The sequence below is a fragment of the Centroberyx gerrardi genome, chromosome 19, assembly GCF_048128805.1.
Source record: "Centroberyx gerrardi isolate f3 chromosome 19, fCenGer3.hap1.cur.20231027, whole genome shotgun sequence".
NCBI classification, from domain to species: domain Eukaryota; kingdom Metazoa; phylum Chordata; class Actinopteri; order Beryciformes; family Berycidae; genus Centroberyx; species Centroberyx gerrardi.
Window position 1 is genome coordinate 21020458 of NC_136015.1, and position 69971 is coordinate 21090428.

A 69971-nucleotide genomic window follows, 5' to 3' on the forward strand; every position below is an offset into this window, starting at 1 on the left:
TCCCCAGTCTGTCTGCCAGAGTGCTGTGTGTGTCAGTGTTTGAGGGAGACCAGGGGTCCCAACCAAGGCTATGACGCACGCCTCGCCCCCCCCCCCCCCTCCCAACCCCCAACCCTCAGCCCCTGCCTCCCTGAGCTCACATCACAACCACCCACCTCCAACATCCACCTACATTTCCAAATACAGGCACCCCGCGTCTCCCTCCCCTCCAAAAATATCCCAAAAATACCCCCTACTCCCCCCCTCCCTCCAGGCCTTGGGCTTGGGTTTAGATGGGGCAGGAGGGACGAACTACCACTTGGTTCCTGTCCTGTGTGTGCCATGACGCCATGTTTTACATTTGCTGTGTGTGGGATCAAGCCAAGCTATGGAAAAGCTAGCTTGGCTATGTCCAAAATACTTGGGAGTCGATGGAAAGACTACACAGTTTTTCCTCATTCCTAATAAAAAAATTGTATTTTTTTTTTTGGAAGTTTAAGTCCTTTGAAGACGGTGATAGAGAGAGAAAAGAGGAAGAAGGAAAGGGAGAGAAGTAAGAGAGAGAGAGAGAGAGAGAGGAAGAGAGAGAGAGATGAAGAAAAGTGCACAACTATAATAATCCTATGATCAATTTTATAACTATGCTATAAAAATATCACAGTCAAACGTCCTTATAGAAAATATTATAGTAATTTATTAGAGGAATATTAAATTGATACCACAGGAGATAAAGATGTAATTCAAGTATTTATTTAAAATGTAATTATTTTGATGACTTTGGTGTTTGTAGCCTACACGTGTATTATTTATGCTATATTGGGATATTTTACAGATTTTTTCATATAGGGCGATGTTCAACATTATCATTAGGTAACTCAGTAATAATGGGTAATTCAGCGCTTTCACTGACGTGAAACGGAACAGGTGTTGCACTCTTTATGCGCTGTCAGCTGTTCTGTGACGTAGTTCCGTCAATCCCTGCTCAATCCTTCTCTGTCGGTCTACTTTTTTCCCTCAACACTGGTGAACTTGAATATACTTCTTCATGCTGAATTATCTACACATGTGCTACGCTTTCTTTTTCTCAATTTTAATATTTTTAAATAAAATACGGACCCTGCAGCCTGCAGTGGCGGACAAGAACTAGCGGAACCTTGTTTTTTCTTTCTTCGCCGATGATGAAGTAGTTTCCGGGCTACAGGGTACCAGCAGTAAACATGGCGGAGGAGCTGCTGGATACAGTGGACAGACTTCAGTCCCGGCTCTTGGAGAATCCGGAGCCCCGAAAGGTAACGATTGAACCGGCCGAGGTGGACAGATGTGATATTTAGCACCGACTGGCTCCCGAAATGCGACGTTTTGTCTCCGGGCCCGAAACTGTTCCGTGGCCGTGGCAGTTCCGTGAAAGTCGCAACGGCGTTTTAATGCTGCATTCAAGTGCTGCTTATGGCCTCCTAATTCAGAGACTGGTAGCCGTAAATGCGTCTTGTCGTGCATTTAACTGCTTTTTGCACGGAAATAGTAATGAAATGAGCCCTGTCCTGTCACAGAAGTGTTATGTGGCAGTTGTTTTGTTTTATAAGTCGAGTGGTACAGAGGTACTTTGTGTTGCAGTGGCAGACTGAAGAGGAGAAATCCAAATTTGCCATGTCAGTTTCCCAAAGAATTACAAAATGTGGCAAATAAAAGTTAAACAAAGAGTGAAAATAGAAACGTGCAACAATACAATCTATTTACATAAAATGTCAAACAACAACAATAATAAAATGCATCAAACTACCATCAGTAGTTTCCACACACCGTTTCCACACTCTCTGCCACCTAAAACGGACAACTCGGATATCATAGAAAATTTAGACTTTCCCACTGTTACATCCCATTATTTTAACGCATCCCAGTGTTATTTTCAATTTTTCTGGGCCGTTCACATGTGCGTTCAATATTTCGGTCAGCACATGAAGGCAGCACCTGATCACGTCACGATAACTAAGGGGCTTTAACTTGTGTTATTATAATGTACTTGTAAACCCTGGGCTTTTACTCGGTGTTCACACCTGCCTGCTTTGTGTAACCACCGCTTCAACATAATAAAAACAACAACCACAACATTTGCCTCCTAGCTGAACTCGGTGCCAGTGTAGCTAGCCGTTAGCCATCCTGCTAACGTTAGTGCAGAAAGTGTCAGCCACAGCGATTATAATCTTCTGTCCGTTAGCACATCGCTGGCTAACGGCAGCTAGGCCTCTTTAATGTTACATTGATTGGTGGCACAGTTTCACATCTCTCCACGGGCTCTGCTGTTAAAATTTAAAGGACAGGCGAAAGATGCATAGCGTTATCCGACCGCCTCTTTGTTTACTTAATCTATCACTGCTGAAATTACACTGCGCCTCTGCACACAAAACAATCTCGGGCGTAACGTGAAATCGGCGTGGGGGCTTTTCTTGTTTCACCTGATCGATTTGATCAAGTCAAACCCACTCCGACTTTCCCCAGACTGCTGTTTCACCACTTCGGTCTGCCAGCTGCCCCGTTAGGCCACGACATCAGTCCACACGACGCAGGACCCACTGAGCACAATTTGAATTTTACTGTCCCAAGTTGCAATCAGACAAGACTACTATCTAAAAACTGCACGTCCAGAGAACAGAGTGCACACCGGCATCAAACAGGCCAGCACATCCTGAACTTCTTCATGTCAAGGACCTTCAGATAGATATGCATTACATCAGAGAGCCTCATTTGATAAGATTTAGTACAAAGGAGCCCCGTTAAGATTACAAGATTTATAAACAACAAATGTCCATATTGTAAGTGGGTAGAACAGTTGGCACAGTGAAACCTGTGATGAAAACAATCATCCTTATACATAGGGCAAGTTGAAATTGATATTATTATTGATTTTAGATATCGGTATATATGATGATATTGCTTACAAATGCAAAATCACATGTTAAATAATCACATTGAACAGCATGTTAATGTTAGGTGTTTATGTCAAACACAACTCTGACATTTTCAAAGAATAGACTAGTCCTTAAAATGATTCATACCTTATTTTGTCAGTTTTTAAATAAAATTTGCTTGTCATCAATTTAGACAACAGAATTGCGTATCACTATACCACAATATCATCACAATATATACGATTCCACTGATAGACGATAAATGATAATTTTGAATTACTGCCCAGCCCTAATTGTATATTATTTAATTGTGCTATAGGGAGCAAAATAATACTGAAATTAAACAATTACTCGTTTTCTGTTATTTCTTATTGACCTTTTTTTTTTTGAGCATCTTGGAATCAGATTTATTTCGCCCAGGGTTTGAAAATGTATATATTTCTTGTACCTGGATGCTTTGCTGTGTCACTCATGCTGCTGCTGCATTCCTGTTATAATCAGCAAAATGGAGATAAAGACAGAGAATAACTACTTTTTTACCATTCTAAATTTTTTAACACATAGAAGGATGTTAGATTGAATTCAATTCGATGCAGGAAACACAAAAATTACTAAGAACAACACATAATACGACCACAACAAAGTACACAAGTGCTAAAAGGGTTTATATCCCAATCATTTTCTGAAACGATTAGTCGGTTAATCGATTAGTCGATCGACAGAAAATTAATCGATTCGAATTTTGATAATTGATTAATCGTTTTAATCATTTATAAAGTAAAAATACCAAACATCTGCTGGCTACGGCTTCACAAATGCAAAGTTTTAACGCTTTTCTCTGTTTCATATCATTCTAAAATTTAGTTTTTGAACAAAGTATGTAATTTTAAGACTTCACTTTTGGCTCTGATAAGTTTTAATGGGCATTTGTCATTATTTTCAACATTTTATACACTAAATGATTAATGGAAAAAATAATCGATAATGAAAAGAATTAATCAGCTCTAATTTTCCTCCACTGATGCCGAACTAATGGTAGCCGTTACAACGTAGTCCTCTGGTACTGAAAGTGAAAAAGTGATTGGTTCATTTCCTCTAAACTCTTGACTCTTCTTCTAAACACTCACCGCTTCTTTTTTCTTTCTTTCCTTTTCTTGTGCAGCTACTGAAGACTCTCAGAAGACTGGGGGAGCTTCCCATGACTGTGGATATACTTGTGGTGAGGATTTGTTGATTCAGTGTGGCAGCCTCTTCACTCACATTCCCTCGCTTTCCAAACTAGAACTTCTGCCAGTACAGTAAAATAAAAATAAAAATTGATATCTACCTACAGTAAGGCGGACCTCACCACTATCTTGTAATTGTCTTCCTCAATACACAGGATCTGATGCAACTGTCCCTTATGCTATTCATCTGAACTAAGAGAAACTTGGCTTGGATGCTGAAAGAAAGAGCGGTCAGTGGCCACGCTCTAATCTTCCTTTATTCTTCCACAGGAAACTGGAGTGGGGAAGACTGTGAATTCTTTCAGGAAGCATGAATTAGCCGGAGAGGCGGCGAAAAGCCTCGTCGCCAAGTGGAAGAAACTGGTTCCTCAGTCTGCAGACAGGTAATGCATTTGGTAACACATGTACATGTTAGGCACTTTAGGGCCGACGTTCGTATCCAAAGTGACCTCCAGTGGACTGCCTGCACGACACTACACACACAGAACAGTCAGGAGTGTGCCGGTCCGTGTTTCAGCTGCTTTGTCCCTGTTCTTGTGTCTTGTATGATGGAGCAGTTCTGGGTTAACGAAGCGAGAGCCAGGGAGTAAAGGTAGAAATGTATATTAGAGGTATGCAAATGATTTGAAGTGTATGACTCAAACCTGGACCTCCCTGTCTGTTCACGGTCCAATGAAGACTCACATTTTTAAACCCTTCAGAAACCACAAAGCCACAAACCCTCTTGTGGTCGCTTCTACCCAGGCATTCAAACAGTTCTGTTATTGGTGTTGCTGTGACTGTGCAAATGTTTGCAATGTGCTCAAATGTTGATTCGCTGCCGTCCGTCTCCCCGCCGCAGACCCAGCAACAGCCATGCCAAAGAGGCGCCGCGGTCACACACACACTCTCGGGGCCCCGAGGAAAGCGGAGGGGCCCGCAAACGCACCCGCGAACTCTCCCCCGAGGAGGAGCCCTCCTACGTGGAGGAGGAAGAGGAGATGATGGAGCGAGGCTACCACACCAACTACTCCCCCTCACCTCCGCAGCACCAGCAGTACAGTCCGCCGCGGGGAGGCGGCTACCAATCAGAGGAATACGAGAGCCCCGAGCCGGAGCCCGAGCCCGAGCCGGAGCCCGAGCCGGAGCCCGAGCCCAGCCCTCCTCCCCGCAAAGAGGCCCGCCACGCCAAGCTGCACAAAGAGCCCAGCAAGAACCACCACCACGGTTCCCATGGCGACCGCAATAGGGACAGGGACGAGGAGCGGCGGCAACGCCATGCACAGACGAGTAGCGATCGGGGAGGAGGGGGAGGGGGAGGGGGAGGGGGGGATGGTGGAAACGGTGAAGGGAAGAAGCGCAGCGCGGACAGAGACCCGCAGCAGAGCGCTGCACACAAGGCTGCCAAGCACAGCCGGCAATCCACCACACACGAGAGCAAGAGGGAGAGGGAGGACAAGAAGAAGGGAGGAGATGGTGAGTCTCTCTGCTGTGTGTGTGTGTGTGTGTGTGTTGAAACAGGTTCACAGTGACACTTTTGTCACAAAGAGAATGAGATGGCGGTACCTTTTTAGTGATGTCAAGTTTAATTGTAGAATCCTTAATCACTGTTACAGTCTTAAAGAACTTCACAACACTCACATTATGAAAACAATAAATGAAAACGACGCCCCCAACCTTAGACCCTCAACTGAGGGTCGAGGAAAAGCTCCCATGAAAACCTCATTAGGAAAAAAACAGATGGAAGAAACCTTGGAAGGGCGACCCAGGGAGGAATCCCAGGACGGTCATGGGTGCAATGGGTGCTGAGAGCAGGCAAACAAACCAAACCACCATTCCTCTGTTAAACTGATGCTATGGTTACATTGGTTCCATTTTATGACAAGTTCATTACTTGTGTTAAAGCTGCACTAGGCAAGATTTTTATGTAAGAACACACCCATCTTATCAGCCTAAATCACAGAGTGGGGCTTCAACAGAGAAAAGTGTGTACAATTTAAACATTTGAATTGAACTAGGTTTGGATAGACAGGGATCCAGATGATCCACATGTTCTACTTGACGTGATGTAACGTTCCCCTGTGTGTATCCAGGGCGACCGCGGGTGGCGAAGGACTCACCGGCCGAGGAGGAGGAAGACTACTTCGAGGCTCCCACCATGTCCTTCGAGTCCTTCCTCACGTACGACGCCCCGGCGCCCATCAAGAAGAAGAAGAAGCCGTCGTCGTCGTCGTCATCGGCGACGTCGTCACACAGCCGGCCGTCTCACCCCTCCTCTTCCACGTCGTCTTCCCGTCACGCACGCACCCCTCCGCCCGCCGCCTCCTCTTCCTCCTCTTCCTCTTCCTCCAAGGCGAGCAAGGCGAACGGGACTAAAAGTACCAAGAGGCCAGAGTCCGGCTCCGGTCCGGCGGCCGCTGCCCAGACACCGGAGAAACGCAGGAGGGTAAGGAAGATAATTGGGCTTATTATCCCTTTAGAATTTCTCTAAATCTAATTTTTTTTATTATTATTTATTTATTAGTTTATTTGATGGGGACAATCGTCTTCAACTGGTTACAAACAAGTTGATGCAACTGATGAAAGAAGCAAGGAAAAAAGAAAAGAAAAATATCAAAGTTATATACAGTTGTAAATGGGGCTGGGCGATAATTCAATATTATCGTTTATCGTCTTTCAGTGGAATCATATGTGGATGATATGGTGATATGGTGATTTGGGGATATTGTGACACGATTTTACTGTCTAAACTGATGATAACAAGCTCATTTTATTTAAAAACTCTGACAAAATGAGATATGGTAGGAATGTTATTTGAAAATGTCAGTTTTGTTAGACATCACACCTAACATTACCATTCGGTTCAATGGGATGAACATGAATTTGTGATTTTGCATATGTGAGCCATATTGTGATATCGAAAAAAATCCTTATGATTATCGTGATATTGATTTCAACCATATCGCCCAGCCCTAGTTGTAAAGCAGAATTTAAAGAAGGCGAAATGGAAAGACCAACAAATAATAAAATAAGCAAGTCATCTATAATGATAAGAATGCATACCGAAGAATGCAGAATTTGAATAAGTTACCTGCCTTCCCTTTGCATTTTTCCTGATAAAACGCCTAGCATGTATAAAATGTCTGGAAGTATTTTAAGCATTTATTAAGCCTCCAGTCAGTCAGTTTTTCTTTCCTGGAACCAAAACTCTGCTTTTATGAGTGGAATTGTGTCTGTTCCCTAGCAACAGTAGCTCACTGACCATTCTAACAGGAAGTAAGGCGAGCAGTTGGGACCTTGCAGAATTCAAAGGCTACTTCAAGTTTAGAGGCTCTGAGTATATCGAAGTCTCTCTTTTATCCAAGTCTATCTTTGCATAGGAATCATGCAAACATCATCTTTTAATCCCTTATGACATGGAGCATAGCTTTAACACTTCTCAGACAGGCCTTTATATAATTATCTCATTTATCTTTTACTTGTTGTATTTGCCTGTTTTATCCCCCCATAACGCTGATTTCAATTCATGCCTGGTTATTTTCATCGGCTTATAATTTTATTGTTTTGTCTTTAAAGCTCTTTGTTTGAAAAGTTCTGTGCAAATCAAGCTTGTTGCTGTAAATATGTCGCTCTGTGCAGGTGGTTGAGGCCGTTCCAACTCTTCCTGATATCCCTCTGCCAGCGATTCAGCCCAACTACCGACCTCTGCCCTCCATCGACCTCACACCGCTGTCCCCGCAGAGACGGAAAGGTACTGCCTCACCTCTAAATGAGAATCAGTCATTATCTATTTACTTCCATGTCAGTCAAAACAGTCTAACATGGGACTTCCAGATGAATTGTAACAATCATGCAGTTGTTTGACAGCTGTGGAAAGGTTTTGGGCGATTAACAACACCATATACATTTCACATAAATTATTAGAGCCCAGACAAAGCAACCACACAAAATGTTGATTTATTGTTTTTCCCATAGAAATTGAACATGACACATCTCTTGTGCCGCACTTTGTGGCTGTGGCCCATTTGAAACGTCATGTTATTCTTATCTATTGAAGTTGGTTGGACCACCAAACACACAGCAAGTTAGCACTCTGTTGAAGTTAAAGGTGCATCTTTTTACAGCTCCAAAAAAAACCATATAGTATGTCCATCAAATTTCTTCAGTTTGTGAAGCAGAATTTAAGTTTTTTCGTAGCCAAACGATTGCACTGTGGGTCCAAAAGTCCCAATATTTACCTCATTATCCTCTATATTTTCCTCACTGACAGTGATCTGGTTCAGTGATTATCAACCTTTTTCATATTGAGGACCCCTAATTTAGTCCACATTGGGGCCACAGACCCCCATTTGATGAGATTTTGTCTCTCAGACCCAAATCTGAGAATATTTTTATTGTTAGAGATGATTTTGGCCAGAATTACATGACTATCTGTATTGCAGGTAGAGAGATAACAGTGGAGCTATGATCAAAATAGTCTTTTCGTCTACATTGTCTAATTGTGTACTTCTTGTAACTGAAATAATGCTGAAGTTTAACAATTCATGAGTTTACTGGGGACCCTCTGGAACCCCCTCAAGGACCCCTGGTGGTCCCCGGACCCCACATTGAGAACCACTGATCTGGTTTGTGTTTGTGCGCTGTCATGGGGGAAAGTAGATAATGACAGAATAGCTGACTAATGACTAGTGAACTATTCCTTCAAAGCTTGTCATTTCAGTGTGTGTGTGTGTGTGTGTGTGTGTGTGTGTGTGTGTGTGTGGGTGTGTGGGTGTGGGTGCGTCTCAGTCTCAACACACACTGTATACCTGTTAACCTCTGAGGCCTAGAGGCTTCTAGCTTGTTCATACTCAATAGACTTAAATGGTGTGCTTTAAATGCCAAGATGTCTGCTTGGCATGTACAGACAGGTGAATTTTGTCGTATATGCAAATCATGTACTAGTTCCTCTCAAAGATTTTCTTGTCTGTCAGCATAATTGTTACACACACACACCTCCAGGCTTACTCTCTACTACTTTTCTTTCAGTTCCTGTATCCAACGACGAGGAGGATGCCGGCTTCACGGGGAAACGGTTCAACTCCAAGATGGTGGTCTACTCAGGATCCAAGACCGCCTACTTGCCCAAGATGATGACTCTGTATGAGCAGTGCATCCGCGTGCTGCAGAACAACATCGATTGTGAGTGGAAGTTGTTATGTAATCTCACACACACTCTCACTCTCTCTCACACACTCTCACCCTCTCTCACACACTCTCACCCTCTCTCACACACTCTCAGTCTCTCTCACTCTCTCACACTCTCACCCTCTCTCACACACTCTCACTCTCTCTCACACACTCTCACTCTCTCACACACTCTCACCCTCTCTCACATACTCTCACTCTCTCTCACACACTCTCACCCTCTCTCACACTCTCACTCTCTCTTACACACTCTCACCCTCTCTCACACACTCTCACTCTCTCACTCTCTCTCACCCTCTCTCACACACTCTCACTCTCTCTCACCCTCTCTCACACACTCTCACTCTCTCTCACACACTCTCACCCTCTCTCACATACTCTCACTCTCTCACACACTCTCACCCTCTCTCACACACTCTCACCCTCTCTCTCACACTCTCACCCTCTCTCACACACTCTCACTCTCTCACACACTCTCACTCTCTCTCACACACTCTCACCCTCTCTCACATACTCTCACTCTCTCTCACACACTCTCACCCTCTCTCACACACTCTCACTCTCTCACACACTCTCACCCTCTCTCACACACACTCACTCTATCACACACTCTCACTCTCACACACACTCTCACCCTCTCTCACACACTCTCACTCTCTCACACACTCTCACCCTCTCTCACACACTCACCCTCTCTCACACACACTCACTCTCTCACACACTCTCACCCTCTCTCACACACTCTCACTCTCTCACACACTCTCACCCTCTCTCACACACACTCACTCTATCACACACTCTCACTCTCTCACACACACTCTCACCCTCTCTCACACACTCTCACTCTCTCACACACTCTCACCCTCTCTCACACACTCACCCTCTCTCACACACACTCACTCTCTCACACACTCTCACTCTCTCACACACACTCTCACCCTCTCTCTCACACTCTCACCCTCTCTCACACACTCTCACTCTCTCTCACACACTCTCACTCTCTCTCACATACTCTCACTCTCTCTCACACACTCTCACCCTCTCTCACACACTCTCACTCTCTCACACACTCTCACCCTCTCTCACACACACTCACTCTATCACACACTCTCACTCTCTCACACACACTCTCACCCTCTCTCACACACTCTCACTCTCTCACACACTCTCACCCTCTCTCACACACTCACCCTCTCTCACACACACTCACTCTCTCACACACTCTCACTCTCTCACACACACTCTCACCCTCTCTCACACACTCTCACCCTCTCTCACACACTCTCACTCTCTCTCACACACTCTCACCCTCTCTCACATACTCTCACTCTCTCTCACACACTCTCACCCTCTCTCACACACTCTCACCCTCTCTCACACACTCTCACCCTCTCTCACACACTCTCACTCTCACACACTCTCACTCTCTGTCACACACTCTCACCCTCTCTCACACACTCTCACCCTCTCTCACACACTCTCACCCTCTCTCACACACTCTCACTCTCTCACACACTCTCACCCTCTCTCACACACTCTCACCCTCTCTCACACACACTCACTCTATCACACACTCTCACTCTCTCACACACACTCTCACCCTCTGTCACACACTCTCACTCTCTCACACACTCTCACTCTCTCTCACACACACTCTCACCCTCTCTCACACACTCTCACTCTCTCACACACTCTCACTCTCTGTCACACACACTCACTCTCTCACACACACTCTCACTCTCTCACACACTCTCACTCTCTGTCACACACACTCTCACTCTCTCACACACTCTCACTCTCTCACACACTCTCACCCACTCTCACCCTCTCTCACACACTCTCACTCTCTCACACACACTCTCACCGTCTCTCACACACTCTCACTCTCTCACACACTCTCACCCTCTCTCACACACTCTCACCCTCTCTCACACACTCTCACCCTCTCTCACATACTCTCACCCTCTCTCACACACACTCACTCTCTCACACACTCTCACTCTCTCTCACACACACACCCTCTCACACTCTCTCTTGGCCTCTTCTCTCTCACTCACAATATGACAGCATCGTCCCGTTTTCTTTTTCTACTCTGAAATTTATTGTCTGAGATTTTGACATTGACAGTCTCTCACACACTCTCACCCTCTCTCACACACTCACCCTCTCTCACACACACTCACTCTATCACACACTCTCACTCTCTCACACACACTCTCACCCTCTCTCACACACTCTCACCCTCTCTCACACACTCTCACTCTCTCTCACACACTCTCACCCTCTCTCACATACTCTCACTCTCTCTCACACACTCTCACCCTCTCTCACACACTCTCACCCTCTCTCACACACTCTCACCCTCTCTCACACACACTCACTCTATCACACACTCTCACTCTCTCACACACACTCTCACCCTCTCTCACACACTCTCACTCTCTCACACACTCTCACTCTCTCTCACACACACTCTCACCCTCTCTCACACACTCTCACTCTCTCACACACTCTCACTCTCTCTCACACACACTCACTCTCTCACACACACTCTCACTCTCTCACACACTCTCACTCTCTCACACACACTCACTCTCTCACACACACTCTCACTCTCTCACACACTCTCACTCTCTCACACACACTCTCACTCTCTCACACACACTCTCCCTCTCTCACACACTCTCACTCTCTCACACACTCTCACCCACTCTCACCCTCTCTCACACACTCTCACTCTCTCACACACACTCTCACCCTCTCTCACACTCTCACTCTCTCACACACTCTCACTCTCTCTCACACACTCTCACCCTCTCTCACACACTCTCACCCTCTCTCACATACTCTCACCCTCTCTCACACACACTCACTCTCTCACACACTCTCACTCTCTCTCACACACACACCCTCTCACACTCTCTCTTGGCCTCTTCTCTCTCACTCACAATATGACAGCATCGTCCCGTTTTCTTTTTCTACTCTGAAATTTATTGTCTGAGATTTTGACATGGACTGATAGTATGTGAGGGTTTTGTACTTTTACTTTTCAGTCTGTGAAAGTTAAACTTTGGGGTGTTTTTTGATCTATTATTACAGAACGGTAACTATTGATTACTGCGGTTATTTCGGTTCCAAAAAGCACGTCTTTCCATCTACAAATCAGACTCAAAGGGGAACATCGGGGGAATGTAGCCAAACTTGAGATGGTCAGATAAATTCCAGGTTGTATCTTTACTTCTAGTGAATAAAAGAGGGCTCTGTTGTCCTTTCCAGCCCATTAACTCGCTGTTCTTAAGTCATTAAACTGAGACGAAGGATGTAACTCGACCCCTTCCCAGATGCTTCCTCTGTGGAACAGTGAACAGTGGAAAGCCTCGCTCAAAGAAAATGATTCTTTTCAAGTCCTTTAGATAGTTTTCATCATTACTGCAATAACATGCATTTTATGGGATGGGGCGGGTATCCATTGTCATTTTATACATATAGCCTACACTCATAGTCAAATTAAATGATACTACCTGTGCATGTCCTATCTTTATTTTCAGTACATAGCGTAATTATTGCACTGTATGGTGCCTGAATCCCAGCTCATACTATATTGTCACATTACTTAGTATTTCTTGTCTCTATTCTCTGCATATTGTCAACAAAACCATTAGTAGAATCATATAACTTGTTGTTCTATAAGCAGACTGGAGCCAAATCTTAAAGAGGCTATTTGCAAATAGTTTTGATGGTTTGTTTTAGTCTACTTGGGTGCCAGATGGGTGGGGTTTACCACATAGGATAACCCAATGATCAGCAGAAACTGTAGACAATCACCGGAAAGTATTTGAGAGTCAGTTTGTACTCTTCTGTGATCAACCTCTGACCTGCTGCGATAAACCCCACCCATCTGGTAGTCAAGCAGGTTAAAACAAATGTCAAGAAAGAAATGTGTAGGAGGATTCCTTTTCAACAGGAATACCTGGGTGTAGCACCTGAAGCAGAAGTGTCACGCACATTATTATTATTAAACTCCACCCATCAAACTGCAATTGACTGTCCGACCCAGGACTGACTGTCGGGTTCCTCTGTTGTTTCAGCCATCGATGAGGTGGGAGGAGTCCCGTTTGAGATCCTGGAGCCGGTTCTGGAGCGATGCACTCCAGAACAGCTGTACCGCATCGAGCAGTGCAATCAGGTAACACACACACACACACACACACACACACACACACACACACACACACACACACACACACGAAACCACATACACACCTTCTCTTGCCAAGAATATCTTAACAAGTCTGAATCAGAAGTATGGATCACACACTCACAAACACACACACACACACACACACACACACACACCTAAAAGCTTCCACACAGGCTACTTGAGAGAAAAAAGCGTCACTGCCCCCTTGGTTTGGTATGAAAGGCTTTTGCGGGTTTTTGTATGCTGGTTCATCTCCAATGACGGCACCTTTTTCTGTGTTTTCCCAGAGGTCAAATGATTTGCACCAGAGGGTCCACAGCATTTTACAACGAGACGATAACATTTACCCCTAACCATGAAATGGCACAACAGCAGTCTACATTAAAGTGCCTGTTGTTGCCATGTAACAACAATGTCATGTCCCGCGTTCAAATCCAGCCTCATCCCCCGTCCCCTTCCTGTCTCTGTCACCTGCACTCTCTCCAGAAATACCATAAAGATAATCTTTTTTTTTTAAAAAGTGCCTGTTTGTACAATCAGTAGTAGATGGTACTGCTGTCCTATGCAGCTCTGGAAACTCTAGGAAACACTGGGAATTTGATCATTTCTAGGCCTTGAAAAGTTTGGGAATTGCACAAAAAAATATGGAAAAATATTGTTGCTCAGCCCCGATACACATATGACTACACAGATTGAAGACTGGCTGTCATTTCATGTTGTGATGTTTGTGTTGTGAGGAAAAATCTTGAACTGGAGAGTTATAGTGTGGTTGATAGTGATGTTGACCAGCTGCTGAAAGCATGCATCATACTGCATACCAACAAAATCTTGAGGAAAGAAGATAGTTTATTATTGTCTTCTAAGGATGTAAATTATTTCCACAGCCAGTTCACATTGCATGAAGTATAAACATGTATACTGTAGGTTAATATGTGCATCACAAATGAACATACAGGCCACAGCTGGCTAGAAGGTCTGGAAAAATGGAATGACATGGAAACTGTGTAGGCCTCCTGGTAGCATCCCCTTTTTTTTCGTTTCCCTCCTCCCTCAGTGCTTCACGGAGGAATCTGACGACCTGTGGATGCGTCACTGCCAGCGGGACTTCAAGCGGGAGTCTCCCCAGGAGTACGAGTCGTGGAGGGAGATGTACCTGCGGCTGCATGACGAGCGCGAAGAGCGCCTGCGCATGCTCACCCAGAACATCAGCTCCGCGCACGCCAACAAGCCCAAAGGTAGGAGAAGGTGTCACTGGTTTCGTTTGTGGATCTGATGTAACTGTCTGTTCTGCTGTTTAGGGTGAGAGCCCGTGTCGTTATTAGGCTTTTTCCACTGCAGTCCTCTTGATGTACAGATGTCGGTTGATGCAGATTCGGCCCAAAACATTCAGTGTTGGCAGTAATGTGGAACAAGCTCTTCAGAATCTAATGAAAATCTAAATGACCGCCTTCAGTAATCACATTTGGCTTTAAAGGATGAGGCGGGTGTTTTTTAATGCATTGCTTACCGTCAACAAATCCTATGAAAATAACAAAATCAGCAATGATTTTGTTTTGCCAACAAGTCTCGTCCATGTAGCCGGTGCCCAATGCAGCCTCATGTCCCAGCAGCCATAGAACTCCATTGTATTAAAAATTAACCGTTTTTTTAATACAATGGAGTTCTATGGCTGCAGGGACATGTCACAGAGCCATGCCGTTGCTCTGGGCAACATATTTCATCATCGCGATGCACCGGGCCGGCCGACTTTTTCCTCAAACAACTTAATAAGCCGGCTGTAAACACGCTTGCGATCTCAGGAAAGTAGTTCCGTAGCACCGAAAATAGTCCCCGGCGTAATGAAGAATTTGTTCCCATTTGAATTTGATTTGGTAATAACTACAACAGCCTGACTTTTCGTGGTAACAGATAGCGATTTTTAAAATGTAAACTATGTCTTTGTGAGCTGTATTTCAAGGTTTTTATCTTACAATTGGAGCCAATGACTTCCGGGTTGACGGCTAAAAACGGTACGTGGGAAGTCAGAAAGTAACGGGAGTAGAGCAAACGCATTGTTGATTTTGTTATTTTCATAGGATTTGTTGACGGTAAGCAATGCATTAAAAAACACCAGCCTTATCCTTTAAGTGCTGATCTGCAAGATTCTCCTTTTTTTTAAATTTTAGTCTTGTTTTATTGTGGTGACATCTTTGTTGCTAAGCGCTCATTGCTGTGGTGTTTCTGCACTGCACTTCCCAGAGATCACCTGTCAATCAGACAGTGTGGGCGGAGCTTGGATTTTCTGTTGATGAAGTTTGAGTTTCTGTAGGTGGCAAAACTGACATTTATTTATATGAAAATGTCATAGATTATTACTTTAAGGTCTTGACAGCTTGCATATTGTGAATAACAGCCTTTCGACCCTGATGTCCACGCTACATCCTAAATATTGAATATTGTGAATGTTGTGTTTCTCTTGTCAGGGCGGCAGGTTAAGATGGCGTTTGTGAATTCTGTTGCCAAGCCGCCGCGTGACGTCCGCCGCCGACAGGAGAAGTTCGGCACCACCAGCGGCACCTCCACCGCCAGCTCCACCTCCGCCGCTGCTCCCATCAAGTCAGTACCCGCTGCCTCACCCGTCCGCTCGGTGTCACCCTTCACAAAATTTCCTGTTGGCACTATTTCATAATAATGACAGTGGTGGATTCTCAGACTGGTTTACATACAGGGAATAATCACGTTAGTGATGAAGTCACAAATCAGTGACTTCAGTGATCAGCAGGTTAAACATGGAAAATATAGATGCATACATTTTACATAAATGAGAGGTTTATCTATGTATGCACATCAGGGTTTCCTCCTTAGCAGATGCAGTTTTTCAGAGTGAGCTGTTCTGATATATTTGCCTATGTAGTAATATGTCAGTGTGATGTTTGAATGACGTATCTGAAAAGACCGGTTCAAAATGAGATATCAACCGTTTGAAAAAAGTGACACCTGCTGTTGCACAAACAAATTCACACTCATTCTGGAAAAACATATTCACATTTTTAATTATTTTAACACCATAGCTTATAAAATCTAATATTTCTATCCATGGAAGTACCTACACATTTAAAACACTGAATGAAAATTTTCACATTTTTTTCTTAAAATGGGTATATATTGTTTTTAATGAGACTGGAGACTGCACTTCCAGGTTTAGCTCAGCACTTCACAGCACTTTAGTTTCTTTTACATTCAGCAGCCTCACTCCTCTGCCTCCTCCTCTGTGTTTCAGAATCAGGCCGGCTGTCACCTACAGCTCTGGAGAAGTGAGCCGCTCCTCCTCCTCCTCCCAACAGAGCCCTCCTCACAGCTCCTCCCGCCCCGCAGCACCCGGCGGCGCAGGAGGAGGAGGACACACGCCCCGGGACAAGCCACAGGTCAAAAGTAAGTGTTGGTCGTATAAAAACCTGGTCATGTGGGGAAGCTACAGAAATGTCCTTTTAGGTCCTGAGCCATAGTTTAAGAAAACGGGGGGAGGAACGTCACTGTTGGTACATTTTACCTTTTACACATTTTACCTTTTACAACTTTCTCCGTTGTTTTAGTGCAGCGTCGTTTTCAACGCAATCCCCCGCCACCAGAGCAGCGTGTGAGCATGCTCAGTCTGAAGTCACAGAACTCAGACAAACATGGAAGAAAGCTTGCTGCTCGTTGAGTTTGTGAAATTCAGCTTTCATGTTGAATGCAAGAACTAAATATAGATATAAATAGAAAACGGACTATTTATATCAGAGTCAGTGGGAAGACATACATGTTTTAACAGATAATAGATAACAGATATTAAAAATGCTTTCTGTTGACATATATCGGAGAGAGTTTTTATTTACAATTCACTATCCCATGAACCAGCGCTCGGTTATCTTTTCGTCACTTCCGGCAATTTTAATGCTCCGTTGCAGCGCAGAGTTTAGGAAAATTTGCTAATCCATCACCATCCGTCGAAACCTCCTCCACTGGAATGAATGGCTTCCGGTCTCCGCCAGACCAGCGGAGCATGAAGTTGTGAACGCAGCGTTAGAAACAGTTCAGCAGTAGAATGAGTTTCTATTTGTTGTTGAGTAACATTACAAGCAGACATTAGAAAGGAGTGCAAAGGTCATCGCCACATTCCCCTGGAAACGGAAGTAACAAATGCTCTGAATTGTGTTTTGAGAGTCACTGTGTCTATTTGACTGTTTCCTTTCAGTTCTCTCTTTAATCATTTCTCTCTCTCTCTCTCTCTCTCTCTCTCTCTCTCTCTCTCTCTCTCTCTCTCTCTCTCTCTCTCTCTCTCTCTCTCTCTTACAGAAATCGCCCCCATGATGGCCAAAACTATCAAAGCTTTCAAGAACAGATTCTCCCGCCGATAGTGTGAGAGGAAATGAGACTGAATGTATTTTAGGAATTTCAACTTTTAAAACTTGGAGAGGATCTATGTGTTTTTAATTTAAGTCCAGCAAATTTGTATCGGAGACCCCTGTACACACACACACACACACACACACACACACACACAGGTACATACGCATACATACCATCAGCCTGGCCCGACAAACATATCAACCGAAAACTTGTATCTCCGCATATGAACTTTTCATGAAATGGAGGAAAACTGGTTGATTTTTTTTTCTCCCAATGGTGGCGTCTATTCTGGGGATTTTACAATGTATTTATATCGTAAAATATGGTCAGTCGGTGTGAAATGTGTCAGATATTTGAATTTCCAGTGTTTACCAAGGAAATCTTGATACTCCTCAACTAATCTGGCGTTTCAAACCCTTATATACACACACACACACACACACACACACACACACACACACGCGCTGTTACTTGTTCCTCATTCTCCAATAGAATTTAGTGTGTGGGGAAAAAAAGCTACTCTTTCATTTTTAAGGAATAGTCATTTGTTACTGTCCATTACGACCAAATTATACACTACATTAGGAAAACCTTTGCACAGAATTATGCTTTTTTTTTTTCTTTTCTTTTTTTTTAAATCGCATGCACAGCGCATGTCAGCTGAGGCAGAGACGCCACCCAACGCGTCTACCGGCCGGTTAACGACTCGACGTTTTTTTTTTGTTTTTTTTTAACAAATAATGGATTAGACACCTCTAGGCTTGTTTTATCCCTGTGCATTTTTAAAAGAACGACGGACTGTCACTACCCGGTCTGAGTCACTACCCGGTCTGAGTCGCGCATGCGCGCTGTCGCTGCCCGATCTAAGTCAACCGTAGATGTGAGTCGCGCATGCGCGAGCGTAAAAGGTTTACGGCACAGACCCCCCTTTAAATTTCGCTCACTACAACAGATTAATGTATATCTTCAATTGGAAAGACAAATGTAATCGTCTCGCACTTGAATAGCATTAAGGTTGATGCGGACTCACTAGCCAGCTATAGCTTTTATGTTGCCATGGCCATTTTATATTAATCGCTAATGTTACCGAGTTGGCTAGTTAACTGATGTAGCAAACAATAATATCCATAACGGTCCATAATTGGATACTACTTCGTTTCCAATCATTATGTTCACATCTACGGTTGACTTGGATCAGATCGGGCAGCGACAGCACGCATGCGCGACTCAGATCGGGTAGTGACTCAGTTCGGGTAGTGACACGGACTACACACGTGCATCGTAGGCTCATTTTCTCCCTCCTGTGCCTCCAAACCAAACGTTTTCCTACTGTTGAACATGTGCATCCCTACTTTTATCTGCTTCACTGTGACAAATACCTTGAGTCAGGGCTGAAGAGACTGTCTGTGGGAAGAAAAAACAACAACAACAAAATAATAATAATAATAATAATGATAAGGAAGAAGAAGTAATAGGACCTCTGCAACTTCAATCTACCATGATGATCATGAGATGTATTTATTTTCAACACTGGGACCTGGCACCCCGGAACTTGGGCCCTAAAGGAAGTAGATTAAAAATAGTAATTTTATTAGATTTTAATAAATGTTATATGGTCATTTTTAATAAAATTGACTTTTTGCCCTGATGTATGTGCAGAATCCTTTTTGTGTGGTGTGATTGAAATGGAATGTAATTATGGTATTTATACCATGAATCATGAATTACACGTTTGTTCAAGCAGGTAAATGTTAAATTAGTAGTTTGTTGATGTGCTCTAGGCCTGTGGATACTTGATTATTAGCCATCGATTGCAGTATACGATTTGCGACAGCAGTGGCGTTTGGTGGCAAGTGATGCGAGCCAATCGGAGGGCACGTTTTTCTGCGTGTCGTTCGATTGGCTGTGTGATGTTCTGTTTTCCTCCTCATGTTATAGTGTACAGTGGCTAAAATGTTGCATAGTGTAATTTCCGGTTTTCCAGCGAGGCACGATTGTCCCTTCAAAATAAAAGTTAAATGCTATAAACCGTTGGGTTGGCAGGGTTTGCTCGGTAGTTTTTTTAAATAGGGATGAGGCAAAGTGTTGGGAGGTTACTGTCTATATTTTACCACTTTTTGTATTACTTTTTGAACCATTATCATTATGGTCTGTTGTTAGATGTTGAGAGGTAATTGAGAATTACTGTACAAACTATATAGTAACAATATTATGTTACTAAAACGTATTTGCAATCATGTCATTCTTCGTACTGACCAATGCTTTCCAGTCGGAATCATCTGTAAACGCGTTCTTTTATTTTGAAAAGCTCAAACCGGAAGCGGCGTCGTAGTTTCTGTCAACTTCACGCACAAACTGGCTAGCTTCACGCTGCAATGTGAAACTTGCTGATCTCACTTTTGAAAACATCTAGAAGACCAGTCGCTAGCTAACATCTCCACCAGCAGTTTACGCCAACAAGAGAAAGCGGCAGTTTGGTCTACTATGTCCGGTCACGGCCACGGTCACGGCGGCGGGCACGGCCACGGCTGCGGGTGCGAGGGGGAGCACGAGCCCGCGGAGAGGGGCCTGGAGTACGGTCTGTACCAGCGGATAGACACCGAGAAGCTGCAGTGCCTCAACGAGAGCAGGGATGGCGACGGAAAGCTCGTCTTCAAACCGTGGGATCAGCGGACAGAGCGAGAAAAGGTAAACAGCTAGTCGGCCACTTTGTCGTGTTTGTTTCCTCTGGACTGCTGCTGACAGTCAAGGCAGCCAAAATCACTAAGTGTATGCAGAGTGAGTGTGCAGGATTGTATGGCTCGTCTCAGTGGAGCCACTTACATAAAAGACTGCTTCAGTTTCCAAGTCGCATGAGGCTGCAGTTATTTTATCAGAGTGGTTTCTGCTCTAAATAGACTCATAAACATCATAATCTGGTGCTGAGGCCAATGTCTGGCCTTTAAATTGAATTGCACATTGTAAAAAAAAACCAAAAACAAATAATCGCAATATGATTGTCAATATCGTGCAGCCCTAAGCCTGTTTCTTTTTGAGTAAATTGCCTCCCTGACTCCGTCTTATTAAAATGCTCAAGAGCTGTTTTCGTGTGTTTCCCTGTCCCAAATATGTGCTGAACACTCGCATCTCTCCCATAGAAAGAGAGAAGAGAGTTGCACATACTGCACTGGCGCTAGTTATGGCCCCAAACCAGTCGAGTCAGTGGCCCATTTTGGGTCCCGACCCACAGTTTGATAAACAATGGTTTAGGCTATGCATTGTAGGAGTCAAATATTCTTTGATGCTGCTGTGATTCTGGATTGAAAAGAATTACTCTTGGCTGTCTTTCTTCTCCTAGTTTGTTGAGAGTGACACAGACGAAGAGCTGCTGTTCAACATCCCGTAAGTCCATCATCAGCATCATCATCATCATCATCATCATCAACCTGTCCTGTATACTTTCTCAGACACTTTTCTTAAAACTCAGGCCTGTTTACCGGACTTAACCTTTCTTTCTCTATGCTGTGCTGTCCTTACTGCGTCCCTTCTTCATGGTTCGGTCGTGTTTTGCCTGTTTTTGTAACAAAGGAGCTGTGTGTGTTGTGTCAGTTTTACAGGCAATGTGAAGCTGAAAGGCATCATCATCTCTGGAGGAGACAATGAGTCTCACCCGGCTGAAGTACGACTGTGAGTATCTGCATCACAGGTGTTGTATTCATTTATCAAGTAAAAATACCAAACATTTGCTGGTTACAGCTTCACAAATGCTAAGATTTGCTGCTTTTCTCAATTTCATATCATTATAAAATGAATATTTTGGACTAAGTAATTTTAAGAATCACTTTGGGTTCTGGTAACTTGTCATGGGCATTTGTCATTATTTTTGACGTTTTATAGACTAAATGATTACACAGTTAATCAATAGATTAATCGAGTTAATCTATTGGAGTTTCCTGGGTAAGAAGGTGTTTCGTCGTTTCATTGCAGGTACAAGAACATCCCCCAGATGTCGTTTGACGACACCGGCCGAGAGCCGGAGCAGGCCTTCCGCCTCAACAGAGACCCGCTGGCTCAGCTGGAGTATCCCACCAAGTGAGAGCAGAGGGAGAGAGACGCTTCTCTCTGGCTGCAGTAACACTGAACACTGAAATGACAGTAACACTGTCATTTCAGTGTGATCCAGTTACGCCAGGATGCATTAAAGCTACGATATGCAGCTGTACTCTGAAACTTCTGGCCTTGAGGCAGTCAGTGTGTTGTTAGTCCCGCCCTCCGTAAAGCCTCCACGTGTTGAAGAAGCAGACGGTGAACGCGGTGCCGATGTTCAATCGTCTTTTTGAACGGGTCTTATCTGTCACACATAGTGTTTCAGTTATTTCGTTTAGGACTGCTTTCCACCATTGTTGTTGTTGCTACGACTTCCCTGCATCGTGGCCACCAGCCTCACCTTGAGAGCCACAAACAGCTCAGCGCTGGCCACACCCGCAGGAGATGGTGTTCACCCCAAAACTCCCCGAACATCATTGAATAGCCAATTTCAGGCAAGCAGAGTATTTAGGCATGAACACAGGGTCACAGACAGACAGACTGGTAATGTATAATAATAATATAATGTATAATATTATTTTAATGTCCAAAAAGCTGCATATTGTAGCTTTAAGTGACGGGTCTGGATGTGCTAAACCTGATTTGGAAATTGGCATTCCAGTCTGAACGCACTGCACATAGAGCCATGTGAAGAGACGGAGAGTGAGAGCTGCAAAAGTAATACAGACTCATAATTAAATAAATACAGCTATGGCAGATGCATAATGAGCATTTTCAGGGCGAGTCTGGACGCACAATGATGTGATTTCATGAAATCACATCTTCATGATCTTGTCTCAGAGCACGCATTCAGAAGACCGATCATCTGTCTCTTTTACTATCTGTCTGTTTCTCTTTCAATTTGTCTAAACACGCTCTCTTTCTCTCTTCGTGTGTGTGTATGTGTGTGTGTGTGTGTATAACACTTAGACACACACACTTTACCACGGCTCAGTATGATCATGTTTGCATTCCCTCATCAGCCATCTCAAACTACTTGTTAAAGCGTCACCACTCTATCCCGGTTTCCAAATTTGTGCATTTCTCCAATATTCAGCACCTGTCACTTCCATATGCCGGGTTGCACTTTTTTTTTTTCTCTCTGTCTCTTTATTTGTGTGTCTTTTAACTCATACACACACACGATTTACCATGAATATGCATGCATTCCCCAAGCTGTTGTCTTTATACTGCCTGCTGAAGTGTCGCCCGTTCTGTCACGGTCTCCAGGATTGCTCGTTTTTCCAGTGTCCAGCACCTCTCCATCCACGTGTCAAAGAACTTCGGAGCAGAAAGCACCCGGATCTACTACATCGGTCTGAGGGGAGAGTATTCAGAGGTGAGTCCGGCCAACATGTCGGGTAGAAACAACACCAGCGGGAATAAGCCTTTCTTATTTCTTGTTTTTGTTCTAAAAAAATGACCTGAAATACCTTTTTACTAACCTTTTAGATATATAAAGGTTCCCAACAGAGTAAACCTTCATTGTGAGATCCACATATAGTTCAAATCTGCTCACTTTATTCGCCAAGATGGATTTTGTGCTATGATCTTACTTGAAACAAGCGACATTGTATTGTAGTTTATCCAGTTTGCTCCTGTGAATTGGGATTGAATTTGATTCTCTGGCTTCAAGAGAATTTCTCATCAGAAGTCCTTTTTAAGTAAAGCATTGTTTAGTTGTATGTGTCCATTTGTTTTGTGGAGACATGTTGTTATTCTTTGTTGTGGGTTTTGCTGGCATATGTACAGCTGAATAATCACATGACTTGTTTCACTTGCAGCCAGCCAACAACTTCTGTCTGTGTGTCTTCCGTCTGTCTGGATAGTTAGATGTTTGAGGAAGTTTTTATATCTTTATGTCTATTTTTAGATAACCCATCAAGGGCCTAATGCTTGAAATAGGCTTCAGATAAATATGCATACGGTATATATATTCTTTCGGATGCTGTCATTGGCATGTTAATAATGTCACCTGTCCTCGTCCCTTTCAGATAAACCAGAACAGTGTAAATTTGTGCATTAACCCTCTATGTAGGCACTGCAGACCCTCTGTGTGTTGCTGTACACACACACACAAACACACACACACACACACACAGACACACACGCAGAGCACAGTCAGCTCTCTAGTGTGTCTCCCTTTATGCTTGTCTGGTGACTGCAGACAAAGCCAAGCATGTAGAAGGTGACATGGCTAACATCATGACATGGTAACAAATACACAAAATACATGTTAAGATTTGGTTTCATTTGGCTTCAAAAGTATGGTAAATACACATGAGTTAGATGGGAATCTGAGCAAAGAGTGTCCTGCTGCTCTGTGTATTTCTAGGTTTTATCCCTTGAACATAATTTACAACCGTGTTTCACCTCCTGCAGGAAGGTTTTCAGTCTGTTTCTGCTCTCTGTCCCTCCAGGCTCACAGACACGAAGTGACCATCTGCAACTACGAGGCAGCAGCAAACCCCGCAGATCACAAAGTGGAAAGCATCATCCCACAAACTAATTTCATTTCCTGAACGACGCAGGGAGGGACGAGGAGGAGGAGGAGAGGCTTGATGGCGTCTGCTGACTGTCATTGACACGGGTGAAAAAGTCTGAAGATGTGTTCAGTGCTGTGTCTTGGGCAGAGCTTGGATATTGGCAGGTAGAGTCCTGGACTAGACTGGCCCGGCTTGACTGGGACCGAGCGCTTAAATCTGAAGACCAGAGGGTTTCAGAGCCGCCTGGAAGTGCCAAATGTCGCTCTGTTTGTACGGCAATAAAGAGTGGAGGCTTGAAGGATGTGAGCAAAGTCTTAATAAATGCATGAAACACGTGATATTCTGATAAAGTCTGTTATTATCAGTTTTACATATTTACTGACAATTTGGATATCCACCATTTCAGTAAAGTGACAGTTACTCACAGTAGCCGACTATCCTACTACATTTGAAATGAGCTACTTCTTCCTTTTACTTAAGTAGATTTTTTACACCGATAATTTTACTTCTACTTAAGTAAAATTTCAGCATGGTAACTTCTACTTGAGTAGGATGTTTTAGTACTTTTTCCACCCCTAGTAGGAGGTAACTCAAGACTTCATTTGACATTTTTTACAGACTGGATCGTCTATATTTCAGAAGTATTAAATGATCAGCTTCAGGCAATGATTTTTGGGTACAAGGCATTTTCTAAAGCAACTTTTAAACTCACAGCCAGTGTTGTTCTGCAGCACAAAGATTCACCGCTTATAATCAACAACAGTAAGAATTACAAGATTTTCAGATTCTTGGTAAATCTTACGAATGTCATTACTTCTTACTACTTCTTATGAAGTGACCGCTGGATAAGAGCATCAGTTAAATGTCTAAACATAAATATAATGTAAGTGTAACTGTGCATCATCCCCACTTGTTTAATGCCAACAAATGGCCCACTGACTATCTGGATGCTTCCTGCCACCTAGTGGTTTGTTGTGTGACTCCGACATCCCGTCTGAAGGTCTGAACTCAGACTGGGACGGGTCTCCATCGTCCAAAACACTCAATTTGCTTTCCCTTCGTGTGTTTTTTTCTCTAATTGGATGAATCGTCTGGAGGGAGGGAGGGAGCGCTGACTCAGTCCGGCTCGTAGATTTGCTCTCACCTGAGGGAAATCTGCTTTAGAGAGATTAGAGGAGAGGAAGCCGTTATACAGTATTGAGACTCAGGCTTGGACCCGACCCAAGCCGCCCTGCAGTGGAGGAGCAGCAACCCCTCTGCTTTGATTTCATCATTTGAAAACTGAATCAGGAAAACTGAATGAAAGCTTTAAAATGAATTCCCCTTCAGTGGATAAGTAGTCAGATTGCGTTGTCATATCTTGTCTTGCTGTGTCGCATCTTATCGGATCATAAGAGGGAGACCGCTGTATCTTTATTGTTTATCATCACTGTGGGGTGAAAACCTCGTATCTCCAAAGCTTTTCAGGAACTAAGAAGAACAGCCTTGATTTCAGCCGGACCACCGTGTGTTTTTGAGTTTATCCAGTGGAGTTCTGAAAAGGTTTCATCAGACCAGGTCTCTGCAGCAGCTGTGATTCCTCTGCGTTAACATTTAACAACAAACAGGACAGATTCACATCCATGTTGCCATTTGACAGAACTGTTTAACCAAAGCTTCCTGGTCTGAACCAGGAAAGCAAATAAAAAATGCATCTCACACCTTACTTTTTTTATTTGATTCAGGATTTCATTAATGCACTGTGTCTCAGTTCAGTCTGCGGCAGCCTCTGAGTACATTCACAGGGATGTGTAAACTTAGTCTGGAATATGTTATGGTTGGGAATATTTTGAAAGCATTGTGTCAGCTCCTTCCAAGAATGTTGTTGATTTATTTCAAGAATAAAGAGAAATGGAAGAAGATCTATTTTTATAAACATGCATGTGATGGTTATACTATCAATATAGCGCAATAGTTTTGAATGTGAGGTAGTTTTTGTTTTGTTTTTTTAGGTCATTACAAACGCTAATACATAAACAGGTCAGAAAATAAAATGAGTGCCTGTGGGAGAAAGGGTGTGGCTCTGCGGTGACGTCACCGCGGCCAGTCCCCGCCCCCTGCCTGTGTGCGGCCAGTAGCGGAAGTTCCGTTGCGAACTGGGACAGCAAGCGGTGAGTGTATGAATTTGTATTAGCGGGCCGCGGGTGAAATTTACCACTTTATCGTGTTTGAACTGAACCCGTTTGGACCCCTTGGGTGCTAAATGGGTTCTGTTTGGCACCCAGACGGTGTTGTAAACGTCTCGTCCGAATTTGAGCCGTTCGTTAGCCGAGGCGAACTGAAAGAGACACCGGGCGGCGGGGAGGCAGCAGACAATACAAATTGTGTGTGTGCGGTTAGCTAGCTCTACTACTAGCGCTGTTCATTGTGTGTGGATGTGTGTGGCTAGCTAAAACGGGATTAAGCCGGGCGGTAGGGAGGATGTAGGCTGGTGTTAGTCAATCCACCTTTTGAGGCTTTGCACTTATCCTCCCTGCTGAATGCCATCACTGCTGATGGTGGCTCTCATCGCGCTAACCGTTCAGTTGGCGAGCTAAACTGCTTCTCTAACCATTGTCTCTTCACCCACACCCCTTCCTCTGCTTCAGTTGATATTATTTTATTTGACAGTACACTGAAAGGTCGTTAGCTTTTAGCTTTACGTACCCGTAGTTTGCTGAAGTGGTGAAGCTGTTTGACTGCAGCTGATCTCTACACTAGCTAAGCAAGCTATTCACCATCAGCAGCAGCAGGCGAGGTTAGCTGGTAGTTTATGGTGTGTGTGTGTGTATGTATGGGGGGGAGCTGCCTGTCACTCAATGCCGCATATTATCCCGTCGTTTGCCTGCCATCCATAGCCATTCATCAGTAACGCCACGACAGAAATATGCGTGTTCTCATTCATTTGACGTCAAAGCAGCCTCTATAAACCGAGATCTCTCCTCTTCTCTGTTAAATCTAATTGGAGTCATGCTAGATGGAGACTCGTGATGTTCTGCACCGTCGTGGCTGCTCACAGGCGGCGGCGGCATCCTTACTTGTGTGTCACCCATAAGGTTTAAAGGCTTGCCTAGAGGTGAACGTGTAGTTGGTACATTTCCACCCACGGCTTAACTGTTTGCCATCGCTGGCAAGGGATGGTGGAAAATCAGCGCAGGAGAAACATAAATATGCAGGCAGTGTTGGTCAGTGTGGCCTGTTGCTGCATTGAGTCCGGAGGTTAAGGAGGGCACGGACACAAGATGTATATGCTTTTAAGTAATGGCAATAAATCAGAGATTAAATTGCACTGGTGTGTTGGAACAAACCCTTTTTTTAGACACAGCCTTAAGAATTGGACTATGCTAGTACACACCGTGGCTCTGAGCAGGGCTATTTTTAAACCACCGGACCTCTCCAAAAGTGAAGTGAGCCATTGTTTCTTAAAGCGTGGCTTGATAAACACACCGTGCTTTATACTGCTGCTCCGGTTTATGGGTCATTGTGAATCAAGTGAACAATAAAAAGGCAGAAAGGGTGGAAGAGTGCCCCACCAATTTTACAAGTGTTATTAATCATCAGCTTGTGCCACCACTTTCAGTATTATGGTAATATTACCCTGTTGCTCTTAGAAGAGAGCTTGGTGTTCTTGTTATTGCTGATCAGGTGGTTACATATTGGGTTGACCTAGTGGTGTCCCTGCTCGGCTATACACAGATTAACAACCATTCCCCTGATGTGTATTTCTCTCTTTTCTCCTGACCTTCCTCTCACTCATTTTCGCTTTCACTCATTGTCTCACACTGTCTGCTTTCGGTCACGCTACCCCAGTCCCCGTCGCTCTGTCTGTTCCCCCTCTAGGCCCGGGGTATAGCTCTGCTTCTATAACAGTGAATTCAAATTTGATGACAATTGATGCACATCTTATTATGCGCATGTTAATCGTTGTCTGTGTCACATGTTGTCCGTGACATTTGCTTACTTAAACAGAATCAGAGCGTGGTCAGTGGATGTCCTCAATTTAAATGCCTGTTAACCTGTAGAAAACATTGAACATTTGAATATTTTTATCGTTTGATGCCTTAAAACTCACATCATCACTTTATATGGTACTGAAATTGACTATTTCCCGGCATCTAGCCCTACCAAATATCCTCTGTTTTCATTTACTCATTCAAGGTCAGGATGCAAGGCAAAAAAATGTGCTTTTTTTAGTGGTTTGTACATCTCATAATTCACCAGCCACTTCCACTATTTTACTAATGGAATATGACCTCCAAATGATGATTATTTACCTGTCAAAGTGGCTGGTCAAGCTAGTCACATTCAAAATTTAGCAGCGTTTGACTGGCGGCTTGTGTTAATTTCCCACTTTGACCATAACGGTGGTGGAATTTTAACATGCATGCAGTATAATCACACACAAGGTTTACACATTAACCTTTCCCTTTTTGTTTCACTCACTTCCCTGTCTCCTCATCGCCTGTTTGCCAATCAGGCAACACGCCGTCTGCCCGCCCCGTCCCACACCGTGTCATGAGAAGTGAAAGGGTATATACGGGCAGAGGCTTTTACTGCTGGTGTTTACTGTAAAATAACATGACCTCATGCTGTTATCGGCGGCTGACTCACTGAGCACCGGAGCGGCCCCCCTGCAGCCAGCGGACGATTTACAGGCATTGTGGGTAATAACCTGAACATAGTGGAGGGAGTACATTTCATTTAGTTAATGAGTCTCACGACTTGCTGACTGCAGACCCCTCCCCCTCCCCCCTCCCTCTCATCTCTCGTGACTACTCTTTTAGGTTCAGAAGCAGATCCATTAAGTGTGGTATGTTCAGCTCTATTGTCCCTGCCTGTCCCAACAGAGGGCCACATGGGGGAGGGAGGGTGAATAGCTGTATTGATAACCGACCAGAGTTGTGACGGTCAGACGGACCCGTTCATTGTCATCGGCGATGTCGATAAGCGTTTAGGCCTCGACTGCAACTTACACTGTACAGGGGCCGCCGGACAACACGTGTACCTGCGAGTCTCGTATTTTGAATAAGCTCTTGTTCCAGAATTTGAATACGTTGTGGTGTTTTGAGCGTTTGGTTCTCTGGCTGTCGACGGCCATTGCCACGGGGCTGGAGAAAGAGGATTGTACTCTATGGCTGTTAAATGTGTTTTATCTCCGCGCTCGACATCCCATTAGCATCTTCTCCCTGTCTGTTTTTAGTTAGTAATTAATTTCTTACTGCAGTTACGGAGAAAATTCAACACAATTCAGATATTGCTTGCACAGCTCACTCACTTGAGATCATGAGCAATTCTCTAGCAGACTTAGAAACCAGAGAAACCAAGTCTCTCCACTTTAATGTGATTTAATCAAATGACCACAGAGCCCAGGGCTGCTCCATTAACAGCAAACTGGAGACCGACTCTCCGGACTTGTAGATTATTTCTGTGAGCTTACATCCAGCTGTAGTGAAAATTAACCTCTCAACAAAGTCATCCTCCCATTCACTTTCAGCGGAGCAGCTCCAGGACTGTAGGAATAACGAATGTAAAGTCTGTATTACAATGTGTTTCTAAATGTGTCTCATTATAATCTCATCATATGCCATGTGAATAGTCACAAGGTTCCTATGCAGGCCTAGAAAGTCTGGAAACGTACTGAAAATGAGTCTGAAAAGTTTAGGAATAACTTGTTTTCTGTCCTCCCTGTCCCCAGCACCCTTTACAGTGTATGTGTGGCAACAACATGTCTGTGCCGCTGCTCGCCGAGGCTGTGACGGTGTCTGGGACCGAAAAGGAGACCGCAGCGGTGAGTTAGGCCGTATTACATTACATTTTTTTTTATTTTGCTGATGCTCATTATCCAGAGCGACTTATAATCACTGAGGGGGGATCAGTGTCTCGCTCAAGGACACGTTCAGGACACATGAGCTGCTGCGGGTATCAAACCTGTGACATTCCGGTTATGGGACATTCTCTCTAGCCATGAAGCCAGATCTGTTCTGACTGGATGTTTCATGTGGGAATGGGGATTTTGTACTTCCACCCCAGAGCTCTAATCCCAGCCCCAATCTGCTTCTGTGTCCCAGTTGGGTGCCGAATTATCAACCAATCAAATTATAGATAACCTGCGTGCAAGACAACACCCATCGACTCGATTTTTTGCCTTCCAGCTTTCCAGCTTTTATACTGGTACAGCATTAAAATAACATGTTGAAGACTAACATCTGGCTGCACAAAACTACACCATCGCAGCATCACTGTGCTGTAGTGCTTGATGCTAAAGGGATATTACAACCAAAATGCCCTCTCATCCAGACACCCGTCACTTTGGCTGTGCTTGATTCCTGTCATGAAGAGAATTTCAGAAGCAGAACAAGGCTTTCTCGTTGACTGGGAGAGATTCATTTATCCTGAGCGCTTTTTAGTTGCAATATCCCTTTAAATGTCACACAACAGTATGCCTATCTAATGGGGGAAAAAAAGCCACACTTGTAGCTGCACCTGTAGCAGCAGGTGCAACAAGTGCAGCAAGAAAGCCATTCTGCTGGAGTCGAGTGGAGAAATTAAACTCGGCTTTCATTGGGCTCTGTCAGGTTCAGTGAGGGGATTTGTTAAACATCAGGATCAAAGCTCTTACTGTCACTGGTTTCAGTGGTGAATCGTCGTGAATTGTCTCAAGCGCTGCAGGAAAAAAGCTTCGTTTTGATCTTCACGAAGACGGTTGCATCTCTGATTTTTAAGCCAAAAGGCATTGTATTGCCAGCTCTCCAAATTGTTGTCATTCCCTTTCATGGCGTCTCTGTGGGGAGCAGCGTGCGTAGGAATTGGCAGCGAGAGCTTGTCTTGGCAACAATGGGAGATTGGCACCTTTTTTTTTCTTGTTTTGGCACCAGTACGCACACCTACCAGTAGTACAGTACATGGTGTACACAATACTGATGCAATGTGGAATTGGCACAAGGTTCAAAGAATTATTTTTTTTTTTGGACATGCTGTTCTCTTTTATTTCCAAAAGCAGATTTGTTCCATCCTGTTCATTTCATGTTTTTTTGATGTCATCTGTAAAGTGTAACATGGACATTAATATACTGCTCCGTCACTGGGAGGTCACAGGTTTCATCCCTTCAACAATAAATGTGTCAATCCCTGCTGAAGACACAGAAACCCTATCTGCTTCTGTGTGTGTGTGTGTGTGTGTGTGTGTGTGTGTGTGTGTGAGAATTCCTAATTACATGGAGTGTAATATAAAGATTGGCGAGCTCTAAATTCTGAAAAGGAAAAGTCTTAACTGCTGCTCTTCTCTGTGCTACAGGTGATCTTCCTTCATGGGTTGGGAGACTCAGGGTGAGTGCGGTTTCTTATATTTAACTATTCTTAATTCAGTGATATCTCATATTTTTTATATTCTTAATTAATGTGGGCTGCTTGTAGATTGGGCCTCCTTTGAAAGACTCGGTTTCTGATGCTTCTGTGTGTTTTTTTGTGCCGCAATAGAGCAGATCTAAAATATGCCATTTGGTGGACGTTTTTATCCGAAGTGCTTTAGAGTACCAAACATTTTTAACATTCATTCATTTACAAACCCTTTATGGTGCTATGCATTTTAACAAGTTGTAGTGTGTGTGGGTTTGATCTGCTGAGTGTCAATCTCTGTGTTGAGAACGGACAAACTGGACGAGAGACAAAGAATTGCTTTCTCTCTGTCAGGCATGGGTGGGCAGACGCCATGACGGCGATCCGGCTGCCGCATGTCAAGTACATCTGCCCCCACGCGTAAGTCTTTCCCCTCATCTGTCTGTCTGTCTGTCTGTCTGTCTGTCTGTCTGTCTGTCTGTCTGTCTGTGAGGTTTTATAATTTGCCTCTTCTTCCGCTTCACTGCCTCTGAGACAGTCCCGCGTCAGGAGGGAGGCAGTGTGTCCGGTGGATTACAAAATTAACCAGTTAACAAACACTCTCAGTATTTTACCAGCCACTTTGGGCTTTTAGAGTAGAAAAGCAGCTGCAGATGATGGTGCAGTTGTCTATCATAGTGTCTGGTAGAGTAGATAAATCAATTCACCAGCATTTAGCTCATGGCTGATTTCCCACACTGCTTGTTATGTTCTCATCTCTCTCTCTCTCTCTCTCTCTTTCTCTCTCTCTCTCTAAGCTTTTATCTCTCTCACTCTTCCTCTCTGTCTCCTGAGTTTTCGTCTCCCCTCCCTCCACCCCAGTGCATTCATAGTTTCCTTCTTGCATGTCCGCAGGCCGCGAATCCCCGTCACTCTCAATATGAAGATGACGATGCCCTCGTGGTGAGTTGGTGCGATGAAAGGGAGACAGCTTCACAGCTCAACACTGGATGCTATTGTTTCCCTGGAAACCACAATAGGCCCGCATAATCATTGACAATAGTCCAATTGTATATACTGTTTTTTTTTAACGCTTGTGTGTATGTGTTTGTGTGTGTTTTTGTGCATGTGTTTGTGTGCAGGTTTGACCTCATGGGTCTGAGTCCCGACTCCCCAGAGGACGAAGCTGGAATCAAGAAGGCAGCAGAGAGCAGTGGGTTTACTTTTTTCTTCTATTCAAATATTATTTCTGTGGTATTTATGCTTTACTGGTCCATTGAGGAGAAGATGGCATGTGCTGGAGAGCGATATGAGAAAGACAGAGGAACAGAAACAGATCTGTATCTATTCCAGTATAGAGGAATCTGACCAATCACAGACCAGTATGTGTTATAAGCAGGGTGAAAACCTAGCTGCCTGATACAGCCTACTTCATCACATTTTGTAGCAAATGCTTAACCTTTATGCGATCAATTCAAACACAGTGACAGTATTAATTACTGTGTGAAGCCGTCTCTGTGCTGAGGAGATGAGGTGGGCGATGGGTCACGAGCTCAGTCTGAACCCTGGGAGAATGTGATATGTACATTGTTACTGTCGGGTGAAAACCCTGTATCTCCAAAATGTCGACTGTTCAGGATCTAAGAAAAACAGCCTCGTTTTCAGCTTGATGTCAGTGCAGGTGTGAGGTTATCCAGCGGTTCTGAAAGGGTTCCATAAGAATTTCTTCAAAAAACTTTTCATGACAACATCAACATGCAAATCCACCATGCCAACCAGAGATGTGTACATTTAGAAGTGTTGTCCTGTTAAAATTTTATTCATTTCAGCCTTAATTCTCTATATGAAATGAAAGTATGGCCATGCTGTCATGCTGGAAGAGTTATGTAGCAGCCTATTGTGCTAGCAGTCAAATAATCAAAATCATATCTCGACATAATAGAGAAAACATGTTTCTTATTGAATCAGCACTGGAGAGCTTAACATAGAGATTACGTTTTTTTTTTTACAAGCAACTTTTACAGAGTGGTTGGGGATATCTCCAGTATTTGTAAGTCTCTCCAACTGAAATTTAGCAAAATGGCGCACACACTTATGGGAAGGTGTAATGAAATTCTCGCTGTTGCTCTCATTTTAAGAGCAGCTTTCAAAGCAGAATTGACTCGGCTCTGAATATTTAACTGACTCCACTTTGACTTTGCATACGCCAATTGTCAATAGAGGATGTATATATTTGAGGTTGGCACCCTGGACCAAAGTAAGCCCACATAGTCCTTGAATATACAACGGTTTTCAAGCCAGAGAGGATTCATTATAGAAAACAAACTCTAGAGAGAGTAGACCATACATGGCTGCTGTCTCAACTGTAGTTATACACAACAAAACACACAGTAGAGTAAAACCATGGGAAAATAAATGTCTGCTGTTCCTATGAGCTGTAAATAAATGTAACCCTTATACTGTGACCCAGTTTTTTATACTTAAAGATCTCAGAAGTTTAAGTTTCCTCCTGGTTTTTATACCGTGTTCGTTTTTCCTGACCCATTAACGTCTGAGGTGTGTGTTTGAAATTCTGATGTGCACAGTGTGTTGCTGCTCTGCTGAATAACACCCAGTGGTTTCCTTCATTTGTTCTTTTGTTCTCTAGTCAAGGCCATAATTGATCATGAGGCCAAGAATGGGATTCCTCCGAACCGCATACTGCTCGGTGGCTTCTCTCAGGTGGGAATTTACTTCTTAACAGGTTTCCATATTCCACAGGAGTCATATTTGCAACACAAAGATATTTAGCAATGCCAATTTATGCATTTTCGTTTGCTAAAACATAAATTATTCTCTCCTTTTCTCTCTCTCCTTGCTCCCTTCCTTCCCAGGGTGGGGCCTTGTCCCTGTATACCGCCCTGACTTGCCAGCAGCAGTTGGCGGGCGTTGTGGCCCTCAGCTGCTGGCTACCACTTCACAAGAGTTTCCCACCGGTACAGTCACACTTTTACTGGGGAGAAGCAGCATGGTTCTTCTGCCTCTGCAAACCAAACTTTCTAAAAAAAAAAACCTCTCCTGTTGAGTAAAAGACGCAAATACTCAGAACTCTGCTATCCCTAATCAAATGAGTCTGTAATTCAGTGAAAAAGTAAATATCGCCATCTGTTGGTGAACAAATGGTAATAATTCAACAACATTTATTCACTCTTCACTTTTTAAGCGTTGCTGGTTATTCAGGCAGTAACTAATTCAGTCAAAATCCCCGTCCCCCTTTAAACATGCCCAGTAAGTGTGTGTTGTTCCTGCCCTCCAGGCGTCGAGTGCCAGCGGCTACAAGAACATGCCTATCCTGCAGTGCCACGGGGAGATGGACCCCATGATCCCCGTGCAGTTTGGGGCCATGACAGCAGAGAAACTCAAGACCATAGTCAACCCTCAGATGATCACCTTCAGAACCTACCAAGGGCTCCTCCACAGCTCCTGTCCTCAGGTACTATGAAGATATATATATGTGTGTGTGTGTGTGTGTGTGTATGTGCGTGCAGTTTTTGTGCAACTACTGTATATAAGAGCACTGTTTTAGTGTCTTTTTGCATGTTAGGGCCGCGCAGTTATGCCAGCGAAAAAATCAAAAATTGCAATATGAGCTGCTGAGTGGTTCCTCCTCAAATTGCATCCTAAAGAGATCCTTTCTGGCCTATTAATTAAATTGCACATCATTAAAATAAACTTCCATTGTATTGAAACATAGCAAATATTCATCAATTTGCTTTTAATCTATTTTTATAACAAATGTTTCTTGTTTGCTGAAAAATCTAAAATGTTGAAAACATCTGTCTGTATACTGTATTGCAATTTGTAATGCAGTTGCGATATTGATCAAAATAATCGCAATATGATCATATATTCAGTATAGTGCAGCCTTAGTGTGTGTGTGTGTGTATGCAGGGGTCTATTTTGACCCAACATATGTCATTTGGAGGACGTCTTTATCCAAAGCTGTGTGTGTGTGTATGGTTCCATCATTACAAAAATAACAGTTTTGGATCATGTTATGAAGCGTTTTGTTGTGTTTGTGTTTGTATTGGGTGATTTGTTTTTGTGTGTGAACTGTGAAATACACGTTAGCTCGGTGTGAACAAACCGCAAACCACACTGACAGCCATCAGTTTGGTTTCTGCTGTCATGTGTTTCCTGTGCGTGTGTGTTTTGTAAACAGTAATTCCATGTGTGTGTAGAATTGGGGCTTCACGATTAAGCTAAAATGATATTCTTGATTATTCCGCTGTGTATTTTGGTCAAGATTATCACAGTTATAAGTCTTTTCGATTTGAGGAACAAAATGAATTAACTGCACTTTTGCTGTCTTAAGTCTTAATTTTCAGCTGTAGAGAACATTCTCAATGAAATGAAATGTTTCAGTGTTGCCAGTATGCCAATATTCTACAAATATTAATTGTGGTAATTAATATTGACATATACAATTATACACATTTAATTTTAAAGGTCTAGTGGAAACGACTAAAATCATATCCTTTAAACAAACTTTTGAACTTTTTTTTAACGTAATTCCCTCTATTGTATTTCTGAAAAAGTAGGCTCAGTATTTCTGTGCTTGCAACTGAGAATGAGATAATTTGAATATTTAATGAAGTGTGCCTGGATGTTATCTGGGTCTCTACACTGTACCGACGTCTTCTTTGCTCTCTTGCAGGAGATGGCAGCTGTAAAGGAATTTATCGAGAAGCAGTTGCCCCGGATCTGACCTCACCTCATCCCCACTGTGACCCCCACCCCCACCCCCCGCCCCCCCCTAGACACTGACCTCTCACCCTCGACCTGCCATTCTCCCACAGGAAACAGCCATGAGCACCCCCCCCCCCCCCCTCTTCCACACACACACATCCACACATTAACAAAACACATGCATGAACACACAAACGCACACACTTAACGGTAAGAATTTGATACGTGCTTATAAACAAAAACACCTGCTTCTCATACGGTCCAAACGGACGGCGTTCGTACCGAAGTTTTATCAAACGCTTCGATTTGATAATAACACTCACAAGTCTTATCTTTCAGAGGGAGAAACGCTGACTCACACAGTACATTCCCCCCCTTTATTCCCCCCCACACTTTTTCTCATCCGCTCTACCTCTCCCTTTCTTCACCTGTCACACCGCCCATCCCATCCCTTCCCACCGCCGCCTCCTTTCCTCACGCTGCTGTGTGCGTCAGTTAACTGAGTCGGTTTGTGTCAAAAAGAAACAATAAGAGCGAGTCAGTCAGTCAGCTGGTGAAGCGCCGGATCGTCCTCCAGCGTTAGCGGACGGGGGATTCCTACGGTCAAATACACAAGAGTCTGGCTGAGGGTGAGGCTCGGGTCCAGGTCAGGTCCAGGTCTTTCAGAACCTGGTGTTCTGGTTCCATCTGGAGTGACTGGTTCCCCCAAACCACCCCCCCCTACACCCACCCCTCTTCCCTCCCATGGTGCACTGCGGCCTGTCCAGGTCTTGCATTGCTAGTCCTGCCTGCCTAAAACCTAATGGATGGCCTCCCCTTTTATTAAAGTGCTAACATCACACACATTTCCTTTTTGATTGTGTTTAAGTACCTTGCATTATACAAATCCAATTGAAATAAAAGAAACTAATCGATTGATACTTTTGCCACCATGTTCTGTTCTTTCACTGTTTTAAAGCGTACTGCATGTTATCGGTCTGAGTGGGTAGATGGGTTGATTCTGCTCTGATTACATGATACTGTATCTGATGTCAGCGTATTTCAGTTGGTTTTTTTCATTGATTAAGACTGTAGCCTTCAGGGTGAACGACTGGCAGGTATGATGTGTTCCCTCACAGCGTTTTACACTGTATCACTCCAGATGGTTGCAGAGCCGTACAACACTGCACACAGTAACTGAACGCAGCACGAGTCATTTCACTGTCCCTCCCTCCCTCTCTCTCTCTCTCTCTCTCTCTCTCTCCACCTTTCCCTTTAAGCATCTTCCCCTCCGCTGACGACTCCCTGTCCCAGCAGCAGCTCTATATAGCGATAGGAAACCTCTTCTCCATTCAGTCCCGGTTGATTTGAGATGCTCTTGGTTCTGCTGAACTCTGGAGAAACTCGCTTCTGCGTTCCACATCGTCTCCGAACCGCACCAAAACACAGTCCTGAGTTTAAATTCGGCATGCATATTCCCCTCGATAAGAAAACATTTACTTCCTCCTTCTTCGGGCAACTTACTGGAACCCACTAATAGAACATGAAGGGTCAGACCTAAACTTAAATCCAGCACTATTGTACTTCACCTCTTTAAGAAAAAAAAAAATGGCTATACACTGGGAGGGCTTTGGCAAGAAGCTGTTCCGACATTAACTGAAGGGTGATTTTTAAAACAAATTAATCTTGAACAACTTGTGACCCTTGGGCATAGGAATATAACTCTGAGGAGTCGTGTGTGCTTAAAAAAAATATATCAGGTGTTCTGTATTTTCCTTTGTGAATGTTTATTTTTCTCTCTTCATGATTACCTATTCTATATTGCTGTTCTGAAACCTAATTTAAAACAAAACAGTGGAAAGGAGTAAACGCAGATCTGTTTTGATTGTTGTTTGCAAATCAATGAATGTCTCTCATCTCCTTAAGTCCTTTTATATTTTCCCATCATGCCGTTCTCTCTGAATCTCTGATGCAACCCTCTATCCTGTGCTCTTTACGCCCGTGCTTCATAGCTTTGTTTTGTTTCTCTCAGTTTTGTTTCCATTTCTTTTCTCCACTCTGTCATTCTTTTATTATTCCAGCATTTCCCTATGCGTGACAACGTCGGACAGTCTTGTGTGTCTTCTCCTGACTTGTATGTTGTCACTGGTTAAAATTTTTACATTTGTGTTCTCATTTTTTTTTTTTTTTTTTTTTTTTGGACTTTTGTTTCAGTGTGTTTTGTCACTGTTGTCATCTCATCCTTTACGTGTCTGTTTATTATGATGAGCTTCAAGAAAACATGTTGAGGTGAGACTGTTGGTCTCTCCGTTTATTTTATTTTCAAGACACCTGTATGCGGAATAAATGACGCAAATAACAGTCTAACTGATTTGAGCCTCTTTAATTTTCCACAGCTGGATGCAGATCAGAACATGGGTAAACTAATGAGGCAAACGGATACATTCACACATATAATTTATTTATTTTTTAACCATATTTTTATTCAGGGATAGCAAAGTGTGGACATACAGTATATAATGGAAGAGATCAGGCATACTTGATTACCCCCATATATTTTAACACATATTCACACACATATTCTGTATATAAATATAGTTTAGTTCAGTTTACCCACCATTTATTTGTGGAACAGAGTTTACCTCAAGGCTGACATAAATCTGTTACGTAAATTCATAGCATTCATCATAGTAAGCACACTGATCAAAGTTATGGAGTATTTTAAGGGGAAAAGTATAAATTAATGTTTTTCTGAAAATATAACTTGTTATTATTGTTTGCCTTGCAATGGTCAGTAACAGGAGGTCAGAGGTTACCCACCTTTTTTTACCACAAGCATTTTCTTTATCAGTACTTACAATAGTAGGCCTGTATGTGTAGCCTAATATGTATAGGCCTCTCTATATTTGAATATTTCTATATTTAAGTGTGATGCTATACCAATAGTAGTAAAATGAGAAAATTTCCAGCGGACCTAAGAAAGAGTATCTGATTTTATTCATATATTTTTGGGCGTCATTTGAAAAACGGAGTCCACTCCCCATCCTGAACAACAGACCAATGAAGCAGACAGGGCGGATCCCTCTGTTTTGTTACGAAGACAACTTCTGTTCGTCGCCGTCGGTCGCCATTTTGAGAGGAAGGACGACCTACATTCGACCAACACCGGAGGAAGACGACCGCTAGATATACGATTCTTAACGTTTTTCGTATTTTAATTCGACTGTTCGGTAATTTAATACATCATAAATGTCTCGGGATAGGTTTAACAGAGGTCGCGGCGGTGGGATGAATAGTTTCCAGCCACGCAGGGGCGGCCCCGGCGGCCCGATGCGAGGCGGACTGATGGGAAACCCAAATTTCAGGAGTCACCCTTTCCAGAACCAGAACAGAGGAGGACATATGGGCAATAACTTGAACAAGCCCCCCAATCAGGGACCACAGACAACCCCACAAAAGCCACAGCAGCCTCCGTCCTCTGGACTCATTCCTCCGCCGACTCCGGGCCCGGCTCTCACAATGAAAGGCCCGATGCAACAGCAGCAAGAACCGCAACAACGAAAACCGCCGACCCCCACGCCCCAACCGAAGATCCAGTCTCCCCCGCCGAAACCAAATATAACGTCGCCTCCACCGAGCCAGGCAAACAAGAACCAGAATCAGAATCAGCAGCAGAAACCCCCGATGGGAAATGTTAACGGACAGCAGCAGAAGCCGATGCCCCATCAAGGCCAGAAGTCAATGCCCCAGCAAGGCCAGAAATCAGTTCCCCAACAAGGCCCGAAGTCGGTACCAATGGTTAAACCAGAGCAAAAGGCCACAAATAACGCTTCAGCCTCGGTAGTAGATCAGCCAACGGTTTGTTGTGCTTTAATTATATTTTTGTGCTGCATGGGGTGTCGACATTCATTTTTGTTAAGTGTTTTGGGATAATTACTTTCTTGCAACAAGCTAGCTAGCATCGCTGTTGTACAGCAGTCGGGCATGTAGACAAAGCAAGCTAGTGTTGGAAAACCAAGAACACGCAAGATTTGCAGATCAGAGCAGCCCGAGCGGGCGGAGTTTCACTATAGGGTCCCTGCTGTAGATGTGTAGTCGCCTCGCTACAGTGTTTGACGGGACTAGACGGAATAGAAAACGTGCGCCCCCAAATGTGAACTAGCTTCGATTATCCGCCATCTTGTGTTAAATCCCTGCAGTCGCAGTATAGCCACATAGCACCCAGTTTTTCTGTTGTAAACCCAAGAACACAGCGGTTGTAGTTGTTGATTCTGAATCGTTTTCATCAATTTTGTTGATGCGCATCGTGCTGGCTTGCCAGAGACGGTGTTGAAAAATATCGGTCAAGTTTATTGTCCCCTTATCGTTTGGGGAACAGGGGGTGGGTAAGGGAGTAGGGGGCATTGTTGCTAAAAAATTATGTTTGAGGATCACAGCTGGATTTGGCAATTGTGTGTTGGAACAAATCTGTTTTTTTTTCTCTTAATATGATATTGATAAAAGGAGGCCAGACAATTCAGTGACTTCCAACGCGTTTTTCTTTCATTCATCTCCAGTGGACATTTCCTGTTGTATTCAAATTGCCTGTTTTTGTGTTCTTGCTGTCTGAGTATGGCGTTGTTTGTTCGAGTCTGGGGATTCATGAGCTGATTCTGAAATTGTTATTTTAATTCATTAGCAGGAACTGAGGGCAACATTGTCCATGCTGCTGAAACCTGGTGAGAAAACATACACACAGCGGTGCCGTCTGTTCATTGGTAACCTGCCCAACGACATCAGTGATGACGAGTTCAAGAGGCTCTTCGCAAAATATGGAGAACCCAGCGAGGTCTTCATCAACAAAGGCAAAGGCTTTGGCTTCATCCGACTGGTAAGAATTCAGCCTATTGATGATACCAAGCTTTGGTTCTGTTAGAATTAGGCTATATGATTACACCAGTATTTACAAGCATGTCTGTTGGTGAGTGCAAATTTTACACCATAAACATAACACATAATACCACTTCCGGAAATTCATTGTAACATTTCTGAAATCTGGTACTGTAGTGCTTTTATATATAGGGGCCCTGGGTAATGATAATTCACACTCTATTTAGTTTGTTAATAGTTTTTTTTCCCTTTGTTGCAGGAGTCCCGCGGACTGGCAGAGATCGCAAAGGCAGAATTAGACGACACGCCGATGAAAGGCAGGCCACTGCGCGTTCGCTTTGCCACACACTCTGCAGCTCTGTCTGTGAAGAACCTGTCGCCGTTTGTTTCCAACGAGCTCCTGGAAGAGGCTTTCTCACAGTTTGGGATGGTGGAGAGGGCGGTCGTCATCGTAGACGACCGCGGGCGCTCCACGGGGAAGGGCATCGTCGAGTTCGCCTCCAAACCTGCCGCCAGGAAGGCCCTGGACCGCTGCAACGAGGGCGTCTTTCTGCTCACCACGTAAGTGCAGTTGGAATTAGGGAAGTATGTGTTCTTGTGTATGCCATCAACACGAGACCTGCTACATCTTTATTGTGTTTCAAATTATGGCTTTGTGTCTGTAAGCTAAAATAGAATTATAGAATCTTTGATCTAAAAGGGATCTATAGAAAAACAATGTAATGTTGAATGATTAAACGTAGGCTATATCAATCAAGCGACCACACCATAAAACATTTCGTACACATGTAAAAAGATCAAGTAAAATCTTGCTTGATAATGCTTGAAAACCTTGATTATCTATTAACATTTTCTTTGTCTTCACAGGTCGCCCCGGCCCGTCGTCGTCGAGCCTCTAGAACAGTATGACGACGAGGACGGTCTTCCAGAGAAACTGGCACAGAAAAACCCCAGATACCAGAAGTAAGCATATCACTGCCCATTAGTTTCTTGGATGTGCTTAGTGAGTATTAGTTGATCATTTTTGTGCTTCTGTTGTGTGGAGGGGGTTTCACTGTGGCCAGGTGCAGAATGACCCCTTTTTTGGTCTTTGTTATGCAAATGATTCAATTCAAATCACTGTTAGGTGACCAGCAGATGGTGCGATGTGGAAGTGGGGGGGTTTTGTGGTGGTGGCGGGGGGGTGGTTGGTTTTGCAGCTGTTACAAATCAATACACTCTTCTCTACGGAGCAGCAGATGTTCATCTATGTGGATGAAAGGAAGAATTGATACATGACACTGGCAGAGTTTGGAAGAAATGGACTTCATTAATCCCTGAGGGGAAATAGAGTTGTTGCAGCAGAAAAGAGAAGAGATGTAGGTTGGTGACACATCATCTGCTGGTCACCTAACAGTGAAAAAAGGGATAAAATAAAGGATGTTAAGAGTTAATACTGGCTCAAAGAAGTCTCACGCTGACGGCCAATTACAGCTTCACCGCTGACTGCAGTTCCGGGGATTTGCTGCTGTCCCCGGGCTAAAAAAAAGTATGCACTTGTGCTACTACATGGCACTATGTGGTCCTTGAAAATCCTTGAAAGTTTTGGGATTTTAGAAAAATAATATAAGGCCTTCATCCAAATTCATCATTCCTCTCCATCCTAGGATCAACAGGAAAACCCTCTAATGAATATTTGTGTTGTTTGACAGAAGCTTTAAAATAAATGATTTTGCTATGAGTTCTTGACTTGACAAGATCATGAGTAATAAATTAGGCCTGTGTGATGTTTAATATTGGTCAATATCATGTTTTACCCAAAAACATGTCAATTTTGAGCCCTAGACGTATGCCACACAAGACCTTGAAAGTCATTGAAACCTTCTTTATCCCTTATAAAGCTCATTTACCCTGATGTAAAAAAAAAAAGTCTCATATTTGGCATTTCGACTGTGTCTGCAGGGAACGAGAGGAGCCGCCCCGCTTTGCCCGTCCAGGCACTTTTGAATATGAGTACTCCAAGCGCTGGAAGTCTCTGGATGAAATGGAGAAGCAGCAGAGGCAGCAGGTGGAGAAGAACATGCGCGAGGCCCGCGAGAAGCTGGAGAGCGAGATGGAGGACGCTTACCACGAGCACCAGGCCAACCTGCTGCGACAAGGCAAGTGTGCTGCTGCAGCTGTCAGGCTGAAGAGAGGAATGACTCAAAAGACTGCAACAGTTACATTTACATAATCCAATCCAGTTTTCAACACTGCATGTCAACAAGTTGCTCTATAATGTTTCCCTTTGCTGGTGTGCTTCATAGAAGTCTTGTCAGTTTTGAAGGTATTTATGTAGTATTTCTATACTTGTGAAAAGATAAATTGTCAGTCACCATTGTATCCTTGTATGTGATGGACTGGAGTTTTTTGAAACGCATATTTCCTACTGTCACCATCACCAGGGAGGATGTGTGTTACCGGACACGGGGGCATGTACCGTTCTAGAGCTATAATTAAATTGGTTGGTTTCATGTTTCCGTGCAGATCTACTGAGGCGGCAGGAGGAGCTGCGGCGAATGGAGGAGCTTCACAGTCAGGAGATGCAAAAGAGAAAAGAGATGCAGATCAGGTATTTGTGCGTATTTGAATACAATTCTTGTCTGGTTGTGCATTTGGAGAGAAAACAGCCATTTATGGATCTTGTCGTCAATGCGATGCTTCTCGTTACCTCAGTGTCAGGGATGCTGTGTAGCTCCCATATGCAGGCTTTGCTTCCATAAATTGTAAATTTGTTTTCCAAGTCCCCCCCTTTTTTTGATAAGCTTTTTCCAAGATGAAATCAAATCCATTATCATTTTTGATGTTCAACCTGGCTTATTTCTAATTGAGTATTTCCTCTTGGTAAACAGACAGGAGGAAGAGCGTCGCAGGCGGGAGGAGGAGATGCTTCGCAAGCGGGAGATGGAAGAGCAGATGCGCCGCCAGCGTGAGGAGAACTACAGGATGGGCAACTTTATGGATGTGAGTTAAACTGCACGATGGAATAAAAAGCACTAAATTCATAATGAGTGACGTGATCTGATACCTTGTTCATATTTGTGTGGTTGAATAATGGTTTTCTTCTGGGTTTTTTTTGTTGCAGAGGGACAGGGAAATGAGGATGAATCCTGGTGGAGCCATGGGCATGGCTGGTAAGTAATCCGTTCAGAGTTATTGTATTCATTTGATGCTTAAAAGGGAAGATTTATTAGATGCATTTTTTCCAAAGCCATCTTTTCTGAATGATTCAGTCTGCTTGCTTTTCACATGCTTACAAGCTTCATGACATTCTCAGGTTGGCTATATTTCCATTAGATGACTTCATTGCATTATGTTATTGATGTCAAAACGTAGTTTACATTATCACCATACACCCATACGGTCCTCTTAGTTGCACATTATGTTGACAGTGAGAATTTATTTTTCTAATATTGCACTCATAGTAAGTTGCAAGTGGCTAAGATGTAATGCTGTAGTTAGTTGTTTTTCATTTTAAATGACACTATAATCCCTATTTAATGTCACATAGAGTTAGATCCAAGCTTTTTTGACAACAAAAGGCCCCATAAGGACTTTCTCTGACATCTTTCTTTCTCTGACATCTGTTTTTTCAAATGTGTGACATGTAGTCATGTTGTCCCTGTTAGACATGTCCTTTGGTACGCCCAACCAGAAGTTCCCCATGGGCGGAATGGGCTTTGAGGGACAGCAGGGAATGGGGGGACCCTCTCCTGGAGGCATGATGCCCAACGAAATGGTAACGTATCCCACTGAAGGGAAGATCAGTAGTTGACTGTAGTAGTTTGTGGTTGGCTTTCCGTCTTGTTGGAAAGGCTGATTTTTTTTTTAACCGTGAAGGCTAGCTGGCCGAGCGGGAGAGCTGTGAATATGAAGGATTTGTGCTCCCAGCTGTCTTCAGATGGCTTGCTCCTTGATGAGTCTGACAGATGTGCTGCCTGCCTGATAGGGTTTCAATGGCGAGCCGAGCCCCCTCAGTCCCCTTCACCAGAATCTTGCTGCTGTCCAGCTAAGAAACCGTCAACCTGCACTAAATCATAGGGAATTGCTCTCTGCGAGCTGTAGACAGACTTCAGTGGCTCTGCTCACTCTTGTAAGACACAGCATTTGTGTAGTGGACCGCTATTGCAAGCCCTGTCTCCTGTGAGCTGGACAGGCACTTCTCCTGGCAAGAGGAAGAATGGCATCTACGTGTGTTTTTTCTTTTTTCTTTTTTTAACAATTTGTTGAAAATATGGGTATCTAGCTGTAAAACCACTTTTCCATACTGTGCCAACACCTTCATGCATCAGCTGTCATGAGAAGGAATCAGGTGGTATATGAAGAAGCTATGTGTATGTTAGGGTGGCAATGTGAAATCCTTTGCAAAGCTCCTCTGTGATATGAAACAACTTTTGTGACATGAAGTAGGGATTCAGCTCACCTCCTGGACCTTTTCACAAACTTCTTTTTTGCACCTGAGCAATTAAAATATTTTTAGTGCAGGTTGACAGTTTAAGGCATTACATCTTATATTTGAACAAATTGTTTACAAATTGCAGACTACAACATTTTTAACTGATGGGGGCAGGCATAGCCATGTGACTGTTCCCGTTGAGGCCTATGTCATTGTATACTGGATATGAATTATTCTAATTTCATATGCAACCTAAGTCCTGAGCTAAAGATCTGTGCTACTGGCAGGATCGTAGTACTAATCTTGGCTTCATTGCCGGTTTACAGTTGACAGTAAAGATGGCAAGATGTGTGTTTACCTCATAGGTCCTCATTATTTCCACAGTTGTGTTTACCTCATAGGTCCTCATTATTTCCACAATAGTTTTGACCTTTTGAACAAACTTTGGACAAAACGGACCAGCTTTTATTTTACTTTGTTTTGTCTTTGAGAAAATAGTCTGCTTCACATTTGTAGCTTTTGACAAATAAAGGCTAATATTTGGTAATATTAGCTTGGTATAATTCTACAGTCTTGCTTTGGATTCAAAGCAATAACTCATTTAGTGATTTAATTTTAATATTAAGGGGTTTCACCTCAGGCTAAAGCCTGTAGGAACAAACCTTTTGAATTGATGGAAGCAATGCAACAGGTCTACAACCCATGAATTTGCAATATGTGTGGAGCGAGACACACTGTGTAGCCTATATTCACACTTCTGTGAAGCTCAGAAGTATTTGATTTTTTTTTATCAGGCTAAGCCAGTTGATGTTGGAAGTTCCAGTTCATGACATCCTGTTCTTAGTTTAAAACATATCTTTAGTTTTACAGTTCCATTTGAATTGTGGCCAAACCTGTTGCCTAGTTGTGTTGTCGAAGCCTGACGCCTCCAGTGAATTTGGGCGGTTTAAGGGATTCACTTGGACTCAAGCTAATCTGGTTTCACAAAATGTGTGTGTCTGTGAATTAACATACAGTGCACATTCATAAACAAATGACTGTCATGTTGGAAAAGGTGTTGTGCTGAATGTCCTGTGTAATGTTAAATTTCGTTTTGCCAAGGTGCCAGTATTCTACAGATGTGTTTCTGGCGCAGTCACAGTATTTCCATATTAAAGGATCTCTTGCCGTTATTAAAAACATGAATTCAGCAAAGACCCAACATTATTTCAGTTAGTCCAAACTAATTGAAGCCTGTCAATTTTTCCTCCCTAAATTCTGTTCAGAAAAAATTTGAAATCGAACTGCATAAAGTCAGGCTCTAATTTGTTGCAGTGAGACATAATTTATTTTTAACCATTTTTCTCATTTTGTAAATCCTAAATGTTAATGTAAATACTTAAATCCTAATGTTAACACAAAGCATAGGGATTTTATTTTGCTGGGGCTTGATATACTTCACCCACCCAGAAGTTTTGGCATTTAACTCTATTGCCACTGGTTAGCATGCAAAATGCTACACCTGATGCCAGTAGTGGAGGAATGTAGACCCATCTTTGGCATGCACTGGAGGCCATGCTAGGGAGGCACTGACTAACGAAAGCATTACCCTTTCTTCCTTCTCCGTATGTAACCTGTGGCACCTGTGGACCTTCATATTGGAACGAACGGTACCTTCGGCTGTGTCTCCTGCTGGTTGTGTTGTAAATCTGCTGACAAACATAAAACAAACCACCTCTCTTGCCATACCTTATACCCCCCTCCCCTGCCTATGGACATGAACTGTGTGCTCACGCACTCGCTCCATCCCACTCATAATTCCCCTCACCAATTTGCCTCCCTGGCAAATCGCGCCCCACAGCGCAACGAGCGCTTCCCCCAGGGCGGTCCTAGGGGAATGGGTCCCGGCAACCCTGGGTTTGGCAGGGTCCGCGAGGAGTTTGACGGGCCTGCCAAGAAACCCCGCTTTTAAAAGCTGCTCGGTGTCATTCTCCTAGCAGCGCTATTTGTGTAGATTCTCGGAAACAAACATGTCGAGTCATATTTGTTGTATTTAAGTTTAAATTGTTGCTGCATTTTAGCCTCAAGAGTTACTCATTTTATGGCAAGTTCGATATTTTCCATTTTTATTTTGTTATTTTGAGTAGTGTGGAAAGATAGATCACCCACTTGTGATCCATTAGTTCTTTCTGACCCATGTATATTTTCTTTTCTAGTTGTATCATGCTCTGTGAGTCGTCGTGAAATGATAATTGTAACATTTTTCTCACCTTTCTATCTATGGCTGTGTTTTGTGCCATAAGTTTGAAGTAAAGGCATGTATTGCAATAAAGACAAATTGGTTCTATTGGAAAAAAACCTTAAACATTTATTCTCAAAACAAGTTAAAACGTTCCTACCACAAGCGACCTACTCTTCTCTTCCAACAAGAGGTTGTTAAAAGGAAGGGAAGGAATTGGAAAGGAATTGTACAAATGAGGATAGGCTGACTACATTAGTTTTTGAATGACCTGGATATAAAGTGTGCAGAGAACTGAACTACACATACACTCTCTTCACTACGTCACATCACAACCTCGCAGTCAGTCACTTGCGCACACGCTGTACAGTTGTGTGTGTGTGTAGACTTTTGGAGACTGGAGTCGGGTATTAACATTGTTAGTCATTCTGATTTGGGATTGGTAGTAGAATTTCAATCAATTCAGTTAGACTTATTTTTTGGTACAATATAAGTTTACAAAGATAAAAATATAAATGGCAGGAGCCAATAAGGGAGTCTTTAAGGAATCAAATCTTGACGAAGGAATTGTTAAGGAATTGACGTCGATAAACTCTTATTTAAATCTAATTTCCAAACCTTAGCTACCAGCATGGCCTGGGGCAAATTCCCAATCCCAATAGGTTGCTGAATAAATCTGCTGTGTTTCCGATCGGCAGAGGCCGAATTTGACCACTGCAAAAGGTAGGCTACTTGCTAAATGGTCATTCATGTAGTATTCAAGGCATGATCACGTCACCAGAAATGGAGCCAAAAAATTTCGGGAGCTGATGAAACCACAAAACCCCAATCCCCTAATTTTTGTTAAACACCACTATGGTAGAAAGAAACATAGGTTGCACCTGATTACGACAAACAGACCATCCCCGAATATTGCATATTACTTATGTCAAAGTGCTCAATGCTATGCATATGTTTACTTGTCATTGATTGAAAGTATTATGCATTTGAAATTTTACAATGGCGTCTTGTAGGCTACATGTTACACCAATGTAATATTTGGGAGGCAGCTCCCATTATAGCCAGTGTTGGAATTGATATTAGAAAGTGTTATGGGCTTTTTAGACGAAACGCAACAGTCGCGTGCAGCCTCGCACCACCTGTGTAGAGAAACAACACCTGGTGCTCCACATGTAACCATAGAAACATCCGCTACCCACAGCCGTGTAGTCGCTACAAGATGCTTCTAGCCAGCTAACGTTTGCATATGTTTACATAGCCATATATAACTACTAAATTGTAACGTACGTACCTGATAGACCCACTCATACAGCGACACTTTGCCATGCAAAGGCTCTCTTGTTAATGTCCCTTGACTGCTGCTTTACTGCTTTAATGCAAGCAGTCGTTTGGGGAAATCACAGACTGCAGGAATTAACTTTTCCTCCATTTTCCTCCAACACCGTAACGCTGTAACTGCCTGTCATTGAAAACAAATCATTATCAGACAGCTGTCACGTATCGTCTAAAAGCCTTTAATCCTAATCTCCTGTAGAGGCAGCACTTCACCACCACAGCATTTATTGTGCTGGAAATGTTAGAAGACAAGAACATGGGAATTTCAAAGTTTTAAAAATTGTTGGTGCGTAGTGGATTGCCCTGGCTTTCAGATACCTGAGCAGGGAGAAAGGCTTGGAGATGACCCTGTTTGGATTGGAATGTATTCCTAGTCACTGCTGATGAACCTTGCTTCACCTTTTTTCCATTTTTGTGGTACTTACTGTCAAGAAACACTGTTGGATTTTTTTAAGTCACATGGAATGGAGACATGCCAGATGGGGGAGGGTTTGGATCAAGCTTTAAAAAAGTGGAAATCTGAGCTTGATTTTTGATGAAATGGCTCTGTTAAAAAGGAGTTTTTTGAGTTCAAAGATGGGCTGTGCATTGTCTTGACAAGGGCACTTGCCAAACAATACCGTACCATACAAAGTGTTGGAGAGGGGGCAATAAAATGTAAATACACAGCAATTGCATTGAAATAGAATGGTTATATGCATTTTTTTTTAATTCGCAAGCTTGATGAATTTTGTAGAGAACATGCTTGAAAGAATTTGGTGTACATTTTACCTTGTAAACACAAATCCAGCACAGCACCAAGTCTGGTAACAAATGTCAATCAAGATATAAGATGCCAGTTCATAGAAAATGGAAAACTATTATGTTTAGGCTGCAGAACTTATTTTATGGCCTCCTTGTAGTATCTTTACATATACATTTATTAAGTGGTGAAAATCCGCAAAGACCTCACAATTTGATTTCAAATTACAGGGCTATGATTTGATTGAAGAATTCTCAAAATTACAATTTTGGATATGATTAAGAACAAGCAATTATTATTTTCGCCATTTGACTGCATAATACCTTAACGGCATAATTATTACACTTCACAGCAACTTCATCTGACTGAAATTGTAGATTGAATGATGAATATGAAAGATCATTTTGGCAGATTTTAGTTTTCAATGAAAATGTTTGCGCTTTAATCTGAGTCCCAATTTTTCCTAGGGCCACTTTTTCTTACTTTCTCAAGATGGACACTTAGTGGCTTTGTATTAATCAGAGTCAAATTAATTGAAGTCACATTTTTCCTTTGGCCACTTTTTCTCACTTTCTCAAGATGGACAGTTGGTGGCTTTTCAGCTAAAAAAATTGAATCACCTGTGTAGTGCTCTTCTATAAACGATGAGTCCAATGGCTAACTTTTTGGACATTTGGATTTCTAAGATGATTTCCTTGCTAAAATAAAAGCATAGTAGTGATTTCCGTAGAAAACTAGGCAAAAGGCCAAAGACCGCCAATACATTGGAGTCTGTAGTGCAATTGGATAGGATTTTAAAATGTGTAAATCTGAAAAAGAAAAAAGTGGCTATGCAGCTAAGAAACTTTTAAATTAGTTATGTATACAGTGAGATAATATACAATGTACAATTTCTGGATAACATTTGGCTATTTTACGATTTTTACCTGGATAGAAAAAGCATCCCATAGAAGAGATTTCCTTCTTCGCATAGCATCTGAAAACCCTGCAAAACACGGAGGACTACAAATACTTGGATGGATTTGGTAACACAATTGGATACCACAAAGTGTAAATCTGAAAACTTGTTATGTTATGTCTGTGTGTTGGTGTTATGTACATTTTTTCTTTAACAGGTTTGACCATCTTGAAAGATTTTGGACTATGAGAAGGGAATTTCCAAACCAAGAAATCCTAAGTCAATGGTACCCACAGGTTTAATAAGATGACCATTCAACTTAAGTACTGAAAAAGACTCCTGTTGGTGTGGGTTTGTTGACGAATAGCAATCCCTCTAGAAGACTGCATAGGGCCTAGGTTTGAAAATTTTATATTTATTATTGATTGATTGTGGTTGTATAGGTTGGTCTTATGGTAATGTTGGACGTTAGGGACAACATTTGGCCATTCTACTTTTCGTAAATTTCACCAGTTAACAAGATTCAGCTGGCACTGTGCCAAGCGCAGAGAAGGACTACAAAGGAACTATTACAGAACTTGAATGGATAGAACGGTCAATCCCATTCAAATCAACGGTCCAGGACGGTCGGAGCGGCTGACATTGTTATTTGTGCTGTTGTGCTAGCTTCCATATGAACCAACTTGCGGCAAGTTACTGAGGCGAGAGGTTTTGCAGTAAGGACCAAAGGAGCTTCTCCGTCACCTTGCTGCCATGGATTGCTAATATGCTAATGTTGACTAGAAGAGAAGTACAATCTTTGATAATGCTACATTAGCCTTGTCGCTAACGTCAGCTTTCAGTTGAGTTTGCTAAGCACTCGAGCAACAGACTTATCTGCACAGTTCTCAAGCAAGTGTGACACGTTACGGCCTTAATGCCCAGACTTGCGTTGTCACCATAGCAACTAACCCTTAAAATTTAATAATCGCCATTTTATGCTGTGCTAGCCAAATTACAATGACAAACAGTGGAAGGACCGTTCTGTCCATTCAAGTTCTGTGGGAACTATATACAGTGGTACGGAACAAGGATGTCCCTTATTGCCAACACATTTTGACCTTGTTTCAGTGGCACACACATGAATGCGAAGGTACAACACTTGAGATTTCTGTAATAGAAACTCCAAACTCAAGATTATTGTTTTTTTTAAATGCAGCCACATGGTATTTATTAACACCCCTACTCCTTTATATTATGTGAACTATTCTTACATAGGCTAAACGCTGCTGGGACAAAAACTGCATGGGGGGGGGAGTTGTTCTCTTCTTTTAGTTGACCTTTTAATTGAATTCTTGCACTGAGCCAGTTTTAAGTTCAGTGGAACTTTGATGCTTTTGGTAGAAAGAAAATAGGTGGCTACTTCCCTGGTATTATCTTACTTACCTCATCTCTTCAGCAACCTACCAAATGCAGGAGTCCCACGCACCTTACCGTTGAGGAGAGAATGGCGTGCTGTGCATGTGTGTTTGTGCGAGTGTGTGCTACATGTCTTTAGTTACATGAGGGGTGCAGTAGCTGCTGTCAGCCAGCTTGTCACAGACAGGCTGCCCCATTCCACAGTAGAGGCTCTTCCCGGCATTTGGGTTACGTTGACGATGAGTAGTTCTGCAGAAGTCAGTGGACAGTAAAGCCTGGACTTGTTTGCACTGCAGCCAGAGGTATGCTTACACAGATCAGCTGAACAAGTAAGGTAAGTGTCCCATCCATGTTTACGATTTAAGATGCACAGATCCCCTACAACTTAACTCCTCTCTCTGTCTCTCTCCTCTCAAATACTGTGTCACGGCTCGAAGTGACACCTACAGGGCTTCTGGCATCACACTTATGAAGAATGGAGTCACAGTGCAGATCTCTGTTCTTCTACCTCTTGTGTGTGGACTTGTGGCAAATCGATGTGCGTTTTTAGCTCGTATGGTGTGTGTGTGATTACAATACTTGGGCTTCCATGTATGTATGAAAAGCATTGTTGTGGACGGCTGAGTCACTGGTTCATCACTGAGTTGTGTAGACAATGTATTGACCTTGGCAACACAGAACTGCAACATCTGTTGTCAGTACTGTTTTATTCCCTCTATCTTGGGGTGTAAAGTGGCGCTAATCGTGCAAAGACACTGATTTGGTAGTGGGTTGGGATTTCTTTGCAGTTTAGAAGTGAAAAATGTCACATACCTTTTGGGTCCGTCTGGGTGGGATTGTGAACATTCATGAAAATCCTTATGACAGAAGTCAGAGATGCATAGTTTTTGAAACGCATGCATCATGCAGTATACCTGTACTTTGGTCCTAACACCACAAGCTCTGCAACCTTTGTGTTTTTGTGGAAATGGGGTTGGGGGTGGGTCTGATTACTCTTGACTAATGCTTATGGTTACTTCAAAGGGCTGCTCATTTCACAATCTAAACTGGTTTTCTCAGTTCATAAACTAAACTTTTTCATGCACTTGGAGCAGTACTCAAATCCATGGGTCATTTGATGAGTGCATTTCTTAGAGTTTGAAGGTTGGCATTTTCACTGCCCTTATAACTATTATCTATAGGCTCTAGGGCTGTCAAATTTGAATTTGCTAGATATTGTGTATCACCTTAAGCATCAACATTGAGCCAGTTCCTTTTTAGGAAGGCCTAGATCCTGGTATTTCATCAATAGACCGGTTACCACAGTCGAGTCTTGTATGGGGGGGGACATGATTAACTTGCTTTTCAATATTTTCCTCCAAACATTTTTTTTCTTCCATGTGCAAACAGGAAATTATTTTGAATGGTTTATTTTGTATTTTATGTAGGCCAGTACAAGATATTGGGCACCTATAGGGGATTGACTACAATTTAGTGGGTATTTAGAACTGTTTCATTTTGGTGCGATGGTTGGCGGCCGGGCGAAAACCTCCGGGCATAAACCTCCCCAGCAGCCACAGGCTGATGCATGCCAACACTCTCCAGCCAATCTCAATATTTTACCATTCAACTATACAACTCATAATCTGTTTTCAAACAGATTATGACATCTAAATTATTGTTGGTTGTCCGGTAAAGTGACTGGAGGAGCAGACGTACTTAACAACCACAGAAAAAAAATGTACCAATATTTAGCTGGTGTTAAATTCCCATCCTACTTGGCAGTCAGTGGTTTGTGGGACAAAGACAATATATTTGTAGTTTTTTCCCTGCAATTACATTTTGTGGGATCAGTCAACTCACTGTATGTAGAGCCATGTGTCAAAAAAGGCTTTTCTGCACTTACCAACACTTAATTAGCTCAAAATGGCACTTGGTTTCTTTTCCTCTCTCTTCTTAGTACTTTGCTCATATTTTGCTATTCTACCTGTCACATCTGAGTATCCTTGTCATGCCAGTGACCAGCCAGCCATTTTGTAAAGAGTACTCCGCAGTACATCAGGACTGTGGCAATTCCCCTCTGTTGCTTGTACATAGGAACTGTCTTGTAGCTGTAAAGAACAGCTTCCTGGAGTATGTGGTGCTCAGCAGCTCTGTTGGACCTTCTTGTGAAAGAGCGAACTACAGTATATCCAAGCAATGCACTGAATCCAGCCCTCGAGGCTGTCAAGATGTGTCTGTCTGCACTGTGATCCATTTTCCGACGAAATCCTCCGTCCTGATTGGCCAAACTGTTTCTCCATTTGCTGACTCGGAGTGTGATGCCAGAACTCCCCTCTCGGCCTCCTGCGGCCTCTTCAGGGACGGCAGTGCCCAAGGTCTGCAAGCCCGACACTGCAGATGACTAAGTCTACTCCTGTAAAAGGTTACTGTCCTGTTAAGGTGCGACTCCCAGCTCACTGGGGGTTTTGCAGTAACATTCCTGACGTGTCGCGTACGAAGTCAAGCTTACTTGGCTTTGTCACAGAAGTTCCTTCCCCTGAGGTTTGCAAAAGATTTGAATGTTGCGGTTGTCATGCATTTGTCTTTGTCCCCTCTGCAGTTTCAAAATAGTAAATGCACCTCAGACTGCTAGACGGCTTCTTAAATGACTCCTGTATTTGAACTTTGTCACACTATTCATACCGCATACATCTCTTTACATTGAACTACACATTAACAGTTGCTTACATACATTTAATGCATGCCCATGACATAATCTTATAACCTGAAAGTATTTAGAATTGGAAGTTGTTTTTTTTTAATCTCCTTTCTCCACATGATCAAAGGTCACTGCCTACACACACATAGATGCACACACACTGTTAGCCTTCTCAGGATGGCAAACTCACATTAGTAATAGTACAGAACTGCTGACCAGTGCTCTACCAGGCTCTCATTGTGTCTCTCTCACTACAGGAGCCTCGACCAATAGAGGGAGGCTGAGAAACCACTTGCAGTGTAACCATGGTAAGATCCTTCGCTGTTAAAAGGCAATACATAGGCACTGTTCCAAAAATATGAGTTAAAAGGAATACATTTTTAAATGCCGTAATTCTAGTGCCATAGGTTGCTTTGATTTTCTGTCATCTTGCAAGAATGTGTCACCTTTTTTAATCTAATTTCCAAATGATGAATTTCTCTTTCTGGAATGAAACTGAACATATAGAAACCCAAATCCCCCCACATGTTCTTCTCCCTCATATTAACACCTACTACACTGTTACAGGCCCTGACAGTGGGGAAAAACATGAACTAACTAACAGCTTCTTCTCTGTTACATTCTCCCTCATGTAGGTAAAATGAAGACTGCTGTCCGACATAAAGCCAGAGCTGCCGGAGCCCGAGGGACCGCACTGTGCTGACGCCAGGATGGCCTGCATGGTAGTTTCTCTGCAGCTTATCATCCTTATTTGGGTGTGAAAGTGTGTGTGTCTGTGTCTCGTAGAAGTAGGCCATCACACTTGAGAAAACAGGCCACATTTGCATTAAAGCACAAGAAATATGTCAACTAATGCTCAGCAGAAAGCTTGCCTGAATTACACAAGCGGTATCTTGTGGTATTAGATTAGGACTACTTGGAATAGACGGTGTGGCTGTGGCAAAAGTATTTCTCCTAAAAGATACCAATACATTTTTCCAAAGGAAAGACTCATTTATTTTAATAATCTCCACCCATTAATTTCCTGTCTTGTCTGCTTCTGTTTGACAGAGCTGAAGGTGGCAGTGCAGATGTAATACAGGAGCCGTCCAGCAGAGGACAAGCAGCCGGTCGTCCAGTGGATGGACTGTTTTCTCTTGCTTTTCAGTTTAAAAATAAATGCTTTAAACTTGAGTTTTGTTGTGTTTGGATTTCTTGCAAACTTGGTGCTGATAGTCACCTATTTATGTAGTTCTGAGATAAGTGTCTGTGGGGAACTTGCATTTTAAATCAGAAGGTCCATCTTTGTTAATATAAAATTTGAAGTATATTACACTTTATATTTGCATACAATAAGTCAAATTTAATAAAAACAGGCTTGTACACAAAGGGCAGTACAGAGCAACATGGGACAAAGGGGCAGATTGAATAACAAACATAAGATATTTGGCCATATTGACACATTCCATTTCATATGCATTTATTCATAATCCTCTAAAGTTATGCAAATTCCTCAGCTTGCCACAGAGCAGTTGATTACCTACCAGCACCACAGCTGGCCCGCTCACTTCCCTCTCTGCCCTGGGTCGGAAGCTCCTTGAGGACAGTCCAGTTACAATTAAGGGTAAAGGTGCAATGTTTCCACTGCCGGATCACACATGCATCCTGCCGGCTGGCTGTCAACCCTGGAGCAGCTCCAGCCCCGAAGCAGCAAGACGATCCGCTGGAGCCTGGAGGCGTGGGCCGGCCGGGGGAGGCTGGATGTGGGTCGGTGTTGTTTTGTCTGATCTGTCCTGGCACTGGATAAACTACAGAAACAACTTTACAGTACAAGTCAAGTTTATTTCTATAGCCCTTCATCACAAAGCATATCTCAAAGGACTTTACATGAATGAGCCTACCTAGATCTAATTAATCAATCACAAAACAAAATGATGCAATGCAATATGAGAAAATATGACAAAATAAAACACAAGGAGACAAAACAAAGCACAAGACACAAAACAGCATGTTGAAAAGACTAACGAGCCAACTTAACCTACATAGCCTAACCTAACCAGCACCAGCAACCTTAGACTCTCAGTGAAGACATGGAAAAACAGCCAAGAAAACCTTGGGTGATTGGGTAATTCAAAGAGGGATTCCCCACTAGAACGGCTGAGCGTTCAGTAGGTGCTGGGACAAAACAATAAAATGGACAACAAAGATGAGATAAGAAAGCAAATAAGACAAAGAGGAACAACTAGCTTCCAAAACAACATGAACATGCCTAGGAGTTTATATTGCTTTTCTTTAGGGGCAGTATGGCTATTTTAGACATTTCCAGTATGAGAATTAATATGAAACACCATTAAATGTGATGAAGGGTTTGTCAGGAAAGGAATAGGCCTGTAACCCACAACGGTGACTGCAACAAAACCACAAACACATCGAAAAACAAGGCGTGCCAGAGACTCTTTTGTCCCAGTGGCCATAAACAGACTAAATCTTTTAATGTAATGTGAACTGGTTCTCCTTGACACTTGGCACTTTATATTGCAGCTCTTTACTTGGATTGGGACTTACTCATATGCTTTTAATACTTCACTGTGGTAGGAGTGACTCTTATTTTGGCCTCGATCTGTTGTGTTCTCTGAGTTATGTGTTGGTTTTTATGTCTTTTATTTAGGATTTATTTAGGATGTCTTTGTTTTTATGTGTTCTTGTGAGTATTTTCAACTCTGGCTGCAAACCAAATTTCCCTCGGGACAGTAAAGTTGAAAGTTGCAGCATATTCAGTTCCATAACTGAGTCGGGACGCTTGCTGGCTAACGCTCACTCAGTATCGTGTCTACATTTCCTGGAGGTTCAACCAATACTCACTTACCCCTGTCCGTTTACCACCTGCTCCCCCAGTCTGTAAGCCGACCTGCGGAAGAGGGAAAGGGAGGTAAAGTAAGGTGCTGTCCTACCTGACCAGCCCCGGCCATGCATGATTAATGGACATGCATCATTGATGGCGTCCGCTGCCCACAGGTAGCGAGGCACCCCCCGGGGCTGTAGCTAGGGACTGTGTGTGCAGACTGAAAGAGCCACTTCTGCGATCAGACCGAGGGCGAGAAAGAGGAAAAAAAAATCCATTTACAGCATCCTTGGTGTGATTTTGCTGTCACTTTAGAGGCAGGCCACATGTCTGGGAAGATAAATCAAGAGCACCTGTAATAGTTGAACCCTAAGAGGTGATTTTCAGGTGTATTCTCATCCAGGTGTGACTCAGCAGGAGACCCATGAGCGGCACAGCTGGGACCGTTCCCCCGCCGGTCGTCCTGGGCCTGGGCTTGGACACCGGCGGGCCGTGGCACCAGAGGGCCGTGCAGAAGAGCCGGGCGCTGGTCCGGACCTACCTGCTGTCCAGCTCCGTGCCCCCGCTGCCCGCCGCAGGAGGAGGAGGAGGAGGAGGAGGAGGAGGAGGAGGGGGCAGCAGGGGCACCAAGACCCCGCTGAGGCTGCCTTCACTGGCTGCACCCAAAGGCCCACGCAGGCACAGCAGTGTGACTCCTCTGAGGTAAGATGACTGACACACGGCTCCAGAGGAAACTACACATCAGACAGATACTTGCAGATAGTTCATAGTGTTTGTTTCAGTATCCCTGGTTTTTAGGAAACTACAGTAGTAGAACGTTTACACAGTCACAGGAAAGACAGTCAGTTTAGTCTACTTTTCTGAGATTGACAAGTTGACATCAAGTTGACACGACCCAAATTGTGTTGCAGTAAACCCCCACCCATCCACAACTAGGTTAAAAGAAACAAAGAATTATCATCTTTGTGTGTTTGTTTGCAAGAATGATCAGAGATTAGCGGTTCTTTATGAATGTGGTTCAGGATCTTTCACATGGAGCTTCAGGTTTTTGATTTTCTGGAACTCTTTCCCGTCATTTCTATGATTGACGTGCATAAAATGGCTGGAAAATGTAAATCAATCAATTTCAAAAGATGTAAAAAAAAATACACAGTGTGTTCTCTGGCCTACAGTGGATGCCATGTAATTGCAAGATGGGTCTCCCATCTCCCCAGTCTCTACTGTATAATAATTCTAATTCAGCAAAAATGCCTTTCAAAGCCCAGCTTGAGTGGAATTACACTGTAACTGTTTCCTCTCTGGTCTGCCCCAGTTTGATAGCGTTATGTAGGGCGCTTCTCCACTTCCCCCTGGTTTGCTCTGCCTGCAGAAGGCCAAGGACCAGTGTGTCATAAATCTCAGGTGTGGAAGCTGATATCCGTCGCCTGCTTCAGCACCCAGGGGTGCCACGCTGGCATCACTCAGTCTGATAGACTTGTTGTTCTCAGAGGAGAGAGAAAGAGAAACCTGAGTGAGATGCCAAGACACGCGCTGTGCACACACTTCAGGCTTTGATCTCTATCGCACCCACACACACACACACACACACACACACACCACCTCCCTCACTGTCCTTCAGAGTATTTGATGGCATCGCCTCACCGAAGGAGAGCAGGTTTTGAATAACCAGCAAATATCTGAAGAGGGAGAAGGAGTTTGTGAACTGTGAAATGTCCTTTCTGCGTCTTGTCTTTACTGCTAAGCATCCTGAAGGCGGCCATCTTTAACGCTATACCCCCCCCCTTCCCCTCTGTCTCTCTCCACAGCCTCAGCGAGCCGTCCCTCCTCACCCCGGGGGAGAAAGCCATGTTTGAGGGCTTCTCCCGCAACCGCCGCCCCAGCATTTTACGAAAGCGACCCCCGGCCCCCCCGCCACTCTGCAGGTCGTTGCCCTTGACCCCCTGCTGCGAGAGCTGCCACCCGTCCAGGAACGGCCACACCCATCCGAACCACCACCCGGTCCCGAGCTGCGGCCGGCCCGTCTACATCCACTTCTCCCAGCCCATGCAGCCCGGATCCAGGCCCGCACCGGTGAAGCCTTACTCGCAAAACCCCAGCCTGAGCGCAGAGGCGGCACAGGGTGACCTCCGACCTTTAGTGCTGCAGCACCGCCGCTCCTCCTATCAGGATGAGGCTCTGTCTGTCGTGGGGAGGCCGTGTCTTCCCAGCTGCGGTCGGCGCCCCGCTCTGGCCGCTGCCTCCGCTCCGGCTCGCGCTCAGCTCCACGTGTTTCTGCCCACCGAGGGCGAAGGAGAGGAGGTGGACAGTGAGTCTGTGGACGAGGGGTTCATGGACGAGTTGGACAGTAAGATCATTTCTCTGAAGCTGCAGCAGGGGGCGCCGCCTAAGACTGTTACGTACCACTGATGCACAAAAATAAGCGCAGGCCCTGTTGTTCCTTCGCAGAGCCTGTTTCTGACACAGCAGTGGTGTTATGAGTATTGGAGTCAAGAGCCTGTAGTCAGCTCTGCCAATTAGAAGTAATGTAACACTATTAACGTCAAGCCTGCAGTCAGACGTTCAGGAGTAATGTTTTAACACACAGTCGACCCGACTGGTTTACTCTAACATGGCAGTGAATGATGGGCCACTGCTCTACTTTAAACCATTAGATCATTGAAACAATGAAATGTAAAACTCTAAATAAGATAAAAATCTATGTAAGTAATTATATCCCAGGTGATTAACTCGCTAACTTGTGCTTTTGCCAGCAGTAGATTTGCATTAGTGTGTGTTGGCTATGACTGCTGCTGTCCCCCTGCTGCAAACCCTGAGGAGGCTTTTCACACTGGAGGGTGAAGTCAACCGAGGCTTCAGAGTGCATTTAAATCTGCTTTAAGTCAAGGAAAATGTGCAAAAGTTTGACCCTGGACTTGGACAATATGCATGGCAGGTACAAATGGGACGTTACAGTGACTTTCAGACACACACGTCACCAAATCTAACTATAGTGGGTGTACAGTGGTTCCTAAGACTTTATACTCCATACATCCTGATCCATGCCCTATATATATATATATATATTTATACTGTATATATTGGTCTAATACTGTGCAGCATAATCAGGTTAAATGGACAAAAGAGATAATCTCTCTCAACAGAACTACCAGCACTAAGCTTATTCTACTCCATGCTGAAATGTACTTGTCATTTCTTGTGATGTTGAAAAAAAATCTCATCTAATGTCTTGCCATTCTGTTTTGCAACTACGATGATGTCATTCAGCATTAAATAAATAAATTGCTCTTCTATGAAAATATTGGTGATGTGATGGTGCACAGTGGATCCCTATGTGGTGAGAATAAAGAGACTTAAGAGTAGGTGTAGTTATACACTGTGTACAAAGCATTAGAAACACCTGACCAGGTGAACATACATACATTTCACATGTGCAGATGTAGATTAAGGGGAGGAGACAGGTTTTAAGCCTTGAGACAGTGTTATTATTGCGAGATTATAACCCAAGTATGTAGAGGAACTGTGGGAAAATGAAGAACTCTGATAGTAAATTACAGACCAGCTTTTTATTCATGGTTGTTGAATGTCACATCGTTCAAAGCATTTCGAGCACAAGGCCTGGGCATACTGCTTTCAGCTGCTAAACATAAAAGTCACTAATTGTCATCAAAACAAAGCATTAGGGGGTTAATGGAGAGAACAGATGTAGTCCAACTGGAATATTTTTCTGCAGCTTTCTTTATGGGTCAAATAAAATTAAACTGCGCACTGGTGTTCCCTTTGTTCTCTCTTATGCAAATACAGAAATTCTGATTTCTTGTGTGTGCTTGCATGCACACACACTATTTATTATTACATGTAGAAGTTTTAAAGACCTTACATTCCCTATAGTTCACCCAAAAATGAAAACACAGGTTTGTTTGTCCACATAACACACAGGGAGATTGCCAGCACAAGTCCGTAGCAGCCTTCTCCAAAACAACTGAAGTCAATGGGGACCAAGTTCTTTAGAGTTCCAAAAAGAGCAAAAAATGACCATAAAATGACTCCATACAGCGTGTCTTCTTTTCTTCTTCTTGTGGGTTTCTGGCAGGCTGTTGGTGTATTGCTGCCTCTCACAGTTTGTTATGAGTATTACATTTTCCTCTGACCTCCATTCCAGACCGGAGAAAACGACATCAAGCACTGCTTTGACAGTTGCGCGCTGGTCCGTGCAAATGTTCCATGGTGAACGACGAAACATCAACATCCGACACATAACCAGCAGGTCGGTTGTGGGACAGGACCCACCCCAGCTCTTCCACTTTCTCTCTTGCCCTTTTTCCTTCCTCCTTAATCTTAGTGGAGTTCATGCTGGAAGCTTTGTGAAAGGGAGGAAAACGCTTGCTGCTTTGTCTAACAATCGAAATGGAACCGAATTCCACTTTGTCAGCCATTTTTCATCCTGGGTTTTTTCGAGATTCCCTTGATTCATGGGAAGGCAGAAGAAAGCAATTCAATTCAATTCAAAATAATCGTTTAACTTGAACTTGAAATACCCGAGTACATGTTGCCAAAGCAAACATATACAATGCAGAAAACAAAATATAGAATGATAAATGGCTATGTTACATTTACGTTAAGCATTTATGTGGAGCCGAATGCAGCCTGTGCAACCGTCCCCACATGTTTGTTTATTGTTTGTCTTCTGGGTTTGATTTTGGCAAAATAGCACATGAATGCAACACTGTTTAGGAGTCCCGGATGTCAGACTTTCCCACCAGTACTCGAACCCAAAAGTGCTTCTCTGACCTATTAGCCCCCTTTCCACTGAAGGCCAAAAGCCCAAGAACTTTGGCCCAGGAACTCTAGCCTGGAACTTAAGCACTGGGCTAAACTTGTTTTAAAGTGTTTCCACTGAGCAACCTGGTCCCTGCGTAACCATGACAACTATTACACAACTGCTTGTCATCAAACATGGCAGACAACGCTGCTGTCAAATGTACCGTATAATCGTTAACATTAGTTTTAATTACTTTGTGGGAAGTTTTAAAAAAGAAGAAGGTTGCAGGATGAGGCTAACATCATTCACATAAAAAAACAAAGTGTCATTGCTGGGCAGTGATTTAAACGCCCACTGAAGGCGTTAAAGTACAAAAAAAAACTGCCTTGCCTGCGTAAGCAAAGGCATTTTTTTCCCCATTAGTCCTTTACTACTGTGTGTGTCAAACTTGGAAAGTGAGTGATAGTAATTGGGGTATTTTCTAGACAGCTAAATAAGGCCAATGTTGGTTTTAATATACGGCATCAGGCTAAAAAGTTGTTTTCTATGTGTTTTTCTATGTGTAGCAAGATGTTTGTTTTTTTTCTAAGATAGCAGCTGAAAGTAATGCAGATTTAAGAATTAACATACCTAGTTTCTAACAGGTAGATGCTCATTAATGTAGGAATGGCTGCACTCAGTTACAGACGTTACTAAGCAACACCCCCTATTTGAAAAAATATAGAATGTGATGATGTATAAGCATCAGGGCTAACAGCTTTGGCCCTGAGGATCTGGAAGGCCCAAGTAGTGGGGCTTGAGTTCCTGGACTAGCCCTGTTTTGGCCTAGGCCAACCCAGTGGAAAGGGGTCAGGAACTCTGGAACTAAGTTCAAGCACCAGGTTTGGCCCTCAGTGAAAAGGGGGCTATTGTCACCTTTTTGGTCTTTGGCCTGTTACCTGGCTGTTGTGGCTCCTCTCCCAAGCACCGATATATAAAAAATGGTCTGAGTCTAGTGCTTTCCTGGATGCTTCAACAGAGAGAAGCCTATCAGACTCTGTGACCGGGCATCATGGTGGGATTCAACGGTGACTTTTCTCAAACTACCGCTGCATGACCCAGAGAGACTAACACGGTGGATGATCGCTCTTCGCCTGGATGTCAACTCTTCCATTGAGTCCCTATCCAGTCCAGGTGTGCAGTGAACATTTCACCTCAGACGATTACCGTCCAAAAGTCCCAGGAATAAAAACAGAAGTACTTCTTCTGAGGCGGACCGCTGTTCCAGCCGTGTCTCTACCAAGGTCTGAGGTGTGTGAAATAATTTACACAGTGTTAGTGACCACATGCCTCCATTTTTGGGAACAGTCTGCAGATTTGGTGCTTTGTTCCTGGCTGGCACTGTAAATGTCCAGCGTTTCCCACTCTATGGTCGGTGTATACATGTATTACTTTATCACTCCCACTACTTACTGAGGAGGCGTATCTTTCCCGTCAGATTTCACAAAGTAGGTAATTAAATTTATAAGTCACATACATGCAACAGTTCTACAATTGGCAGAGGATGTGGGAGTTCACTGAAAAGCTGTATAGGTGTTGCTTGGTAACAGTACTCCCATGAGGACGTGCGCTCTATAATACTCAAATACAGTTGATTGGGAATGACATTGAAATCACTGAATCACTCAAACTACATTTGCAGACTCTAGTAATACTAAAGATGTCTGGACAGGTAGTTTGATCCGGTTGAGCTTTGTTAAAACAGCCCAGGAGCTTTCCAGCAGGACTTCGTAGCAGCGCTCTCCAAAACAACTGAAGTCGTTAGGGACTGATCTTTAGAGTTAAGAAAAGGGCAGAAAAAGAACAGAAAATATCCATAAAATTACTCCATACAGCTGTTGCAGCATATTCTAATGCTCTCTTGTTTATTGTCCATCCAAACCCTCTACCTGTGTATCGCAAATATCCACAGCAATCTTTGAGCATACTTTCCAGTTCCTTTCAGTCTAACCCAATATGTTAATGAAAATGTATTTCTACTTAAATGTAATTCAGTTTCAACAAGAGCATTAATTGTTCTGATAGCACCTGGACATAGTCTTAATGCCCTTGCATTTTGTCCACTTTTTCCAAAGTTGTATTAATGAACATATTAACGGCAGATGTGATAATTGTGGAGTAGAAACACGAAATCATGATATATATGTAGTTGTTGTAAATATAACAAATAAATATTAACATCTAGTCTTCAAAAAGTGGGTTACGGACTTAATGTAAACAGATTTGAATATTTAAGAGATTTGACATGAGGTTTCTTTAGAAATGGAATGTTTAGAAATGTTAGAAATGTTTTAAATCCCCAGTATACACTCTAGATCAGTTGGGGCGGTAGTGCACCCTTTAAGTTGTTTGCCAACACCCACAAAATAAAACTAAAGAAGAAGATGACAGTCAAGAGTGATTGGCCGGATTGGCCAGGTTGTCCTATGGGTGCCATGTTGCTGCTGTCCCTTAACTCTCTACACCTAACAAGAGATGTTAGTTGCAAATCTGTTGCAATAACCACATTACACTGCCACGGATATCGGCTCTTTATTTTAAAAGTCAGCTTGCACGGAGTCACAGATTACTTCCCCAAAGCAAAGGAGCAGGTCTGTGGAGCAAACATGGCGGCTACGGAAACTGGCAATGGACAACAACTTCTGACCACCAATCACTCTTGGTTGCCCAACTCGCTTGCGCGGTAAATTCTGCATACAGTCACTCCGCTCTTTAGTGTTTGAAAGCCTCGACTCGTTTAGCACCAACCAGAAAAGCAACATTTAAGCGTCATGATTAGTTATTACGCCGTGTGTGCATGTTAGCACAGCAGAAGCTAGCTACCAGCAGCAGCTGGCTGTTTAATACTAGAGACAGGCGTGCAGAAGTCTGCTAAATGTGAGCACGTTAGCTTAGCGAGAGCTAACGGCAGTTGCCCTCTTGTTTACTATTGTTTAAGAGGTCGAGTAAATAGTCAACTGATGTCAACAAGTCATGGCTGAAACTAAGGAAACGACTCGGTCAGAGGTAAACCAAACCAAAGTCTTGTTCATTAGCTAGCTTGCAGCTACTAGCTAGACTGAGCTGCGTGCAGCTGTGCAACACTCATTGTGTTTACATTGCAAGTCCAGTGTTGCTAGTTCAGCTACAAGCTAGCTTGTTTTGTTGTGATTGTTTCGTTAGCATTTGTTACTAAATCTCAGAAACACTGAACTGACTCAAGACGACACTAGCGTTAGTTTGGTTTATTCCTCAGAATGCACATGTAAACTTTAGTTAAATGTGATAAGGCAACTAAACCCCTTTTTCCCCAGGATATTCACCTGCCAGCAACTCTCCTATAGGCTATTATCATTCTGGAAGCAATGTCAATAGTTTAGATACACAGTGTAACATTTTCAGGATAAATACTACTTATTTCAATATGAGCAATGGGCTGAACGACCACCTATCAGCCAGGCTTGGCCCACTCAGCCCCCGTGGTCTGCATACAGGAAGTGATGTGAGGCTGCGGGCTGCTTGGGATTGTGGAAAGCTTTTTTTTTATTATGGCATCAACAAAATTCAAACAGGCATTACAAGAAGTAGTCACTGCAAATATGCACCTGCACTTTTTCATCCAAGAAATTATAATGAGAAATGTTTAATCTTGGTATTATCAATGAGTTGGATTGTGGAAAGTGGAAACTCTCTGGTGCTGGGAACCTCACCGCCTCAGACCTCAGCCGCACAGAAAAAAATAATTAGATCATTGGAAAGTCTCCATGCAAAAAAGGAAAGTGATAAGCGCTGCAGTAAAACAACAATAAATATCGGCACTTCTTTTACCCAATGGAAAGGCCTCAAGGAGCGGGAAGGCATCAGAACCAATTAGAGATGGATTCTTTTTTGATGAAAAGGTCTGATATCTCATATTTGCAGCTGTTGATTCTGAAAGTTTGATTTCTATCAACCATTAGCAATGTGAATATTGGGTCTGCCTCCATCAGTTCAGTTGTATATTAATAAGTCTAGCAGCAGGAGCAAGCATAGTGTTGTTTATTTCTGTGTTCAGCGTGCAGTTTCATCTAATGAAGTTCCACCTAATATTGGATATTAGGCGGATATTAGTTTTAGTTTTTCCATCTTCAATAAATTGTAAAGCAAACAAGTAAAAATACACTGGATATATTTGTGAAGAGGAAGAACAATTTACAACCACTGGTTTCAATATTTGAGAAAATATTTTTCTTATGTATAAACACATTCATTTTCAATAGCTCTTAGAACAAATTCATTCTCATCTTTGACATCCACCCTCTGATTTTAGAAAGTGTTATTTTTTTTTAATGTATTTATATATTTACAAACTTTTACACAGCAGTTTTATTGGATACACAGCATGTAAGCTATAGAATTTTTAAGTTGTCACAATAAATTGAATATTTTCTAGGATAGAAACACTTATTTCTCTAAATGTTGGAAGGCAGGCGGTGTCCTGGTGTACCAAGCACCGATCCCCAGTTTGAATCCAGCCTGGGACTCTTGTCGCCTGTCAGCCCCTCTGTCCCGTCTCTCTCTGCTGTACTCTGTCCAACTGAGCAGAAATGCCATAGAAATAATCTTAAAAATTGTTTGGAAGGTAAAATTTTGAAGAAATAATTTCAGGCAGAGGATTTCAAAGATGAGAATGAATTTGATGTGAGACCTCTAGTTGAGACACATTTGAATGTGTTTTTACACAAGATAAAAACATTCTCACATATTGAAACCAGTGGTTGTATTTTGGTCTTCCTCTCAGTAATGCAAAATATATTCGTTAATGTGCTTTTACTTGTTTGCTTTATAAGTTAATGTAGATGGAAAAACGAATTTCCACTGAATGTCCAATATCGAGCTAACTGTACTCCAGTGTTTAAGCATGCAGAAAACAACAACTCCACATGGTGGCACTGACTTCTTTTGTCAGCCTCGTATCAGGCTGATTAGCAAACCAGCCAGTTAGCATTTATGTCCTGTACTGTACCTCATAACATTTGTAAACTAGTCATAGCTAGCCAGCAAATACAGGGCTACAGAAATCTTTTGAATTGTTCTCTGAATTTGGGTTCAGATGCTAATTTTAGGGCCCATATTGGCATTTTAACATGTCGAGCTAACTAACGGTAGCATGTGAATTTATGGAGTAGCAGTTCAAAAATAAATAATGCAAAGTTTGTTTTTGTTTTTTTGTCTAAAGTTATGTCCTGATTACAACAAGAAGATGAAGCACAGTTTGGAGTGGGGCCCTGTCAGATATACTGCTATGTGCACACCAGAGGGAAGGGAACATTGTTAACTAGAAAATGTGCTCAGTAGAGCACAGACCGCCATGTCTGACAACACCCTGCAAGGAAGTTATGCACCTTTTGGTGATATGCCACGCCCACCACCACGCCCCCTTTTGGCCAGTCGACATGAAAAGTTAATCAGTTCTTCCTTGGCCCACAACACTAGCCTGGTAAGACCATCCTGATCACGTGACCTCACATTCTGTTTCGCTCCACGGATCAGTCTGGACTTCTAGTCGCCCACATCGATTTCAGTGGGCGGGAGTACTTGCCTTGACAGACAAACTCCTTCAGTCAATCAGCGTAACAAAACATGTGACGCCATCACGGTGCGCTGTTCAGTGGATACACGGGATAAACACGGTAACGTTAGCAAGGATTAAACAAGCTATGTCTTCTACAGAAGTGAACGATTTTTGCCGTCTTTGCAAAGAGAACGTTCGAATAAAAGGCACTTTGTGTAACACCAAAAAAATATACGAACCAGGAGGACCCAACGACAAAAACGTATTTCAATGTCTGGATACAATTGGTCTAACATTGCAGCCCCAGGTCAACAAATCATGTCGAATTTGCTTGAAGTGTTTCCGATTCATTCAGAAAATAGAGGACTCATTATCAACTCTCAAAAAATGGAAACTGTCCGAAGAAACCGGTTCAGAACAAGTCGCAAGCACACCAACAAAAGAAAAACGGGAAAGAGAGCTTACTCCGCTATCCAAAACCCCGACGTTGAAAAAGAAAAGACACCATCCCCCAACCCCGAATCGCACCCAGTCGACAACAGCAGCAGCAACAACATCCAATATGCCCCCTCGACAAAGTGTGACAGAGGTAAGTTGTACCACAGACAGAGCACTAAATCAAATAGACTAGCTAAGGGTTTAATCATATTATTGATGGTAGAAACAAGTTCAGAACAACTTACTAACATCTTCTTCATCACCAACGGAGCAAGTTGATAAATCAAACTTTTGCCAAATCCAGTCGGAAGAACAGCGAGAACGTCTTTTCCGCCGAGAAACTCCGCTAGTGCATACTCTTGTTCTTGTTTAATTGTTGTTATTGAGTCTATTTCTGCAATAACTGCACTTATAGCTGTGTTTACTCTACTAACGTTAATGTTAACGCTCGTTGCTTCGGGAGACGCCATTACTGTTTTGCCAGCGGCGGCCTGTATTTCACGTCATCAACTACGACGCAGTCCCTGATTGGCCCGGTTACGTCATCAACTACGACGCAGTCCATGATTGGCCCGGTTACATTGTAATTTCAGGAAATCGATGTGGGCGGCTAGAAGTCCAGACTGATCCGTGGAGCGAAACAGAATGTGAGGTCACGTGATCAGGATGGTCTTACCAGGCTACCATAACAAACCTTCGTACCAAGTTTTGCGCGAATCTGTGCCCAACTTTTTGAGATATTCTGCTAATAGACACACACACAGCAGGTGAAAACATTACCTCCTTGGTGGACGTAACAATACTGATTACTTTGTAAATAGTAATAGGCTATTGTTTGGAGTGCCTGACTTAGTCATTGCCATTGTTTTGTTGAAGTGCCTTTCTAATAAAAGCAATAAAACTACATCAGAGGGTTTTCTTTTACAAACACTGCAAACATCACCCAGAAACTTTATTGCACAAACAGAAAGTCAATTTCAATGGAAATATCAATCATATAACCCGAAGATCCTGAAGATTCTGAGAAGTAGCTTGCGTAGTTTTGCCTCTCAGCAGGTACCAGGCTAGAAGTGAGGTGCAGTGTAAAGTCCACAAGCTCTACATCTTTCCACTGCTGTGGACGTGCAGCCCGACACGCACGGCATAGTGACAGTTACAATGTTAGGCAGATAGCTGCCAGTGTTCCTGAAATAATTAAACAAAAGAGTAATACATGTCGTAGCCTTTTGCTGAAATCTACTAAGCTAAACATTGTCTTTCCAGCATGGATCATTTGCGATTGGGGTAATGTTTTAATAGAACTGCAGATGCCACCATTGTAGTGTCCAGAAGCATTGGACTGGGGCCAGTATTGGATTCTAGCTAGATTGTTTGTGATTAGTAACAGGAAA

The 69971-nt window shown here is 43.1% G+C and overlaps 4 protein-coding genes across 8 annotated transcripts; all 4 read left to right on the top strand.

The window, feature by feature from the left end:
- Window positions 1-1166: 1166 nt before the first annotated feature.
- On the top strand, window positions 1167-19494 carry eloa (elongin A). Its single transcript, XM_071895015.2, has 12 exons — window positions 1167-1268; window positions 4048-4104; window positions 4382-4494; window positions 4953-5566; window positions 6184-6536; window positions 7730-7841; window positions 9119-9271; window positions 13366-13463; window positions 14533-14713; window positions 15941-16073; window positions 16738-16889; window positions 17793-19494. The coding sequence occupies exons 1-12, from the start codon at window positions 1197-1199 to the stop codon at window positions 17852-17854; spliced, it is 2100 nt and encodes a 699-aa protein (XP_071751116.2). The 5' UTR covers window positions 1167-1196; the 3' UTR covers window positions 17855-19494.
- A 718-nt stretch (window positions 19495-20212) lies between these two features.
- pithd1 (PITH (C-terminal proteasome-interacting domain of thioredoxin-like) domain containing 1) lies at window positions 20213-24735 on the top strand. Its single transcript, XM_071895039.2, has 6 exons — window positions 20213-20534; window positions 21184-21227; window positions 21435-21512; window positions 21813-21917; window positions 23142-23250; window positions 24332-24735. Exons 1-6 carry the CDS (start codon window positions 20331-20333, stop codon window positions 24431-24433), a joined length of 642 nt encoding a protein of 213 aa, XP_071751140.2. The 5' UTR covers window positions 20213-20330; the 3' UTR covers window positions 24434-24735.
- Window positions 24736-26535: 1800 nt separating this feature from the next.
- lypla2 (lysophospholipase 2) lies at window positions 26536-37377 on the top strand. Its single transcript, XM_071894992.2, has 10 exons — window positions 26536-26547; window positions 30111-30203; window positions 31710-31741; window positions 32105-32170; window positions 32645-32692; window positions 32872-32942; window positions 34377-34450; window positions 34603-34704; window positions 35025-35201; window positions 36426-37377. The coding sequence occupies exons 2-10, from the start codon at window positions 30126-30128 to the stop codon at window positions 36474-36476; spliced, it is 699 nt and encodes a 232-aa protein (XP_071751093.1). The 5' UTR covers window positions 26536-26547; window positions 30111-30125; the 3' UTR covers window positions 36477-37377.
- Window positions 37378-39567: 2190 nt separating this feature from the next.
- Window positions 39568-56163, top strand: sfpq (splicing factor proline/glutamine-rich). 5 transcript variants are annotated; one of them, XR_011784462.2, is made up of 12 exons: window positions 39568-40294; window positions 41115-41306; window positions 41565-41866; window positions 42173-42268; window positions 43247-43443; window positions 43811-43895; window positions 44176-44287; window positions 44409-44457; window positions 44953-45062; window positions 55248-55298; window positions 55626-55712; window positions 56041-56163. XR_011784462.2 is itself a non-coding variant. In XM_071894924.2 (10 exons), the coding sequence occupies exons 1-10, from the start codon at window positions 39686-39688 to the stop codon at window positions 47668-47670; spliced, it is 1860 nt and encodes a 619-aa protein (XP_071751025.1). In that variant the 5' UTR covers window positions 39568-39685; the 3' UTR covers window positions 47671-48524. The 5 variants fall into 5 exon arrangements, 4 of the variants coding, with proteins under 4 accessions (XP_071751025.1, XP_078146695.1, XP_078146696.1 ...); XM_071894924.2 differs by lacking the exons at window positions 55248-55298; window positions 55626-55712; window positions 56041-56163 and adding an exon at window positions 47560-48524 and having other exon boundaries at window positions 41118-41306; XM_078290569.1 differs by lacking the exons at window positions 55248-55298; window positions 55626-55712; window positions 56041-56163 and adding an exon at window positions 47560-48524 and having other exon boundaries at window positions 39568-40276.
- Window positions 56164-69971: the final 13808 nt, after the last annotated feature.

Bases quoted from the DNA above. Each gene is read 5' to 3' on its own strand.
- eloa (XM_071895015.2), top strand. From the start codon at position 1,197: ATGGCGGAGGAGCTGCTGGATACAGTGGACAGACTTCAGTCCCGGCTC. The intron at 1,269-4,047 runs GTAACGATTGAA...TTTCTTGTGCAG, and splicing joins AGAATCCGGAGCCCCGAAAG to CTACTGAAGACTCTCAGAAG. The intron at 7,842-9,118 runs GTACTGCCTCAC...CTTTTCTTTCAG, and splicing joins GTCCCCGCAGAGACGGAAAG to TTCCTGTATCCAACGACGAG.
- pithd1 (XM_071895039.2), top strand. From the start codon at position 20,331: ATGTCCGGTCACGGCCACGGTCACGGCGGCGGGCACGGCCACGGCTGC. The intron at 21,228-21,434 runs GTAAGTCCATCA...GTGTTGTGTCAG, and splicing joins GAGCTGCTGTTCAACATCCC to TTTTACAGGCAATGTGAAGC. The intron at 21,918-23,141 runs GTGAGAGCAGAG...CACGGTCTCCAG, and splicing joins CAGCTGGAGTATCCCACCAA to GATTGCTCGTTTTTCCAGTG.
- lypla2 (XM_071894992.2), top strand. From the start codon at position 30,126: ATGTGTGGCAACAACATGTCTGTGCCGCTGCTCGCCGAGGCTGTGACG. The intron at 32,171-32,644 runs GTAAGTCTTTCC...GCATGTCCGCAG, and splicing joins AAGTACATCTGCCCCCACGC to GCCGCGAATCCCCGTCACTC. The intron at 32,693-32,871 runs GTGAGTTGGTGC...GTTTGTGTGCAG, and splicing joins AAGATGACGATGCCCTCGTG to GTTTGACCTCATGGGTCTGA.
- sfpq (XM_071894923.2), top strand. From the start codon at position 39,686: ATGTCTCGGGATAGGTTTAACAGAGGTCGCGGCGGTGGGATGAATAGT. The intron at 42,269-43,246 runs GTAAGCATATCA...CTGTGTCTGCAG, and splicing joins AAAAACCCCAGATACCAGAA to GGAACGAGAGGAGCCGCCCC. The intron at 43,444-43,810 runs GCAAGTGTGCTG...GTTTCCGTGCAG, and splicing joins GGCCAACCTGCTGCGACAAG to ATCTACTGAGGCGGCAGGAG.